The sequence below is a fragment of the Hyperolius riggenbachi genome, chromosome 9, assembly GCF_040937935.1.
Source record: "Hyperolius riggenbachi isolate aHypRig1 chromosome 9, aHypRig1.pri, whole genome shotgun sequence".
Taxonomy (NCBI): domain Eukaryota; kingdom Metazoa; phylum Chordata; class Amphibia; order Anura; family Hyperoliidae; genus Hyperolius; species Hyperolius riggenbachi.
The window spans coordinates 18,910,348-18,982,436 of record NC_090654.1 but is presented as its reverse complement, the minus strand read 5'-3'; the positions used below and the strand labels follow the sequence as shown (position 1 = coordinate 18,982,436).

General features: G+C 44.5%; 1 protein-coding gene and 1 long non-coding RNA gene across 3 annotated transcripts in view; one reads left to right on the top strand and one right to left on the bottom strand.

Annotated features, from left to right (window-relative positions):
- Positions 1-19,599, top strand: part of TOM1 (target of myb1 membrane trafficking protein) — a 180,356-nt gene extending 160,757 nt beyond the window's left edge. For both annotated transcript variants that reach the window (XM_068252070.1, XM_068252071.1), the window contains exons 12-15: positions 349-424; positions 6,166-6,225; positions 12,014-12,053; positions 17,241-19,599. In XM_068252070.1, the coding sequence (XP_068108171.1) occupies positions 349-424; positions 6,166-6,225; positions 12,014-12,053; positions 17,241-17,386 (322 nt within the window). In that variant the 3' untranslated portion in view covers positions 17,387-19,599. The remainder of the gene's footprint in view (positions 1-348; positions 425-6,165; positions 6,226-12,013; positions 12,054-17,240) is intronic.
- An 18,633-nt stretch (positions 19,600-38,232) lies between these two features.
- LOC137531490 (uncharacterized) lies at positions 38,233-61,832 on the bottom strand. Its single transcript, XR_011023653.1, has 3 exons — positions 61,514-61,832; positions 46,396-46,431; positions 38,233-38,608 (listed from the first exon to the last, which is right to left on the bottom strand). It is a non-coding gene; the product is annotated as an uncharacterized lncRNA (long non-coding RNA).
- Positions 61,833-72,089: the final 10,257 nt, after the last annotated feature.

The following is a 72,089-nucleotide window of genomic DNA, read 5'->3' as shown; positions in this document are numbered from 1 at the left end:
TGAAGCACTTGCAAGCCTCTACATAAACTGTCTGCTACGGGGTTAAAAGATTAGAAATGGCATGCTTAATTCACCCTTAGGAAACAGCTTGGTTTGTGCAGTATTTTTCTGCTGTAAGTGGCGTTTGACTTTGATGAATGGTGTACGTCTATGAAGCGAAGGTCGTCTGAAATACGACGCCTTCCCTGTGTTTACAAATGTTCGTTATTTGCACATTTACCGTCTCTTATCTTTCTTTGTCTTGTTTTTGCCTATTCGCCTAACTTCATTGCATTTCATTTTTATTTATATGTTTATGTATTTTTCTAAAAACGCTTTTTTTTTTTTTTTTTAATGTATTGAATTCAGCGTGAAGTATGAGGATCCGCAAGCTGCCGATGGACTCGCCGTTGCCCTGGATACTCGGCAGCAGAACACCGGAGCGGTATGTAGTTTAGTGGTATACTTCAGTTATCACGACAGCCAATACTTGTTTAGTAAACTTTAGTTTGCCTGCTGCGCCTTTGTTTTCTCTGGCCACTAGGTGGCAGTGCCAAGATTTAAAGAGGAACTCCAGTGAAAATAATGTAATAAAAAAAGTGCTTTATTTTTACAATAATTATGTATAAATGATTTAGTCAGTGTTTGCTCATTGTAAAATCTTTCCTCTCCCCGATTTACAATGTGACATTTATTACATGGTGACATTTTTACTGTGGGCAGGTTATGTAGCTGCTGCTAGCTGTTTTGGCCGTTGGAGACAGCTGTAAACAGCTAATTCCTTTCTGTGAACCTTGTTACATTGTAACAAACTGCCAAAAGTACCGCGGTCCCAGAGCTTCTTGTGGGAGGGGTTTCAGCACAAAATCAGTCATACAGCGCCCCCTGATGGTCTGTTTGTGAAAAGCATTACATTTCTCATGTAAAAGCTGGTATCAGCTACTGATTGGGATAAAGTTCAATTCTTGGTTGGAGTTTCTCTTTAACTAGGTAGCCTCTCCTAACATTTCAGTGGAGTGGATATCTCCTGTGTATGCAGCAGTTGACGTACTGGCTTGGAGGCGGAGCAATATGAACAATACAAGTGACTGCTGCGATGGTCACTGGACTGGAAAGGAGGAAAGGAGGAAATTATGCAGAGGGTTTTTCGGCACTCTTGGCAGCATGAGTGCGACATATTACTTTGCTTATGCTTAGAAGTGCAGTAATCCTTTTAAACTATTGATGCAAAAAATATACACTGTATTTTTGGGCGCTCCGGACTAGACGCACTTAGGTTTGTCCTTCGCTTCCCCCATGTATAATTATCAGAAGCGGCTGCACAGCTCCTTTAATCCACGGCTCCAGTGGTGCTCACAGACCTCTCTTTTGCGGCTCCTCTAGTGCCGGCTTCTGTTCATCGTGTCATCAGCAGAAGCCAGCACTAGGGGAGCAGTGAGGGATAGGAGAGGTCTCGCTGTTGGAGCCGTAGATTAGGCCATACGGCCACTTCTGATAGCTATACATGGGGCAGAGAAGCACACGGGGGAGGGGGTGTTGAGTGTAGTGAAGGGAGTCCCCGACATCGCAGCGGTTCATATCGGCGGATGTTCATAAGCCGGGGACTCCCTGTATTTGGCAAATAAGACTCAGGGACTTTTTCTCCTCCTTTTTGGGGAAGGAAAGTGCGTCTTATATGCTGAAAAATATGGTAACTATAATTACCTGTTATCGAGTTTCATGTTAAAGCAATTTACTGCCAATCAATGGGTTTGTGCATATGCTGAAAATAATACAATAATGCAGCCCTTTAAAGGGAACCAGAAGTGAGAACAATATGGAATCTGACATGTTTCATTTTAAGCAATACCAGTTGCCTGGCAGCCCTGCTGATCCTCTGCCCCTAATACTTTTAGCCATAGCCCCTGAACAAGCATATGCAGCAGATCAGATGTTTCTGTCATTCTTGTCAGATCTGATAACATTAGCTGCATGCTTGTTTCTGGTGTAATTCAGACACTACTGATGCATGAAAGATCAGCAGCGCTGCCAGGCAACTGGTTAACAGGAAATAAATATGGCAGCCTCCATATCCCTCTCACTTCAGATTCCCTTTACAGTTTATTAATGCGTTTTTAAGCTGGGAAAGGTTATCGCCGCGAGAGAGGATTTGCTGTTAAGACAGCCATGTAGAAAGCACAGCCTGATCAGTAATGCAGTCATATTCCATTATTGATTTTTTTGCTCAGACACGACTAGTTGCACACAGATCCGCTTATTATACTGATCCAGTCCAGTGGCTCTCCTGAGTGTCTTACATCCCATTTCCACTCTCAGATACGACATCACGCTTCCATGGCTCCAGGTGGTTATCCACGATAAGCGCTGCTGGGGCCGGCGGCGTTGCCGGCTGCCAGTAATAAAATGTTGTTCATATTTGCAGGGCGAGGGGTTGTTATGTGCCGGTATCGTGTCTTGTAAATTAGGATTATACTCCCAAAACTAAATTCAAAGCAATCCCACGCATTCAATGGCCTCCACTCTGGTAGGGTTTTCGGACAAAGTACCTCATGCGGTAATGACCTTTAGCAATTCTGGGAGATTTCACTCATGAATTACCACATGCAGTAAATTATTAGGTAATTTATGAGATCATTTGCATAAATTTTACCGAAAATCGCTATTCTCATGGAAATTGAGGGGCATGTTGGCGCATAATTTACCAATTAGTTTAAGACCTGCCTGAACCTGGAGGTAAAGTCAACTTGTATGCATTTTTCAGTTTTTAGTGGCATCCCTATTCCTGTTTTAGTGGAGTTCTTGTTCAGGCTGTATAGTAGAAATACAACCCCAAATATTTACTGGATTTTTTTTCTGTAGGGGATGCCTATAAATATACTTTTCATACGTTGCTACATCATCAAATACACCCCCCCCCCCCCCCTTCAAATAAAAAAAATCTTCCAAAGTCTATCCTTACTTATGTAAGACAATTAAAGACTAATATTCATTATTTACCGCTGAAATACTGCGCGGTTTACTGCATTTGCCTCCATTTTACTGCATGTTCAGAAATGTGGAAAAATCTTTCAAAATTGCTTAAAAAAAAAAAAAAATTACCTCATGCGGTATTTTACTGACAAAAAATATTTACAGCACATAGCTACCAGAATTGAGGCCTCTGTGTTAAGTGGACCTAAACTCTTGCACAGGACAGAAGGAAAACATAGAAAAATCCACCCTGTATGTATTTAGAGAGTTTAGCCTGTCTAATTCTCCCTCATCTGTGACTAATCACAAGTGTAATTTGGTCTTTTAGCTGTGTCACCTGACTTCCAAGGCAGATAAGCTCATTTGAAATCACATGATGTTAACCCTATGTCTGCTTCCATAAAAGCAGGAAGTAGACACACTGGAGATTTATTTTAAAGAAAACCTGAACTGAAAATTAAAAGTCAAAATAAGCATACACAAGTCATACTTGCCTTCCATGTAGTCTACTCCTCAGTGTCTTTCTCCTCTCCCGCGTCCTGATTGTTCACTGTGATCAAGGGAATTTTTCCATCCTCCATTTTGAAAATGGCCATTACCCATAACAGCTTCCTGGTCAGCACACAGTTAAACTGTAACATCGCCCACTTGAGCCATAGGAAAACATGGACATTACCTGGTACATCAGTTTTTTCCTCTCAGCAATAACTGACAGCAACTGATATATAACTGACAGCAACTGATATATTTCAGATCTGACAAAATATTGTCAGAGCTGGAAGGGATTATTGTCAGAAGAAAATGGTGAGCTTCTGAGAGGAACTGATGGCAAGGTAACTATGTCATGTTCATTTGAAGTTACCTCATGTGTTTATTTTAAATATTTTTACTCAGTACAGGTTCTCTTTAAGATTTGTATCAGCTGTAAGAAAGAAATGTTTTGCTTCAAAGGTTATTCTGCTGTTGCGTATCTTTTAGAGCGGAGAAGAAGTTCTGATTTAGGGTCCGCTTTAAAAATCATTTACTTTCACTGCAGAGAGCAATACAAGACCGCTTATCTCTGTCTCATCGGCAAAGGCAGAAGACACTCTCTGCCTCTGTTTCGATTCTGCTCCTCCCTCTGCTGAACAGACCTATCGCCCTGGCAACAGCTGAGTCTCTTCAGCAGAACAGGAGGGGGGCGGAGTGAAGGCACATGCCTCGGAGAGCTTTAGTCAGCAGCGATTAATATTTTCCAGAGATAAGCAAGCTTCAACTGCTCGCTGCAGTAAAAGCATATGATTTTACATGATGGGAATGCTTTCAAATGTTCTTTTTATGTAACAAAAAGTAGTTAATTTTGGGAGTGTAATCACACTTTAAAGTTTTTAATGAAAATAATTTAAATGTAGTTAAAGCATACCTGAGATGAAAGCCGTCTTAAGTACCATACCTACCTGGGGCTTCCCTCAGCCCCCTTACAGCTGCTCGATCCTTCACCATCCCCCCCGGTGGTTCCTGTCCCCGCTGGATGGCCTGATAGCATGGCTGAGTCACGCACATGCAGCCCGGCCTCCATACACGTCGCCAGGAGAGTACTGCGCAGGCCACTCCGGGCGATGGGGGTGCGCAATGGGCCACGCATACCCTTTCCTTTTTTAAAGAGAAGCAGAGACGAAGCACCCTCATGTATTTTACCTTAGAAATCAGTGGGAACATGACAGTAAACACCTAATCTGCTCTTTGTTTCATTGTTCTCTGTTTAATCTTCCTGTTATCACCTCTGATAAGAATCCCCCACTGAGCACTCAGTCTAGCTTTGCTACAGAAAGATTATAGCTGAGTCTGTCTTCTCTGGTGTCTTTTCAAGCCCAAGCCTGCCCCCTTGTGGCTCTGCTATAATGACTCAGCTATAATTATTCCCTGCAAAGCCAGACTGAATGCTCAGTCCGGGATTCTTATCACAGCTGATAACAGACACTTTTAGCAGCGAGGATGAATCAGAGAGCAGGGTAAGTGTTTTCTCTAATGTTCTTACTGATATATATGGTAAAATACACAAGGGTGCTTCGTCTCTGGTTCCCTTTAAGTGCTGATATAAAAATGTCTTTCCAGTAAACACTGATCTATTTTTCTAAGGAGAGGTAAGATAAACACTGCCTCTCCTTTTTTTTTTAGCATTAAGTTCGAACAACCAGTTTCGGTGCTACAGACTTGGACTAACCGACCTAGGGTGGCAGGGCACAGCGGGAAACTTGGGCGCAGAATAAATCCTAAAAAAGTCTCCCCCTGCAAAAGTCCGGCTGCGTTAATTACTATTCCCCCTCCAGGCTGCCAGGAATAGTGGGTAAAAGATGTAATTCGGCTTCCAGCTATTGCTGTCGGCCGAATGACGCTGTTTTTATCGTAATTTGGGCTCCGTCCTTTGACTGCATCCAAGTTACTGACTGAGCGCTGCGGTGCTCAAATTTCCAGCGCTGTTTTTGCCTTACTCTGTGGCAGGCCCTTACGGTGGTTTCAACCCACCTCTGTGAGTATAAAACAATTTTCCGCATTACCCAGAGAATCCTGCACCATTGGGCTCCTGGTCTCTCTAGATCTGTGCTGTCCAACTGGATGTGGCTCCCTGGACCACACTCACTTTTTTCGTGTCAGTTTCACTCCTCTGGCAGGCCCACCTCTTGTTTGCGCTTGCTCCGCCCCCGAAGCCAAGCCATTGATGCTCTGCCCCCTCCGGCTGTAAAATCCTGTGCTAGCCACGCCGCCTGCCTAAGAAGTTTGACAGCACTGCTTTGATAAGACCAGGAGTAATCAAATACTTGTGACATGCAGATCAAATTTCTAACTTCTATGTTGTTGTTTTTTTCTCCTGGATGTTTGATTGCTATTCTGTCTCTTTCAATTATAATGAAACCACCATGAAAAATGGCAAGCGGTTCATTCTTCTGTGGGAGGGCAAACTTACACATCTATCAGGGGATCAAATATGTATTTCCCACGCTGTATGCGAACATCTGAAACGCACCCCTTTTGTGAACGATAATAATGACATGTAGTTTTGCGCATCGTTTGCCTCTAATTGGAATTTCTACAAAGAACGTTTGATTATGGTTTTTGTGAGTAGCGATGCCAGGAATGCTGGTCCCGCTAGTTGAATAAGTGTCATTTTTCCTTTCCTCTGATCAGCATGTGAATAATGATGTGTTTTTTGTTTTTTTGTTTTTCCCCTCTCAACAGATTCCAACATCTCAGAACAATTTTATGGACGACATTGAGAAATGGCTGTCTGTAGACGGTGTAAGTTTCCGACAACAATGCGGCCTTCACATCGATCTCGCGTCACTCAGGAGTGAAAAGAAAAATGGGGAAAGATGTTGTGTTGTCATAGCAACATGAGAAGTTGCCATAGCAGTCAGTCTGTATCCACTCAGTTCTCCACTTATGGAGAAAAAAAGCATAGTTAGTTTAATGGGTTGCTAGGGGAGATTTCTCTACATTGGCTTTCTTTATAAATGGCATTTTACAACAAACACAAATGCTAACTCCCAGCTAAAGCAATCTCCTGCCTTTATCTGGTCAGCAGACGCCAGTCAGCCAATCAGGTGTACTGTCATACACCCTTTGCCTGCTGTACCAAATCTAGCAGGAATTGCACAAATTGGGTAGCATTCAGGTGGGAGGCTTCGGTTGGACGCAATCGTTAATTGCATCTGTTACAGGGACGCCCCATGTAGGCACATCTCCCACACTGTCCCCTCCCTAACCACTCACCCGTCAACCGCATCCTGGAAGCTGCAAAAAGAGAAATTTAAAAACAAACACTGGTCCGCACGACAGCGGGGGGCCCCAGGTCGCTCTCACTGGCCGGGGGCCCCTAAACCACCATGTGATACCTAGAGGGAAGTGTGGGCAAGCCCTGGACCTTTCACCTCCAGGGAACTCGCCCCCACCACCTCTAAACTGAATGCCAACTGCAACAAACACAATTGCTCACTCCCAGCTAGAGCAATCTCCTGCCTTTATCTGGTCAGCATATGCCAATGTCACACACCCTTTGCCTGCTGTGTAGAATGGCAATCTACACAGATGTTTTTATAAGTAGTGAAGGGTTTTCGGTGGGTGAAATTCGTGTGACGAACTTCAGGTACCGGGATGGAAAACAAAGAAACTGAGAACACCGGGAGCACCAAATAGTGTATTATTTTCAGGCAATGGGAGAACAAATGAGACAAATGCTGCTTAAGCTGGGTTGCTGATAGGCAAACGCCATGTCTGGAATACCGTCTCCATGCGGATAGGAAATCTTCTCTGGGAGGAGTTGGATTTCACTAGGAAAAAAAAAAACAAAGGACCCGCTGGATAAATGTCAGTGTGGCACCCCTGAGGGGAGAACTGTACACACTGAGAGGAGGCACCCCAGAGGCTGTATGCAATCAATTGTGGATATCTCCGTCTACCTCAGACTTAGAGGAATTCCAGTGAAAATAATGTAATAAAAAAGTGCTTTATTTTTACAGTAATTATGTATAAATGATTTAGTCAGCGCTTGTCCATTGTAAAAGCCTCCTCCGGGGTCTGCCATCACCGCGAGTGCCTGTACTGCTTGGCACTAGGCGCATGTGTGACATCACTACACAAAACTGGTGCCGCGTGGTACAGGCCTCTGCGGTGACGCCAAACACCAGAGAATGCTGGGAGTCACAGGCATGGACATGTGAGACTTTACTGAGCACGGGCACTGGGGGACACTTGGGCACCCAGACAGACAGCGCTAGGCTGACTTTTGATTGGAAATTGGTCTGTGGTGCATGGGCAGGCAACCGATCCTGCTCTGATCACATTTGATCAGAGAGAGATCAGTCACATGGTCAATCTGACAATACATTAACCACTTGAGGACCACAGTGCTAAACCCCCCCTAAAGACCAGGCTAATTTTTGTGAAAATGACCACTGCAGCTTTAAGGCCGAGCTGCAGGGCCGCACAACTCAGCACATGAGTGATTCCCCCCTCCTTTTCTCCCCACCAACAGCGCTCTCTGTTGGTGGGGTCAGATCGCCCCCCAGATGTTTGTTTATTATTTACTTAAGTTTTGTTTTTTTTAAATACATTTTGCTATTTGTTTGTCCCTCCCCCCGCAGGCCAATCCATGTGATCAGCTGTCATAGGCTTTAGCCTATGACAGCCGATCACCGCCGACAGTCGTTTGTCCCTCCCCCCGCTGGCCAATCCATGTGATCAGCTGTCATAGGCTAAATGACAGCCGATCACCGCCGACAGTCGTGACACGGCTGTCCCCAGTACAGCGCTGCTGCTGATCAGTGCTGTACAATGTATATACACTGCGGTTTCGCTGTCTAACAGGAGACTGAAGGCGGGGCGGAGCTCCGCCCCCCCGAGCAGGAGATGCGCGCGCAGCCTGCATGCGATCTCCTGCATTAGCCAGCCCCAGGACTTGACGCCAATTGGCGTTAGGCGGTCCTGGGGCGGCCACCGCGGCCACACCTATTGGCATGGAGCGGTCTTCAAGCAGTTAAAGAAACGCTATCAATACCCAAGTGTTCTAAAATGACAATGTACAAATAATGTCCAAGTAGCTGAGTAAACCTTTTTATACTTTTCATGTTAAATATCAGAGACAAAAGCTGTAATCCGTTGTGTATAGGTTGTAGCTTTACTGGAACAATTCATTGGCGAAGGGGTGCTTCAATTTTGCACTGCAAATGCTGTTCTTTGCACGGGGTGAGACTACAGAGTTATATGAAGTTTTGGTGTCAGATTTCACACACCATTACAAACAAGAAACATTTCCTCTGCTCTTGTGCAGACAGCTCAGTCAGAGAGACAGGCAGCTGCAGTCACACACAGAATTAACAGATGTAGTGTGAGGTATTCCCCCTCCCCTCATGATTTACAAGCCCGTCACCCTGCTCAGCTTGGCCGTCATTTTTGTGTGAAAGTATTTTGATAACCGTAAACAGATGTAAGCAGTGAAATGTATACACCAGTACTTAGCAGCAGTTCCCAAACTATTCCTATCCCAACTGAAAAAAAATCGATAATGTTCCTTTAAGTGATGCATGGCTACCTTTAGACAGTGGACTTTATCGGTGCAGACACAGCTACTGTCGCCTCTGTCCACAGATAAATATATCTAATCATCTCATGTTCATAATAAGCTGCAGATTGCCAAATTGGTGGGTTGCCAAAAACAGCAAATGTGTTGGATCAGTGAATGCGCATACTGGGTAGGAATCGGTTTTATTTTATTGTCGATATTAATGAATGCACCTCTTGCGGATGATTCATTCGTTCAGTAAATGAGGTTAAAAGCAGGAGATTGCAACCAATTACCGCCCAACTGTGGGTTTCCAAGCCAAGCCTCGTGAGTCGCGTTTCATATCTCCGAGAGCTGACATCGGCAGGTGACGTTGGAGGTTGCATTTGGTGCAGAGGGAATAGGTGTTGTTCAGAGAACTTAAAGAGAAACCGTAACCAAGAATTGAACTTCATCCCAATCCGTGGCTGATACCCCCTTTCCTATGAGAAATATTTACCTTTTCTCAAACGGATCATCAGGGGGCTCTGTATGGCTGATATTGTGGTGAAAACCCTCCCACAGTGTGATGTCAGGACCATGGCCCTGGCAGTTTCCTGTCTGTGAACCTCATTGCATTGTGGGAAATAGTTGTTTACAGCTGTTTCCAACTGCCCAAAAAGCAAGCAGCATCTCCTTCCACTGACATCACCTGCCAGCAGTAAAAAATGTCACCGTGTGATGAATGTCAGGATGTAAATCAGGGAGAGGAAAGATTTTACAAACACTGACTAAATCATTTATACATAATTATTTAAAAATGAAGCACTTTTTTATTACATTATTTTCACTGGAGTTCCTCTCTAAGGTCGCCATACATCAGATGATGGTATGAGCAGATATACCAAGAGACAAATCTCTCTCTGATCGAATCTGATTATAGAGAGATCTGTCAGCTGCCCGTACACCGCAGGCCAATTCCTGATCAATTTCATGCTGAAATCGATCAGAAGTCGGCCTTGTGATGCCACATCCATTGCTCGACTGCCCCCCCCAATATTAAACGTGCCCAGTGCACTATACTTACCTGTCTGCGTCTGCTCCCGGTCTTCGCCATCCGTACACGCGCCCCACTTAATTGCCGGAGTAACGTGGGCACATGTGACCTCACACACACCCACGTCCACGTGTACATTGACAACTACGTGTATAAACCGAGGACAACGCGCGGAGCCAGCAGGGGCCACAGATAGGTAATGTATATTGCACTGGGAGGCGCACATTGACCATTAGGGGGGGGGGGCAGTGTCCCTGTCTTTGTCATGTTTTTCCGTTACCGCGGCGCACCCAACCACCCAAGCAGTGGACGGGTGTGTGCGCGTGCACTTGCTGGCAGTGGTGTGAAGAGACCGAAGGCCCTGCCACCCGTTAAATGACGGGCCCTCCATATATATGTATGTATGTGTATATGTATGAATATATGTATGTGTGTATGTATATATATATATATATATATATATATATATATATATATATATATATATATATATATATATATATATATTTATATATATTTATATTTATATTTATATATATATTTATATTTATTTATATATATATATATATACATATTTATATTTATTTATATATATATATACATATTTATTAATTATTATTATTATTTTATTAATTATAAACCTCTTCAGGACCATAGGCTTACACCCCCCTAGTGACCGGGCTATTTTTCACTAATTAGGCCACTGCAGCTTTAAGGGCTCGCTGCAGGGCCGTACAACTCAGCACACAAGTGATTACACAGTACTCTTAAATTTTAGCCATTTAAAGTCGGATAATACTCCCAAAACTAACATTTCAGTAACTGCTCAGAGGTACAGAGCTCTCTGTTGGTGGGCTCTGATTGCAGCAACTGTTTGTTTTTTTTAATAAATGTTACTATTTTTTTTATTTTATATTAACCCCGCCCTCCCTCGCCCCACTAGCCAATGACAGTGATCGGCTGTCATAATCATCATCCTATGACAGCCGATCGCTTCTGTGTGACACGTCTGTCCCCAGTACAGCGCTGCCGTAGATCGCAGCGCTGTACAATGTAAATAGAGGCAATCACCACTGGAAGACTGATGACGGAGCGGATCTCCGGGAAAACGCTCCCCTTGACGTCAGTCGGTGGGGAGCCACCGCATTCAATGCCCAGCGGCGTGACGCGGTCGTTAGGAGGTTAAGGTGTATAAACTGTTCCAGCAATTACACAATACCCTTAAATTTTATCTTTTTAAAGTGGGATAATACTCCCAAAACTAAAATTTCAGTAACTGCTCAGAGGTACATAAATGAAGATTTCTAATCATTCCCAAGTGTTCCCTATGTATAAAAACATTGACTTTCACTGCAGAGAGCAGTAGGGGTTTGCTTATCTCCGGCTAATTGGCAACTGAAATCATTGCCAGCAAGGAGACACTCTCTGCCTGTGTCTTGATTCTGCTCCCCCTTCCTCGATCTGATGAATAGACACAACATTCTGGCACATCACTTCCGCAAATAAGGAGGGGGGCCAGGTGAAGACAAAGGCAGAGATATTCTTGCAGACAAGGTTTACACTTGCTGATGATCAGCGATGGGCACAAGATTTTTCACACAAGGGAATGCTTTCAAATGTTCTTTTATGTAACTGAGTAGTTGCTGAACTTTTAGCTTTGAGAGAATAATATCACTTTAAACAGGGCTGGAAGTTGTTTGGCAGGTGAATATGTACAGACATACCGACTTTAGTTATGCATTTGATGCCTTTCATGAACAGTAATACCGTGCACAAAGAGTTACCAGAAATCAGTGAATGTTTCCAGTTTAGTTTAGTTTAGTTTAGTTCGGCCTTCATAAGAGCAATACAGAAATCAATAGCTGAGCAGAGAGCCCCCCGCAGTCCATCCATTATATCCCCCAGTGTGGGTTTCTGCTGTGCCTCTTCAGATAGGATTGCCTTTCATATTAGGGAAGATATATAATCCTGTGTTTTCCTCCCACCTGCAGGGAGAAGAGAATGAGGGGGAGGACGGCGTCACCAGCGAAGGTAAGTCGTTTGTGCTTCCTCGCAGGAAATCACTGCGCTCTTCACCGGCATTTAAACTGTTAATCCCTCAAGACGTAGCAATGTATATATCTCTGGAGCAGCGCTTAAATGTGTGTTTACAGGAAAGACGCGGCCGGGAAGGCAGTTTAGCGAGATTGTTCCTGGAATGCAGCCAGAGATATGTTTGTTCCACCTTTCATCTTCTGAAGAACTGCGCTAATTTAACAGTAAAAGAAATAATAGAAGTGACTGGCCCGCCCGACCCGCCGACCTGTTATGCAATCCGCAGCTCTGCTAGAAATGGCGCCATGCTTCACGCCAGGCTCAGAATGAGTTATAAGCGCTACTGTGGCGGTTCATGCATCCCCTCGCCGATATGGCGTGACAGATAGGAATGCTTGTCTTTTGAGGAGCGTACTTTTTAGCCGAGGAGGATGTCTGGAGTAGTTAGACCGTCCCTCCTGAAAAATGCATAAAAAAGACACCGAGTGCACAGGAGCCCCATATAGCACATTAAAAATGCATACTGACAATGTGGCTCATTATTAGAAAAAAAACCCTTATATATTTCAAAGTTTAGCAGAGGCTTTTTATTACCCTGCTTCAGAGGCCAGCCAAACCGCAAACATTTCAGGCAGATAAGGACTGATGTAATTTTATTTTATTGCGCACATGAGCAATTTTCATCAGCATGGAGGAGGGGGAGATGGGACACTGTGCTTCAAACAGTTTAGATAAGTCAGATGCTATCTTCACACTTTTTCCTGGGATAAATAATGGGCAGCTAGAAGGGGAGGGGGGAACAGGGCAGCTCCTATAGCTATTAGAAACCAGGAAGTGGCGCTTGGTTCCCGTTAAAGAGAACCCGAGGTCTAAAAAAATGTAAAAAAAATAAACACTTGCCTAAGGAGAGAGAAGCCTCTGGATCCAACACTTCCCACGTTGTTCTCTGGTCCTTCGCCGATGCCCAGGACCCCTCTTAACATTGGGACCAATCTCCTCTTCTGGGATGAGCGCAGCCGTATTCACGCCACGCTTGTGCCTGAAGAGGGATGCGACCCTGGGCTTGTCGGCAATGGGGGACCGGAGGACGCTGTGGGACGCTCTCTATAGGATCCGGAGGCTTCCCCCTTCTTGGGTGAGTATGCGATTTTGTACCCCAGCTTTGGATCCGGTACACTTTAACTGCAGCAGATATATATTGATTCGTATAATGAAGAGGTCCTCACTAGGGATAGACAATGAGATGCAAATATTTCCAAGTAGATTCAGCATTATGCAAATTTTGAATGCAAATTTATGTAGCTTGTACATGAACTAATCGAATCCAAATAATTTATTTCGCCAAGTATGACTGGATCCTGCCCCGGAATTGGGTTTGGCACAATACAAAGCTTAAGTAGAGGATAGAAATAGAAAGATGGGTGCACAGGATACAGTTTTTAAAAACCAAGAAACCGTATACATCATACAACACAGTTCTCAAAAAGTAAAAAAAAAATAAAAATCTGATCAGTTAGTCTTGAGGGCAGGTTGACTGGTTTACCACAGCTTGGGGGGCAGTATGTGAAGGGAGTTCAGGAGGCTGACAGCCAAGGGAAAAGAAAGAGTTCCTGTGTCTAACGAACCTGGTGGAAATGGCCTAGAGCCTCCGTCCCGAAGGGAGTGGGCTGAAGAAACCGTGACCTGGGTTAGAGGGGTCGCTGGCAATCCTCAGAGCTCTAGAACAGTCTGGTGTTGTATAGGTGGATAAGTTAGGGGAGGGGCCTTCCGATGATCCTCTCTGGCGACCTGATGAACCTCTGCAGTTTGTACCAGTCACCAGCAGTGGAACCAGCATACCAGACCAAGATGGAGGAGCAGAGGATCAATTCAGTGGTGAAACTTGTCAGATCCTGCTGAGGTAAAATTCGATTGGTCCATTTTCAAGCTGAATAAATTTGCATACTCCTGCATCAACTCCAAATTATTTGCATCTCATAGACCAGTCCTAGTACTCACAAATGTAGGTTGCAGAACCAAACAACCACCGTAATAGGCAAGCGAGGATAAGCTCGTCCTCGCTTGGGTCTTTTGGTCTTCTGTGGGGGGCGGATCGCACTTCAAGAAAAAACGGTCAAGAGTCCATAAAGTTCTCAAACCTCGTTCTTATTGCGGGGCTCCTCCACCCCTGTACATTTTAGCCATACACGTTTGTTACAGGGAGTTGTGTGTTAAGGTTTGTATACACTTTGATTTGCCACCAAAGGGCGAGGATCTAATGTGTGTGCGCTGTGGATCTGGTATGCGGGAAAGCAATCCGGCTTGCCCAATCATCTCACCCGTTATCTTTGTTCCACCCCCTCCATGCGTCATTGCTGCGTTCGGACCGCGTAAATCCGGCCCTCGTCACATTTAAACCTCGTGCCACAGTCAGCATTCTCAAGTTGCCATAAAAGATAGAAACCAATTCAGGAACATTTGTGTGCATTTTCCCCCTATCTCTGCAACCCAGAATTCCATCACAGCTTGTTTGTAATGACCGTTGTCCTCAGACCTCAATTTCCCGATTCACTACAGCTGTGTAGAATGATGGGGAGTGATTTGCAGCTGAGTCATTTCAGATTTGAAGCATGTCAAATTTTCATTTTTCTGTTTTTGGCCGCTGACTGCCCCCCTGCCAAGCATCCCCTTGTCTTTATAACGCTGGTTATGGATTTACACGGAAGACTTTTCTAAGCCAGATATTCAATAAGAAATACACAACGTGAAAACTGCAGCTATGCGGACTTGGAAAGCTGTGGAAGCCTTTTATATTTATATTTTTTTATCACCCATTCGGTTGGCAGGAGGGGTGGTCAGTGAGAAGCAAACAATTCTAAGTCGATGCTGGACTGTGCAAGCTTTGTGTCCAAGTATATGCAGATTGAAAATTAACCAATCAAATCCCTCTGAGATGGAACTCAATTGGTTCATTTTAAAGCTGAATACATTTGCATAATCTCACATTTGCATAATCATACATCATCTCTGAATTATTGACTTCTCTAGTTGGGAATGGCTTAGGGCTCTTTCCCATTAGGGCAGATTTTCTGCGTTTCAACGCAAAGGGTAAAGTTTGCGTTCCCCAAGGGGAAATGAAAGTCCATAGACTTTCCTTTTAGCTTTCACATATAACGCAGCCTTTTTGTGCGTTGCGTTACACTGCACCCAGGCGCAGTTTTTCGGCCGACGCTAGCTTTATGCGTTACAATGTTAGTCAATGTAAAACGCACACTATGCGCGTTTTTAATCCGTTAACGCAGGCAATCAGTCCCAGAATGCAACAGAGGAACAATGTAGAAAGTTGAAAACCTAAAAGAAAAAAAAATTATCTGTGTTTTTCTATGTGCTGTAACGCATTGAAAACGGATTAAAAACGCACACTCACTGCAGTGCAACGAAAATCAAAACACATACAACAAAACGTTTGCTTTGAGCGTTCTCCAACGCAAGCTCTGATGTGAAAGAGCCCTTAATAACAGGTAAAAATGGCAGCACACTGGCTTCCCCCTCAATTGGCCGTAGACTACAATAGACATATGAGTATGGTAAGGAGTAGATTGTGATCCCCTGTGTGGGACAGTTAAGTGACATGACTATTTATATGTAAAGCACTGTGGAAGATAATGTTGCTACATAAATACTAAATAATAATTATAAAACGCACATCAACCCTTTCCCTCCTCCTGCCTGTATTGTCTGTCCCTCAGTGGAGAGTTGTGTTGTGGCCTTCAGTACTGCTAGAATTGGTCTGCATTGCAATCTGTAAAACCTTGTACATGCGCTGCTTGTTTTCTGTTGAGATGTCCAGTCGTGGTGTTGAAGCATTCGGCAAATTTGCATTCAGAACTTTTCTCTGTCAATCAGAACAGGAATCTTGGTACACACACACACCATACACACACACACATACACACACACACACACATACACACACACACACACACACACGTACACACACACACGTACACACACACACACGTACACACACACACACACACACAAAAAAGAAACCGCATGAGGGCTCGTTTCCACTATTGCGTTGCGAATCGCCGCGGTAAAAATTTGCATGCGGATGCGAATTTCACATGCGGGTGTGTGCGAATTTTCATGCGAATTCGCATGAAAATTCACATGAATGACGCTGTATGCGAGTTTAACCATAGCAGTGCCGGTGTGCATTTACATTGATTTCCATGCGAATTCGCATGCAAATTCGCATACCAAAGCCGCAGACGATTTCCATATTAAATACATTAGCGGCGATTCGCATGCATTCCACTCGCAGGCGAATTCTGCGGCTCTTTTGTGCGTTTTTTTCACCGCTGAAAAAAACGCACCTCAACAACGCTACAGTGGAAACAGGCCCATCCACTTGCATTACATGTGCGAATCTGCATGTGTTAGGCGCATGCGGATTCGCGATGGTGGAAACGAGCCCTAAGTAGATAAATACTTGTTCTGTTTACGTAACATATGTATTGTACTATCCACATTTCAGTTTTTTTATTTCGGTGAATTTTATATAGTAAATAAAGAGAAAACTGTTCCTAGCATTTGCCATCTCGATTCCCTCTGACTGAAGCCAATCCTGATGTCATTTCCTTCCTTACTTTTTTTTCTCCTAGAAACTGCACTGTCATATCTAGCTTGCTTTGCAAACACACATGAGCACAGCACAGATCAGATTTCACCAGCTTCTGCAGAGAGGTCAGGTGTATTTCCCTTCTCAGCCTCCTGTCACACTGAACTGCCCTCAGCCAATCAGTGAGGAGCAGGAATGTGGGAGGGGATAACAAGCTTCCCTCTCTCAGCAATGTACCAGAATAGAGCCACAATGACTGAGATAAGATTCATTACAGCAGACACATTTATGATTATGTTGGAATGCTTGCAGTGCAGGGTCAGGATGTAGACTACATAATAAACGCAGAGTAGTGGGTAAATGGAATTTGATTTTGTGGCTGACATTCCCGCTTTAATTCATTCTTGTCACCGGCTGTGTTCAAGGCTTAACAAATTGCAATGTAGGTCATTGCAAGAGGAGGTAAAAGGTTGATGTCCAATTCACATGTAGAGATTCATTATAGGTATGACTATAATTCATAGGAACTGTATATCTGTAGCATTATAAGATTACCTCATGTTTTCTCATTTCTACTGTAGAATTTGATAAATTCCTCGAGGAAAGAGCGAAAGCTGCAGAACGACTTCCATCCCTGTCTTCTCCAACCACAGAAGCCCCCCGAGCAGTGCCCAGCACACGGCGGGAGAGGAAGGAGAAAGAGGAGGACGCCCTCTTTGCCCTCTGAATTGGCATCCACTTGATGCACCCGGAGACATTTCACTAACTGAAGAAAAACCTAATCTACCAAGTTCCTTCTCTGAAAAAGATAAGCATCTCCTTTGGTACGATGAAAATCTAAAGCATGGAAACCATTCTTCACACCAGGCCTTAGTTCGTGTGAGATAGCCTCTCTTCCGATTAAAATCTCCTTGCGGTGATTGGATGTAGCCGGGGTTTCTGTCACAATCCCTCTTTACAGATGTCTGTGGCGTTTGGATGGCAAACTCGAAAGGAAGATATCCCTTAGCACTACAAGCTCAAAGATGTCTACTCGTGCCTCTCGAAACATCTGTCCACTGGTGATCAACCAATCCAGTCATTTTCAAATTGAGATTGCACTAAAAATATGAGACTTTTCTGTTTGGAGTTTCAACTTCTAGGTAATAAGGCAGTGGACTTTTCAGTATGAGGAATGGCGGTTTACTACAGATAATCTCACAGCCAAATGTGCCTTGTTGGGTCTTTTGTAACTTTTTGTTTGTAGAGAGAGCAAACTTGTGTTTATCTCGGTGGAAACCCGAAACCAGGTTAATTCCAATACCGCCTTTTACTACAGCTTGATAACCGCTTTTTAATCCCATTTGATAATGTATGCTGGCTTCATGTTGGAATGAACGCATTTAAAGGACAACTGTAACCCTTAAAAAAAAAAAAAAAAAAGGTACTCACCACACCAAAGAGGGAAGGCTCAGGATTCTTTATAACTGCAGTGTTCCCCAACCCTGTCCTCAAGGCCCACCAACAGTTCATGTTTTGCGGAAATCCACAGACGTAGTTAATCAGCTTTGCTGAGAGACGAATTACCTCACCTGTGCAGGTTTGTGGTTTTCTGCAAAACCTGTACCGTTGGTGGGCCTTGAGAATATATGGTTGGGAACTTAAAGCCTTCCCGATCCCTTAATGCCATCCCGCTCTTCTGCTTCTCCTCGTTTCACTGCCGGGGCCTTTGGGTCTCCTCAGAAAGCCACGGACGTACTCAGTTTTCCGAGTATTTCTGAAGACTATCAACTCCAAACTGCACATGCGTGACCACGAAGCCACTCTTCTTTGGAATCTTAAATAAGTATTTGAACAGAGGTGCCAAAACAGAGTAATATATTTAAAAATAGTTTTAAAAGGGAGGTAATGGTGGACTTACCTCCAGACTCAAACGGTCAAAATTATCAGCAGAAAAATCTCTTTATTCGTAACTACAAAATTGCAACGTGTTTCACGGGACTATACCTGCTTCATCAGGCTAGAACGGTAGCAACTACGAGGATCAGCATTAAAACCAGCTAAGAATTCATGTAATGTACAATAACCCATCAAACATAAAAAACGATTTTATGCACAGTAACGTTTGACACACAGGTCAACCAGAATTTAACCAGCCAGCCCACAAGATAAACCCCCTGTATTAGGAACGTATCACCCAAGTGGTACAGTAACCATTATAAATAAATTCAGACATTAAATAAAATAGAAATATACAGTTTTTCTCCTCAACCTAAACCAAAATTGGCAATTAACAAATGGACTAGTTAGTGTTCTCAGATTCTCTACTATTGATCACACAATAATTTAAACTTCTTTGGAAGTACTTGGGTCACCCGGCCGGCAGGAGGTTTGAACGGGAGCCCAGCGGTGAAGCGAGCAGACTGAGAGGAACAGGAAGTTATCCAGAGTCCTCTTTGGTGAGTATAACTTTTTGGTTTAAAAGGTTACAGCTGTCCTTTAGATTTAGACATATTCTTTACAAATATATGCTTGAACTTAATTTTGGCTAAGCTGGGCTTGTTCTGTGGCGGTTGAATGAGATGACTTGCTACAGGATACCTAATTAATGTGGCGATTGGGTTAACCTCACGTCCCAACAAACTTGCAACACATTGGCTAATTCCCTGGGGGTGGGGCAAAAATTGTGTAGGCAACCGGAAGGTGCGGTCTACCGTATGCAGCTGCTATCTTGTGTATTCTCTTTGCTTTGTTGTTTTTTTTATTATCATTTTGTTTAATTCATTTTTTTTTCTTTAGCTGATATCTAAACAAAGATACTATTGTATAAATATTCATCCTACGAAGGAGACAAGAAAACAGATTTGTCACAGCTGATTGCAGGATGTTATAATTATTTTTATCGAAATTGACCACCTGTTCTTTCTTAGTGGTAAATGAATAAATATATTATTAAAAGTGTGTAGGTGTTCTGTCTTGTCTGCAGTTCTTCAGTGATGCTTATAAACAAATGGTTGCCGACCAACTTGTTAAACATCTTGGGGGAGGGGCTGGTGAAAATATTAGCTTCCATTCTCCCATGTGCTTCCCTCCCTTTTTGTATTGTAGCCATTACAATGTCTCCACCCTGCTTACACCACAGTTTGTAGATCTCTATATAAATCGTGCTTTACTTTGGTAACACATGCTATGCCGTGAGTGTACCGCATGTTACCATAGCAACGTGCACGCGACTCTTATAGGGAAATGCACACTGCCTCCCAGCCGTTAGTACCCGTAAAATTGCCAATCCAACTGGCGGGTCAATTTTAACGATTAGTAGGCAGATATTGTGCAGTTGGCTGGTGTGTACAAAGTCGTTAAACGACATTGTTCCAGAGCATGCGGCGTGTGGAATTCCAATGACATAATCATAAAGTGCGCGTTGCTACAGTAACAAGCAGTATGCCACGAGTGTACCGCTTGATACGCTAGTAACGTGCACTAGCACGCGTAACGGAAACGCATGCTGCATAGGACCAAACTTCCTGCAAATTCTCCACCTCACATCAACAGCCGTTCTTACTGCATACAATTCAGTAACGAGCATAGTTACATAGTTATTATGGTTGAAAAAAGACAAACGTCCATCGAGTTCAACCGGTATAAAGTACAACACCAGCCTGCTCCCTCACATATCCCTGTTGATCCAGAGGAAGGCGAAAAACCCTTACAAGGCATGGTCCATTTAGCACCAAAAGGGAAAAATTCCTTCCTGACTCCAGATGGCAATCAGATAAAATCCCTGGATCAACATCATTAGGCATTACCTAGTAATTGTAGCCATGGATGTCTTTCAACGCAAGGAAAGCATCTAAGCCCCCTTTAAATGCAGGTATAGAGTTTGCCATAACGACTTCCTGTGGCAATGCATTCCACATCTTAATCACTCTTACTGTAAAGAATCCTTTCCTAAATAAATGGCTAAACCGTTTTTCCTCCAGTATGCCTTGAGTGTATTGCTGGTTACCATAGTAACGTGTACATATCCTTGAGAGGGTAAGGCATGCCACAGAGGACCAAACTTCCTGCAAATTCTCCACCTCCCATCAACAGCCCTACTGACTGCATATAATGCAGGGGTCTCATCACAATAGTGCAGTAGTTTTGTGCCTGCTCAGTAAGCCACGTACCAACATGGGCATGATTGACAGCGGCAATTCGTGCAGGCAGGACGACTTCGGGGTCGGCCTCTGCACTGTGTGGGGAGCCCGCGGCGGTGAGCGGAGCGGTCGGCGTGAGGTAGTCTGCTGCAAGGGGCTGGAGAAAGCTCCAGGTGAGTAAAGCTTTTTTTTTTTTTTTTTTTTTTTATGCCTGATGATTCCTTTAAGGGAGACACTTTGTTCGCACTTGTTCTGCCTCCATCAATCTTAATTTCTCTTCAAAAATATGTGCTATTTTTTTCTCTGTCTTGTCCGCAATGCAAACAGACCGAAAGTTGTGTACGGGTAAATATACTGCAATACCGTGTCCACAAAGACAAGAACCATAAAGTATACTAAAAGTAGCTGTAAATCACTAATACGAAAAAAAACAGCACTAGTAGTCCAATAAAAGAGGAGGAGAGCACTGATATAGCTACTGAATAATTCTCAGCATTTTGTCAATCTACTGTCCTCCGCTCCACCAGCTGAGCTATCAAAGGGTAGCTACTGAATAAAGCTTGACCTCTGGTTGGTTCCTCCGTGTCAAGAGATCAGCGTATATGTAGTGTTTGTTTAGAGGGTCAGAAAAAGACGCTGTCCAGAGGAGCTCTTTGCTGATTCCCCACACACACACTAAGGTTCTGTTCACATCTAAAAATGAAATAGCTGATGGCAGCGATTTTCGATATTTTGCACGGGTGTTTTTCCCCCTCCCGGGGCTCCACTGCGCACTACGATTTTGTGCAAAGCCCTTTTGCAGAGCAATTCTGTTTTTTCACTTCCTGACGTCAGGCGAAGTGATCTCTTTGACCCGGAAAAGAATACAATGTATTTATTCTTAAAAACTTGAATGCAATCGCTGCACAAAGCGATTTTGTGAGTGTTTTGCTATTTCCCTGTACTTTCCATTAAGGCAAAATCACCTCAAAAATGGTACAGGCAGCGCTTTGCTGAGCGGATCGGAAACGAACCGCTCAGCTGTGAACTCTCTCATAGGGAATCATTGCACAAGGGTTTTTAGAGCTATTTTGAAAATCACCTGCGCCGAAAACGCCCCTAGTGTGAACGAGTCCTGACAGACCAAGGTGGGGTGTAGCTATTCCACCTGGACAAGTCTGACAATATGTATCCCATACCTCCCAACTTTTTGAGATCAGAAAGAGGGACACTTAAGCCACACCCCTGATCATGCCCCCGCCACACCCCTAGTCACGCATACCATAAAGATTTCATTAAAAAATGTTTTATAATTCAAGCCTCACTGGCTATTTTGTATCCTGGTTCATTTCCTTCATATTAACATTTGTTAACATTTGAAAATAAAAACATTGTCAATTTAAAGGATGGGCATAAAGTTTAGAGTCAATTAGCCACATCTTTCTATAGGAAAATACATATATTCACATAGATCTGTACATCAGTCCTGAAAGAGGGACAGGGTTCCCAAAAAGGGACTGTCCCTCCAAAAGAGTGACAGTTGGGAGCAATGTGTATCCCCTTAAATATACTGCACATAGAATTTAAGTAGAAGCCAATTGCTCATGAAGTCCTGCCCGACTATGCTGGGAGCGGTGTTATAGTCACATGATCGTTTGTGTATCTGGCCCACAGGGTAGGTCAGGGTGCTGCATGTAACTAAATGGCACACAAGCGGAAGTCTCATGCTGGGCCGAAAGGTCAAAATGCTTCCACTCGAATCAAGTATAGGTTAAATAACAATTGGTGGGAATCCAAACAAAAGGACACAGAAGGGGGGGCCCAGGTGGAAAATAAGCAAGGTGAGAGAATTTGAAAGTTTTGGGAATCTGCTCATAAGCCCATGATTGGCAAGAGGCCCTGTCGTGGTGTAACTATTATTCAGCCGCCGGGATATTTGGGCACTGGGTAAAGCCGATAGACAGCTCACCCTGCTCCTACAAAAGTCCTGGCGGCACTAATTACTATTCTCCATCCAGGCACCGGGAGGGCAGTCCGACATCTCCCTCCCTTCCTCTCCCCGGGCTGCCCTCCGTGCTCCCCCCTTCGACTGCAGAATCAGCGCAGGGAAGCGTTGTAAATAGTCAGAACTCACCTCCCTGGTTCCAATCGCCACTCACTCGCCGCCGGTCTCCTCCTCTTGCATAGACGCTGATACACACGCTGCTTCCTGTTTAGCAGGAAGCAGCGTGTGTATCAGCATCTATGCAAGAGGAGGAGGCAATTGGAACCAGGGAGGTGAGTTCTGACTATTTACAGCGCTTCCCTGCGCTGATTCTGCAGTCTGAGGTAAAGAGGGGGGGGGGGGCACGGAGGGCGGCCCGGGGTGAGGAAGGGAGGGTGGGAGAGGTCAGGCTGCCCTCCCCGCGGCTGACTCCCCCCTCCTATGGGGGGGAGGGGGGGTGTTACCTTATACTGGGGGGCAGCTACCTTATCTAACCTATACTGGGGACACCTACCTAATCTAATCTATACTGGGGGGAAGCTACCTATCTAACCTATACTGGGGGCACCTACCTACCTAACCTAGGACGTCAGGATGTGTGCTCCTAATCCATTGATAGGTTTGATACAATGAATGTGTTTGCATGTCTGCACTATGCATGTTACAGGGCCAGAGTTAGGACACCTATGTTTACCTGGGTACTTCTGCGCAGTATAGGTGACTAAGCATAAGAATGCATTCTTCTGTGAACTAAAACCCCGGCTTTTAACTTAGCTGTAGGGATAACAGTTGTGCCTTGATGAGTGAATCTGTGAATGCATTTGTTTGAACATTTGCATGCGAGAGTGCGAAGGGTTAGGTATACTGTGGGGCACCTACCTATCTAACATATACTGGGGGGCTGCTACCTCTAACCTATACTGGGGGCACCTACTTATCTAATCTGTATTGGGGCACCTGCCTACCTAGCTAGCCTATACTGGTGGCAACTATACTGGCTACCTATATTGGAGGCACCTACCTAGAGGTGAGCGTAATGACTTAATTACGATTTCGCGAAATTTCGCGTTTAGTGTAAATACGATTATGGCCGTAAGTACATAATCGTAATGAAGAAGGATTTCGCGAAATTCCGCATAAGCGTAATTTTCGCTTAGCCTTCGCATTACAGTGGGTATCGCGAAATTACGTTTGCCTTGCATGTAACCGTTTGTAAGCGTAGTTACATGACGTAATTTCGCAATAGTTCATATTACTGTAAGCGTTAATTTTCGCGTAGTTTTCGCGTTACGGTGGGTATCGCGAAATTACGTTTGCCTTGCATGCAAACGTTTGTAAGCGTAGTTACGTAACGTAATTTCGTGATAGTTCATATTACTCTCATTGATCACAGTGTAATTATTGCGAAAAAGCTTGCTCTATGCGTAGAAATATTCTTGTCAATACACCCTTGAACTGCGCATGCTAAGTTTTTACATTATTTAACGCGAAAAAGCGTTCATATGCGAAAATTTGTTAGCGTTCGTCTGACTACCGCTGATTCGCTTCTGATTGGCTAATGCGAACAAAAACAACAGGAAGTTGAGCAATCTCATAGGGGAAGAGGCTCCCTGCACGTACTACAGCACCAGCGAGGACAGGAGAAATGCTGATTAAGGTAATGAATTAAACACATTGTATATAATTTTTTAAACTGTTTTTGTGAATGTCTTTACCATCTAAAAGGCTCACAGGTTTTAGATTATATACTAGGAGGGTGGGTCAAACTACAATTGGTTGTTTAGGATGTATCTCAAAAGAAGCCTGTAATATGATTGGACAATCTCCAATACCCAGACACTTTCCTGTGTCTAGTAATTACTATTATAAACGAAATTACTTTCATTTTCAAAATTAAAATGTATTTCTTTTTATAGCTAACAAGTAATTACGAAATTCGCGAAATTACGAAGAAATGTGAAATTACGTTATGGTTTAACGTGAAATTACGGTATAGTTGTACGTGAAATTACATTATGAACGAAACGCGAAATTACGCGTTGAAAATTACGCTTACGGTATTATCAATTACGATTTTAATGGCAATTACGCTACCATAATTTCGCGCCGTAATAGCAAATTTCGCATGCGTAATTATAGTAAAGCGAAATTTCAAAAATTTCGGCTCAACCCTACACCTACCTAACTAACCTATACTGGGGGCACCTACCTATCTAACCTATGCTGGGGGCAACTATTCTGGCTACCTATATTAGCCCACTGCCTTACTGTTACATTACAGTTAGCCCCGCCCATGTGATGTCATGACCACGCCCATTTTTGTCGCTTTTTTTGAGGGGGGAGGGTGTAGGTAAATTATCCGCACCGGGTGTGAAAATACCCTAGCTACGCCACTGCCTCCAGGCCACCATGGATTTTGGAGGAAAGATGTAATTCGGCTTCCAGCTATCGCTGGCGGACGAATTACAGTGGTTTGTAGTAAATTGAGCTCCGGTTTTTGACAATGGCCAAATTACCGACTGACCGCTGCCAGAACCATAATTCCTATTCCGGCCTGTGGTGGCGCCAACTGTGCCCAAATCTCCTGCGCTGTTATTACAGCACTCCGCTGCAGTGACATATAGTAAAATGCAGTCAATTATTCAGGAGACCCACTTTTCCTGTCATTTGCCTTCTTTCAGCATCAGAAACCCTTTCTGTATCTGCAGTATATATTGCTGTATGTTGGCAAGTAGCCCCGCCCATAGCCTGGGCTGTTAAAGCTACGTGGAAATCTCCTCCCAGAGCATTCTGGGCGACCAGGTATTATTTTTCACTGGCTTTGAAACGCTCAGTAAACAAACATTCTGCATTCGTGCACCTGCCCGCAATAAAAAAATAAAAAAATCCACCTGTGATAAATAACAATGTAAATCAGAGAGAGGAGAGATTTTACAATGGGCAAACACTGACTAAATAATCTATAAATGAATATTGGAAAAATAAAAAAAAATTCTATTCATTAGATTATTTTCGCTACAGGTCCTCTTTAAAGGAGTACTGTAGGGGGGTTGGGGGAAAATGAGTTGAACTTACCCGGGGCATCTAACGGTCCCCCGCAGACATCCTGTGCCCGCGCAGCCACTCACCGATGCTCTGGCCCCGCCTCCGGTTCACTTCTGGAATTTCAGACAAAGTCTGAAAACCACTGCGCCTGCGTTGCCATGTCCTCGCTCCCGATGACATCCCCAGTAGTGTACAACACAGGCGCAGACTATACTGGGACTGCGCAATACTCTCCTGGTGACGTCAGCGGGTGCGAGGACATGGCCACGAAGGCGCAGTGGTTTAACGACTTTAAGATTGGAAACTCCAGAAGTAAACTGGAGCCGGGGACAGGAGCCACTGTGAGTGGCTGCGCGGGCACACGATGTCTGCGGGGGACCATTATAAGCCCCAGGTAAGTTTAACTCTTATTCCCCCGACCCCCCTACAGTAGTCCTTTGGTTTCACAGTGGGACGTTACAGGCGCACGTTAGAGCAGCCTGTAACGCACCCCACCGCACAGCAATGAAAAATCAATGGGCTGTTCACAGTGCCCACGTTGCGTTACACAGTAACGCTGCGCCACCAGACAACGTACTGCATGCAGTACTTTATAAGCGGCTGAGCCGTGTTAGACTGCTTGCACATGCTCAGTAACGTTGGGGAGGAGCGGAGAGCGGGCAGGCACATGGCTAATTAATATTCACTGCACTCAGTGACGTGCAGTGTTTACTTCCTGGAGCGGCCGCTCTGTGCAGCGATTGGCCGGCGGGACCACGTGCTGCCGCAAGCGTCCATGAGTACGCATCACGGCATCACGGACGCCAGTGAGCTGCACAACGCGGCTCACTCTGACGTCCAATGCAGGGAGCACTAGGCGTTGCGTTAGGGGCACGTTATGCGACCATAACGTCCCCTAAAACGCAACGTCCTGGTGTGAAACTTAAGGTTCTTTTTTGCCATCTTCCAATATTTGTTCCCTTTCTTCAGTGCCTAATCAGCACTCTGTATCGCAGGGCTATGAATGTCTAGACTGGAGACAGTTTGCAGGCGGTGGACTCCGATAGGAGAGGTATATGGAGAGCGTTGTACAGGCTTGCTGAATGAGAATGTTGCCTTTATGCCTAATTGCCTTATTATTCACAATGGGGGAGGCAAAATGAGACTGCGGGTGGCGTTCCTGGCGGTTGATGATGTATGACGCACAAGTGTAAAACTGAAATCACAACTGTATTTATGGATTTCATTGAAATTGCTTGTTTTCGCCATTTCCATGTATTCTTTCTTGTGAGATCAATCCTGTGTCCTGGAATTTCTGTAAATACTTCTCAGGAGTAGGGATGATCAAATATATGCAAATTCTTCCGAGTTGATGCAAATTGTTATGCAAATATATGCAGCTTGAAAATGGACCAATCAATTTAAACCCGGGTTTACATTGATTGGTCCAGTTTCAAACTGAATATATATGCATCAAAGTTTGCATAATTTCAGAAGCATTTACGTCTCATTGATCATCCCTATTTAGGATAGCTGAAGCAAGAGGGATACGGAGGCTGCCATATTTATTTCCATTTAAGCAATACCAGTTACCTGGCTGTCCTGCTGATCCTCTGTCTTTAATACATTTAGCCATAGCCCCTGAACAAGCATGCAGCAGATCAGGTGTTTCTGACATTATTGTCCGATATGACAAGATTAGCTGCATGCTTGTTTCTGGTGTTAAGCCTCCTCTGCACAGTAAATGTACCACTTCTGATCCCTGTCCCCCTTTGTGCCTTCTTCTGTGTCCCTTTTTCCAGGGCTACATCTAAGGTTTGCTGTAAAATGTGAATGCAGAACTTTGAACTCTCTATATAGTATAGTGTACCACAGGAAAAAATGTAATGTTACGGAGTTAAAAAAAAAATTGTATCTGAATTTTTTTTGTTTCAATAATTTTTATTGAATTTTAGAAAAAGAACAAACGAGCAGAATTTGTCTCATACAGAGTACAACATTAGACAATCTGAAATGAACATCAGTCTGCAACAAATAATACCAAAAAAGTCAAAAAGACAGTGAATACGTTTTGAATAACATCCAAAACAAATGTGTAGAACAAGCAGATCTTTTCCATATTAAAATCAAATAGAGGAAGCCTGTTATAATCGATATAAGTTAAATCAAACATGAATAATGGGAAACAATGCCAGTGTAAATGTATCTTTAGTAAGGGATCTCCCACCCATTGACTAAACCACTCTTGATTGGGATATATTCCAAATTAAATCTTTTAAGCCAGCAATTGAGGCCTGTCTTCCAGTGAAGGCAGGAATAGGATGCAGATATAATGTTCCTTATATACTTAAAGAGACACTGAAACGAACAAAAAAATGATGATATAATGATTTGTATGTGTAGTACAGGTAAGAAATAAAACATTAGGAGCAGAGACTAAGTCTAATATTGTTTCCAGTACTGGAAGAGTTAAGAACAGGGGTCGAGTTCTGCGTGAACGCGGGTGAACGGCGTCCACCCACTTTTTCTTCAAAGTGAACGCCGTTCACCCTGGCTTGTGTGGAGGGGGGCAGAGCAGGGAAGGCGAGCTATAGGGACAGTGGGGATGGGCGGACATCTCCCCCCCCATCCCTCACCTTTGTGCTCCCCTTCCTGCCTCTCCCCTCCAGCGTTTTTAAGTGTCGGGCCGGCGGCGGAAGTGGGCGGAGACTTCCTGCGTTCCAGTCGCATGGGACTCTCCGCTCTGTGTGCGGCTAGTCTGGTCTTCTAGCCGCACACAGAGCGGAGCGTCCCATGCGACTGGAACGAGGTAAGTCTCCGCCCACTTTCGCCGCCGGGCCGACACTTAAAAACGCCGGAGGGGAGAGGCAGGAAGGGGAGCACAAAGGTGAGGGATGGGGGGGGGGGAGGAGATGTCCGCCCATCCCCGCTGTCCCTATAGCTCGCCTTCCCTGCTCTGCTCCCTCCGGGTGGGGGCACACCTGGCTACCTGGGCACATATACCCCTGACTACATATACTGGCCACATATACACCTGCCTACATATACTGGGGACATATACCCCTGCCTACATATACTGGGGACATATACACCTGCCTACATATACTGGGGACATACCCCTGCCTACATATACTGGGACATATACCCCTGCCTACATATACTGGGGACATATACACCTGCCTACATATACTGGGGACATATACACCTGCCTACATATACTGGGGACATATACACCTGCCTACATATACTGGGGACATATACCCCTGCCTACATATACTGGGGACATATACCCCTGCCTACATATACTGGGGACATATACACCTGCCTACATATACTGGGGACATATACACCTGCCTACATATACTGGGGACATATACACCTGCCTACATATACTGGGGACATACCCCTGCCTACATATACTGGGGACATATACACCTGCCTACATATACTAGGGACATATACACCTGCCTACATATACTGGGGACATATACACCTGCCTACATATACTGGGGACATAAACACCTGCCTACATATACTGGGGACATATACACCTGCCTACATATACGGGGGACATATACACCTGCCTACATATACTGGGGACATATACCCCTGCCTACATATACTGGGGACATATACACCTGCCTACATATACTGGGGACATATACACCTGCCTACATATCCTGGGGACATATACCCCTGCCTACATATACTGGGGACATATACACCTGCCTACATATACTGGGGACATATACACCTGCCTACATATACGGGGGACATATACACCTGCCTACATATACTGGGGACATATACACCTGCCTACATATACTGGGGACATATACACCTGCCTACATATACTGGGGACATACCCCTGCCTACATATACTGGGGACATATACACCTGCCTACATATACTGGGGACATATACCCCTGCCTACATATACTGGGCATATATACCCCTGCCTACATTAACTGAGGACATATACACCTGCCTACATATACTGGGGACATATACCCCTGCCTACATATACTGGGGACATATACCCCTGCCTACATATACTGGGGACATATACCCCTGCCTAAATATACTGGGGACATATACCCCTGCCTACATATACTGGGGACATATACTGTACACCTGCCTACATATACTGAGCATATATACCCCTGCCTACATATACTGGGGACATATACCCCTGCCTACATATACTGGGGACATACCCCTGCCTACATATACTGGGGACATATACACCTGCCTACATATACTGGGGACATATACACCTGCCTACATATACTGGGGACATACCCCTGCCTACATATACTGGGGACATATACCCCTGCCTAAATATACTGGGGACATATACACCTGCCTACATATACTGGGGACATATACTCCTGACTACATATACTGGGGACATATACACCTGCCTACATATACTGGGGACATATGCCCCTGCCTACATATACTGGGGACATATACACCTGCCTACATACACTGGGGACATATACACCTGCCTACATATACTGGGGACATATACCCCTGCCTACATATACTGGGGACATATACCCCTGCCTACATATACTGGGGACATATACACCTGCCTACATATACTGGGGACATATACACCTGCCTACATATACTGGGGACATATACACCTGCCTACATATACTGGGGACATACCCCTGCCTACATATACTGGGGACATATACCCCTGCCTACATATCCTGGGGACATATACACCTGCCTACATATACTGGGGACATACCCCTGCCTACATATACTGGGGACATATACCCCTGCCTAAATATACTGGGGACATATACACCTGCCTACATATACTGGGGACATATACACCTGTCTACATATACTGAGCATATATACCCCTGCCTACATATACTGGGGACATATACCCCTGCCTACATATACTGGGGACATATACACCTGCCTACATATACTGGGGACATATACCCCTGCCTACATATACTGGGGACATATACACCTGCCTACATATACTGGGCATATATACCCCTGCCTACATATACTGGGGACATATACACCTGCCTACATATACTGGGCATATATACCCCTGCCTACATATACTGGGGACATATACACCTGCCTACATATACTGGGGACATATACCCCTGCCTACATATACTGGGGACATATACACCTGCCTACATATACTGGGGACATATACCCCTGCCTACATATACTGGGGACATATACCCCTGCCTACATATACTGGGGACATATACCCCTGCCTACATATACTGGGGACATATCCCACTGGCTACATATACTGGGCACTTATACCCCTGGCTACATATACTAGGCAACTATACCTCTGGCTACATATACTGGGGATTACTATACTCATGGCTACTTATACTGGGGACACCTATAGACCTGGCTACCTGGGGGTACCTATTTTGGGGGAAATGCTGTCAGATTATCTGCAATTTTGTGGAACCGCTGTTATGTATTTTGGGGAACAGCTGCCAGATTATGTGTATGTTTGGGGGACCACTACTGCCAGATTATGTCTTTTGGGTGTTACATGTATTTTGGGTGATCCGCTGCCAGGTTTCGCGTATTTTGGGGAACTGCTTCCAAATTATGTGTATGTTGGTGGAACTGCTGCTGCCACATTGTCTATTTTGGGGGAACCACTTCCATATTATCTGTATTTTGGAGGAACTTCTACCAGATTATGTGTCTTTTTGGTGAAATGCTGTCAGATTACATCAATTTTTGGGGGATACACTACGGCAGAGCTCAAACTTCCCCAGCAGACCATTTACACCACTGCTAAGATCATGTATATTTGGCCCCACCCATGACCACGCCCACGGTGTGCTTGACCACGCCCATTTTTGGCGCGCCGCAGAGGTTCTCCAGGTGAGTCCACTCACTTATTTTCCCAGGACTAGACCCCTGGTTAAGAAACTTTAGTTATCTATGCAAAAGAGCCATTGAGCTCCTCGACTTTCAAAGTCGCAGAGAGCTCTGTCTTCTGAAGCTTATCTCAACTGTCAGTCACTGTATTTTCTTTTTCTCTCCAGAGGACAGTTCAAAAGTTCACTGGCCTGCTCTGTAAAATCATTTGGAGTGCTGAGCAGTGTGTAAACTGCAAATATTAGAGAATGATGCAATGCTATTAAAAAAACACTATATAACTGAAAATAAATGAGAATATTTTCTTTGCTACTAATGTTCTAGTAATTACCCGCACTACACAACCAATTCATTATATCATTTTTTTTTCGCTTCAGTGTCTCTTTAAGGGTTACGATCTTGCATGTGACAAAATGTTTTTATTTGAAATTTTTTTTACTTATTCCCATTTTCCTGCTGTTCGTACTGGTGGGTCATTCGTAAGTCTACCTGTGCAGCTATACTTACAAGAGTGGGCTGCAGTTCCTGCGACCACCGTATAAGACAGCGGGAAATTAACAGCCCCAGCTCAGTTTTCCAGGTCCTATCAGAAGCTGGATGGTCGCACTCCTGGGTTTCTAGGTTTTTGAGAAAAAACGATTACCTCCAAAGGAGATTGATCTGGAAACTCTTAAAGAGAACCTGTACTGAGTAAAATTATTTAAAATAAACACATGAGGTAAGTTCAATTGAACATTACATAGTTACCTTGCCATCAGTTCCTCTCAGAAGCTCACCATTTTCTTCTGACAATGATCCCTTCCAGTTCTGACAACATTTTGTCAGAACTGAAATATATCAGTTGCTGTCAGTTATATATCAGTTGCTGTCAGTTAGAGCTGAGTGAGAGCTGATGTGTCTATGTTTCCCTATGGCTCAAGTGGCGATGTTACAGTTTAACTGTGTGCTGACCAGGAAGCTGTTATGGGTAATGGCCATTTTCAAAATGGAGGACAGAGAATTCCCTTGATCACAGTGAACAAACAGGACACAGGAGAGGAGAAAGAGATTGAGGAGTAGACTACATGGGAGGTACGTATGACCTGTGTATGCTTATTTTCACTTTAAATTTTCAGTTCAGGTTTTCTTTAAGGATTGAGGCGCCCAAGTGTAAAAATATTTATAAACCTGTAATAGTTAAAATAAAAATGAGAGGCAATCTCTTACCTAGTAGTGGAAAATCATTACATTAAAAACTAGAGATGGGACGACGAATCCGGCGAATCCACGAATCCCTCGAATATTGGGAAATATTCGAGATTCGTGGATTCGAATCCCGACGCCATTTCCCCCTTAACAAATCCACCGAATCCCGACGCTGCATCCCTGCGCAACCGCCGATCCCCCGCTCGTCCTCTTCCGACCCCCCCGTGCCTCCTCCGCTCGCCCCTTGCATAGATGTGAGCATTGGCTCACCTAACACCTGCCCTGGATTCCCTACCTGCCGCCAGCGCAGAGCCGCAGACCTCTTGCTTCCTCCTCTGTTCCCTCTAGTGATCGGCATTTGCATACGCGTCATCACTGAAGCGCCGGGCGGTTACTAGAGGGAACAGAGGAGGAAACAAGAGGTCTGCGGCTCTGCGGCTCTGCGCTGGCGGCAGGTAGGGAATCCCGGCCAGGTGTTAGGTGAGCCAATGCTCACTTCTATGCAAGGGGGAGGCACGGGGGACGGAGGAGGCCGTGGGGGTGAGCGGAGGAGGCACGGGGGGGAGCGACACCTACCTACCTACCACTATACCTACCTACTTACAGGCCCCTATACCTACCTAAAGGCCCCCTATACGTACCTACCTACCGGCCACTATACCTACCTACCTACAGGCCCCTATACCTACCTAAAGGCCCCCTATACCTACCTACCGGCCACTATACCTACCTACCTACAGGCCCCTATACCTACCTAAAGGCCCCCTATATGTACCTACCTACCTACCGGCCACTATACCTACCTACCTACAGGCCCCTATACCTACCTAAAGGCCCCCTATACGTACCTACCGGCCACTATACCTACCTACCTACAGGCTCCTATACCTACCTAAAGGCCCCCTATACGTACCTACCTACCGGCCACTATACCTACCTACCTACAGGCCCCTATACCTACCTAAAGGCCCCCTATATGTACCTACCTACCTACCTACCTAAAGGCCCCTATACCTACCTACAGGCATCTATACCTACCTACCTACCTAAAGGCCCCCTATACATGCCTACCTACCTAAAGGCCCCTATACCTACCTACCTAAAGGCCCCTATACCTACCTACCTACATACCTACCTATACTTAAGGCCCTATACCCTGCTACCTATACTGAAGGTCCCTTTAACTACCTACCTACCTACAGGACACTATACCTACCTACCGGCCACTATACCTACCTACCTACCTACCTTCAGGCCACTATACCTACCTAAAGGCCCCCTATACGTACCTACCTACCTACCTACCTACCTAAAGGCCCCTATACCTACCTACATACCTACCTATACTTTAGGCCCTATACCCTGCTACCTATACTGAAGGTCCCTTTACCTACCTAAAGGCCCCTATACCTACCTACATACCTACCTATACTTAAGGCCTCTATATACCCTGTTACCTATACTGAAGGCCCATATACCCTGCTACCTATACTGAAGGCCCATATACCCTGCTACCTATACTGAAGGCCCATATACCCTGCTACCTATACTGAAGGCCCATATACCTTGCTACCTATACTGAAAGCTACCAATATTGAAGGCACCCATACCTAGCTAGCTATACTGAAGGCACCTTTACCTCGCTACCTATGCCTGGCTACCTATACTGCGGGCAACTATACCACGGATCGCACAATTCGTATGTGCAGGATTTGTTAGATTCGGGATTCGAAAGGTTCGAGATATTCGAGAACCTTTTTAGATTCGGATCCGGATTCGGATTCGAAGAAATTGTGGATTCGTCCCATCCCTATTAAAAACAAAATAGACAATGCATTTCACGGGTACTAGCCTGCTTCCTCAGGTCAATAGGCACCCATATTCTATACCTGTATGTGAGAGAACACGGAAAAGCCGCCGCATGTGCTGACAGCGAGGAGGCCGGTTCCGCGTCCAGCGCGGCGGTTTGCACGCAGCAGCGTGCCTCTGGTGTGGCTGAGTCTGTTAGTTCACATAAGTTTAGGAATACACGCGCGCGCTGAGAGGCAGAACTTTCATGGTGGCCAAGGAGGGATCAGCTGACCAGGCTGGTCAGCTGACCTCAGAGCGGGTAACCATTGGTCCATCACTTAGGGGTGGCGCCAGAGAGCACTACTCCATATATAGTTACTGCTGCCCAGTCACAAGTGGTCTGCCGTTGCGAACACTACGTGGAAGCACTCAGACCTTAGTCAGATCCCACAGTGTGTTTGAACCAGGAGGACCTGGGAATTCACACTGAGCCAGATTACTTGTGTTATTACTCTGTTATACTTTAGACTAGTTCCAGGGTGTAGAGACCACGGACCTCACACCCAAGACTAGGGAACTTGTGTTATCATTCTGTTATACATCAGACTAGTTCCAGGGTGTAGAGACCACGGACCTCACACCCAAGATTAGGGAACTTGTGTTATCATTCTGTTATACATCAGACTAGTTCCAGGGTGTAGAGACCACGGACCTCACACCCAAGACTAGGCATTGTTTGATATCTGTTATGACCTATTGCTTTCCTGACTATTCCTCTGCTCTCTGATTCGGTACCACGCATATCTGATATTCTGTTGCCAAACCCTGCCTGCCTTGGATACCGAATCAGTTTTCTGTCTTAGTACTTTGTTCGTGTGTTGCCGACCTGGCTTGCCCGACCTTGAGAGCTATCTCTCCCCTTAAGAGATAGTCTCCAGATCTGTTAGTGACATCCACCTTCAGATGTCACTCACTCTCTGGTCCTTCCTACCTTCAGCCTGACTCCACCCCTTGGAAGATCTCAGGCTGCTGGAAGGTTTCTGTGCTCTCTGAGAGCAGTACTGCCCATACTGCCTAAGATCACCTGCTCATCAGGTGCGTTACTCAAAGTCATACTGTTACACCAAACATTCACTATTATATACATAGGTGTCCAGAGGTTAGTAATATATCTGTATTATCGGTGATTCTGCAGATCATCCATAATCAGGTATATATCTGTATTCTTGGTGATACTGCAGATCACCAATAATCAGATTCTCTCTGCGTGCTGACACCGATCGTTACACTGTATGTTTAAAAGGACAATAATTTTCTGTTAAGGTACCACGGCACACTCTTGCAGTACAAGACGTGATACAATTTTATTGGCACAAAAATACAAAAATGGTGCTTTCATAAAACTCTTATCCGTGAATTTAGTCCGTATGAACAGCAATAGGGCATACCAAATGACCTTCATGAAACTGAAATATTCTATTCACCTTTCTGCAAGGCACTGTGTTTTGAACTGAGGAAGTGAGATGGTACCCGTGTGAAATGCGTTGTCTATTTTGTGTTTTGAATAAATACTTTTCCAGTACTACTGGTGTTTTTGTCATCAGAAGAGGGAAGAAATTACCTCTCATCCATATTTTTAGAATATATATATATATATATATATATATATACATATATAAAATATACACACATGGTCGCCTCCATCCCTACAACTAATATTTTTTACCCAGCTGTCCTTGTGGGTACGAAGCGTAGCGGTATGCATCCTTATAAAGCGTAAGCAACTCAAATGAATATTTTCTTCTCCATGAAGTCAAGTGGACGTATTTGTGATGTTAGCGGAAAGTCTTAGAGACCCAAACTGACAAGCCAGGTAATGAGAAATGTGCGGCTATGAATAAATCATGCCGGGTAAATCATATTCTGATTAAATTCTCAGACGGGGCTGAATAAAGTCATAGATAATGATTGCTTGAGAGGATGTAATGATTTCTAAACTAAGCACCTTGCTGTCTTCCAGGAAGCCCAATGCATTATTTTCAGGAAAGTAATACATTGCCTGTAGAATACAAAGTACAAACAACCCAAACTTCTGCCAACGGTGGCCTGGACAAGAGGGGTCACATAGGACCACACAGGGGGACAAGAGGACATAGGGACACACAGGGGGACAGAAGGGGGGACAGGAGGACAATGATTGGGGAGAACATCTACAAAAACGCTCCTGGAACAAGAACGCACCAGGTTGGCAAAATAAATAAAAATGGGATGGGTGCAGTGGAGCACCCAGACGATATACTGAGCTCTCCTGCCCCCTATCTTCCACCTCTCCTCCCAGTCCTCTGAGGCTGCCGATCCCTCCATTGCCTGCCAATTACCCAGAAGATCCAGTTAGAACTTATAAAGCCTGGTACACACCTTCAATTTTGATTGCCCTTGCAATATTCCAATCTAGAGGGTAGTAGGCTGGAGACATTAGGGACGGAGACACAGGGGATAGCAAATGAGGCAGTAAACCTCCAATACTACCTACAGCTAATTATAGGCTTTTTCTAGACAAGTGCGTTTTGAGAGTACATTTGAAGGTTTCCAGGTTCGCAGCATGACAGATTGGCTATGGGAGAGAGTTCCAGAGAAGAGGGGACACTCGTGAGAAGTTCTGGATGTGGGAGTGAGAGGAGGGGACTAAGCTAGAGGACAAAAGGATCTCCCGGAAGGAGCAAAGTTTCCAGGCAGTATGGTATCTGGAGATTAATGAGGAAATGTATGGAGGTGACAACTGTATGATAGCAGGAGGAGTTTAAACTGTATCCTTTCAGTAAATGGTAACCAATGAGGAAATTTGCAGAGAATGGCTGCATTAGAGGAATGGGAGTAGAAGTGGATGAGATGGGCAGAGGAGTTCATTAGGGACCTGAGAGGTGTCAGTCTGGTGTTTGGTAGACCATAGAGTAGGGTGTTACAGTAGTCAAGGCGGGAGATGATTAGAGCATGTACAAGCATTGTGGTTGCTTCTTGTGAAAGGAAGGGACAAATTCTGGAAATTATTTGGAAAAAGAGGAAAACGGGAGGAAGTTAATGTGTTAATATGTGGTGTAAGGCCCTGTTCACACTGCACGCGTTTCCAGCCGCGTTTTGGAAACGCGTGCAGGTGGCCGACACGCACGACATCAGACATTGCATAGAGTGCAATGTCTGATGTTCACATTGCATGCGTTCCGGACCTGTGCGGTCCGGGAACGCATGCTGCATGCATTTTTTGTAAAAACGCATGGCTGTCCCATTCACTTTTCAGTGATGGGATCAGCCACGCAACGCACACAAACGCGGATGGCGTGCGTTCGTACGCGTTGCGGTCCGCACGCATGGCCATCCGCGTTTGTGATGTGAACGGGGCCTAAATGAGAGCCGAGAGTCCAGAGCTACCCCCAGACAGCGAGCTCTGATTTTTATTGGTCTTTATAAGAAGCTTATCTTGTATCTAAGAAGTAAATTGTAAACATTAGCCTAGTAGTCATTCATTTATTATGTTGTACAATATTGTTGATGCTGTTGTGTCATTTATTTATTTTTCATTCTTGATGTTTGCTCAATCTTTTATAACCATTAAAATATCACACTGACAAACCTTTATTAGTTGTTGTTACAAAATAAAACAGAAGATCTGTCCGTTCTTGTGATAATCATTCAGGTCACAGCAGCTAATCTCGGTTGAAATAATTGGTATTTTGACAAACACATCATGCAATGCTTATTATTGCTGCGGGAACTTTGTATACTAGCAAAACTGCCAAAATAAATAATTGTGAAAATTGCAAAGTATATAAAAAAGTAAAATAAAGCAGAAAGTCTGAGTATGTTTTGACACGAGTATCACATTGTGGTAATGATCCAGTTCACTTCTTTTTCTCCTAAGTTTCCTCCTAGGAGATCATTTCTCATCTTCTGTTTAGAACAGCTTTTCAGCACTCTGCAATTGAAAAGTACCAAAAAGTAGGTAAAAAGTACTGTCAATTTTTTCAAAATTATTGAGTATTTTTTTTTTCATTACTGGTGACTTAAAGGAGAACTGTAGTGGGAGGTATAAGTAGGCTGCCATATTTATTTCCTTTTAAGTAATACCGGTTGCCTGGCAGCCCTGCTGAGCTATTTGCCTGCAGTAGTGTGAATCGCACCAGAAACAAGCATGCAGCTAGTCTTGTCAGATCTGTCAAAAATGTCAGAAACACCTGATCTGCTGCATGCTTGTTCAGGGGCTATGGCTAATAGTATTAGAGGCAGAGGATCAGCAGGACAGCCAGGCCACTGGTATTGCTTAAAAGGAAATAAATATGGCAGCCTCCATATACCTCTCACTACAGTTGTCCTTTAAAAAAGCATTTTATTGATAAGATGTGAAAAATATCACCTTAGGAGAAAATGTGAATTGGGTAAAGCCTTGTGCATCCTTACATAAACATTCTACATAGTCGCTGTAATTTGTCAGAAATTGAAATTCTGGTAGATTGAATAAGTACTGCTTAAAGGACATCCAAGGTGAAAATTAACTTATGAGATAAACAATTGTATCTATCTTCCTTCTCCTAAAAATAACTTTTTAAGGTATCCCACAGTTTTATTTTATATGTAAATCTACTTTTTAAAGTTTTTACTGTTTCATGGCCTCTTATTAATAACACATTCATTGAAGTATGCCAGGGCTAAAATCTGTGAACATTGACCCTTTTTATCTCTTTCCTGTTCTCAGAAGCCATTTACTGCCAGGAAAGTGTTTTATAGTTGTAATGTCTTATCAGAAAGGGTTACGTTATAGTCTGACCCGGTCCCGACCCGGACAGGAACTGTCACTTGCATACCTGATTTTTAACTATTTCAGGCAGAGAAAGAAAAAAGGAACACAGCCTAGTTATTTGTGTGCTAGGCACTGTACATACACATGTCTATCTCATCATGTCACATGTCACCTCGGGTATCCTTTAACTGCAATACACAAATAAGATTGTAGTCAGTAGGAGTCCTGCAATGCCTTGTTTCACCTGCTGGTGGCATTGTGTGCTGAGACATCTCTGGCTCTCTATTAACCACTTAAGGACCGCCCCCAGCCGATGGGCGGCGGCAAAGTCCGGGCCCAAACGACCGCAATACGCCCATCGGCGGGGGCGGCTGCGGGAGTGGCTATGCGGCGATCGCGTCATTCGTGACGTGATCAGCCGCCGGGGACTGGCTCCGCCCACCGTTCGCTGTAACCCGCCGGCCGTTCGAAAGCGCCGGCGGGTTACTAGCACCCGGATCGCCGCTGCACGTATGTATAATAGGCTTTGTAATGTATACAAAGCCTATTATACTGGCTGCCTCCTGCCCTGGTGGTCCCAGTGTCCGAGGGACCACCAGGGCAGGCTGCAGCCACCCTAGTCTGCACCCAAGCACACTGATTTCCCCCCCCTGCCCCCTGATCGCCCACAGCACCCCTCAGACCCCCCCCCCTGCCCACCCCCCAGACCACTGTTTGCACCCAGTCACCCCCCTAATCACCCATCAATCACTCCCTGTCACTATCTGTCAACGCTATTTTTTTTTTAGTCCCTAATCTGCCCCCTACTCCCTCCTGATCACCCCCCCACCCCTCAGATTCTCCCCAGACCCCCCCCCCCCCTGTGTACTGTATGCATCTATCCCCCCTGATCACCTGTCAATCACCCGTCAATCACCCGTCAATCACCCCCTGTCACTGCTACCCATCAATCAGCCCCTAACCAGCCCCTTTCGGGCAATCTGATCACCCACCCACACCAATAGATCGCCCGCAGATCCGACATCCGATCACCTCCCAAGTGCAGTGTTTACATCTCTTCTCTCCTCTAAACACCCACTAATTACCCATCAATCACCCATCAATCACCCCCTATCACCACCTGTCACTGTTACCCATCAGATTAGACCCTAATCTGCCCCTTGCGGGCACCCAATCACCCGCCCACACGCTCAGATTGCCCTCAGACCCCCCCTTATCAATTCGCCAGTGCAATATTTACATCTGTTATTCCCTGTAATAACCCACTGATCACCTGTCAATCACCTATCAATCACCCCCTGTCACTGCCACCCATCAATCAGCCCCTAACCTGCCCCTTGCGGGCAATCTGATCACCCACCCACACCAATAGATCGCCCGCAGATCCGACATCAGATCGCCTCCCAAGTGCAGTGTTTACATCTCTTCTCTCCTCTAAACACCCACTAATTACCCATCAATCACCCCCTATCACCACCTGTCACTGTTACCCATCAGATTAGACCCTAATCTGCCCCTTGCGGGCACCCAATCACCCGCCCACACCTCAGAACGCCCTCAGACCCCAGCCCTGATCACCTCGCTAGTGCATTGCTTGCATCTATTTCCCCCCTCTAATCACACCTTGAGACACCCATCAATCACCTCCTGTCACCCCCTAGCACACCTACCCATCAGATCAGGCCCTAATTTGCCCCGTGTGGGCTCCTGATCACTCGGCCAAACCCTCAGATCCCCCTCAGACCCCCTTCCGATCACCTCCGCAGTGCATTGATTGCATCTATTTTCCCCTCTAACCGCCCCCTGAGACACCCATCAATCACCTCCTGTCACCCCCCCTAGCACTCCTATCCATCAGATCAGGCCCCAAACATCCTGTCATCTAAGAGGCCACCCTGCTTATGACCGGTTCCACAAAATTTGCCCCCTCATAGACCACCTGTCATCAAAATTTGCAGATGCTTATACCCCTGAACAGTCATTTTGAGAAATTTGGTTTCCAGACTACTCACAGTTTTGGGCCCGTAAAATGCCAGGGCAGTATAGGAACCCCACAAGTGACCCCATTTTAGAAAGAAGACACCCCAAGGTATTCTGTTAGGTGTATGATGAGTTCATAGAAGATTTTAATTTTTGTCAAAAGTTAGCGGAAATTGGATATTTATTGTTTTTTTCACAAAGTGTCATTTTTCACTAACTTGTGACAAAAAATAAAATCTTCTATGAACTCACCATACCCCTAACGGAATACCTTGGGGTGTCTTCTTTCTAAAATGGGGTCACTTATGGGGTTCCTATACTGCCCTGGCATTTTAGGGGCCCTAAACCGTGAGGAGTAGTCTAGAAAACAAATGCCTCAAAATGACCTGTGAATAGGACGTTGGGCCCCTTAGCGCACCTAGGCTGCAAAAAAGTGTCACACATGTGGTATCGCCATACTCAGGAGAAGTAGTATAATGTGTTTTGTGGTGTATTTTTACACATACCCATGCTGGGTGGGAGAAATCTTTCTGCAAATGGACAATTGTGTGTAAAAAAATCAAAAATGTGTCATTTACAGAGATATTTCTCCCACCCATCATGGTTATATGTAAAAATACACCACAAAACACATTATACTACTTCTTCTGAGTACGGCGATACCACATGTGTGACACTTTTTTGCAGCCTAACTGTGCTAAGGGGCCCAAAGTCCAATGAGTACCTTTAGGATTTCACAGGTCATTTTGAGACATTTGGGTTCAAGACTACTCCTCACGGTTTAGGGCCCCTAAAATGCCAGGGCAGTATAGGAACCACACAAGTGACCCCATTTTAGAAAGAAGACACCCCAAGGTATTCTGTTAGGTGTATGATGAGTTCATAGAAGATTTTATTTTTTGTCACAAGTTAGCGGAAATTGATATGTATTGTTTTTTTTTCACAAAGTGTCATTTTCCGCTAACTTGTGACAAAAAAAAAATCTTCTATGAACTCACCATACTCCTAACAGAATACCTTGGGGTGTCTTCTTTCTAAAATGGGGTCACTTGTGGGGTTCCTATACTGCCCTGGCATTTTAGGGGCCCTAAACCGTGAGCAGTAGTCTAGAATCCAAATGCTTCAAAATGACCTGTGAATAGGACGTTAGGCCCCTTAGCGCACCTAGGTTGCAAAATAGTGTCACACATGTGGTATCGCCGTACTCAGAAGAAGTAGTATATTGTGTTTTGGGGTGTATTTTTACACATACCCATGCTGGGTGGGAGAAATCTCTCTGTAAATGGACAATTGTGTGTAAAAAAAATCAAACAATTGTCATTTACAGAGATATTTCTCCCACTCAGCATGGGTATGTGTAAAAATACACCCCAAAACACATTATACTACTTCTCCTGAGTACGGCGGTACCACATGTGTGGCACTTTTTTGCACCCTAACTGCGCTAAGGGGCCCAAAGTCCAATGAGTACCTTTAGGATTTCACAGGTCATTTTGCGACATTTGGTTTCAAGACTACTCCTCACGGTTTAGGGCCCCTAAAATGCCAGGGCAGTATAGGAACCCCACAAATGACCCCATTTTAGAAAGAAGACACCCCAAGGTATTCCGTTAGGAGTATGGTGAGTTCATAGAAGATTTTATTTTTTGTCACAAGTTAGCGGAAAATGACACTTTGTGAAAAAAAACAATTAAAATCAATTTCCGCTAACTTGTGACAAAAAAAAAAATCTTCTATGAACTCACCATCCTCCTAACAGAATACCTTGGGGTTTCTTCTTTCTAAAATGGGGTAATTTGTGGGGTTCCTATACTGTCCTGGCATTTTAGGGGCCCTAAAACGCGAGGAGTAGTCTTGAAACGAAATTTCTCAAAATGACCTGTGAAATCCTAAAGGTACTCATTGAACTTTGGGCCCCTTAGCGCAGTTAGGGTGCAAAAAAGTGCCACACATGTGGTATCGCCGTACTCAGGAGAAGTAATATAATGTGTTTTGTGGTGTATTTTTCCACATACCCATGCTGAGTGGGAGAAATATCTCTATAAATAGACAATTGTGTGTAAAAAAAATAAAACAATTGTCATTTACGGAGATATTTCTCCCACCCAGCATGGGTATGTGTAAAAATACACCCCAAAACACATTATACTACTTCTCCTGAGTACGGCAATACCACATGTGTGGCACTTTTTTGCAGCCTAACTGCGCTAAGGGGCCCAAAGTCCAATGAGCATCTTTAGGCTTTACAGGGGTGCTTACAATTAGGCACCCCCCAAAATGCCAGGACAGTGAACACACCCCACAAATGACCCCATTTTGGAAAGTAGACACTTCAAGGTATTCAGAGAGGAGCATAGTGAGTCCGTGGCAGATTTAATTTTTTTTTGTCGCAAGTTAGAAGAAATGGAAACTTTTTTTTTTTTTTTCACAAAGTGTCATTTTCCGCTAACTTGTGACAAAAAATAAAAACTTCTATGAACTCACCATGCCTCTCACTGAATACTTTGGGATGTCTTCTTTCCAAAATGGGGTCATTTGGGGGGTATTTGTACTATCCTGGAATTTTAGCCCCTCATAAAACCTGACAGGTGCGCAGAAAAGTCAGAGATGCTTGAAAATGGGAAAATTCACTTTTGGCACCATAGTTTGTAAACGCTATAACTTTTACCCAATCCAATAAATATACACTCAATGGTTTTTTTTTTATCAAAGACATGTAGCAGAATAACTTTCGCGCTCAAATGTATAGGAAATTTTACTTTATTTGAAAAATGTCAGCACAGCAAGTTAAAAAAAGTCATTTTTTTTGCCAAAATTCATGTCTTTTTTGATGAATATAATAAAAACTAAAACTCGCAGCAGCAATCAAATAGTAGCAAAAGAAAGCTGTATTAGTGACAAGAAAAGGAGGTAAAATTCCTTTAGGTGGTAGGTTGTATGACCGAGCAATAAACCGTGAAAGCTGCAGTGGTCTGAATGGAGAAAAAGGCTCTGGTCCTTAAAGGGATACTGTAGGGGGGTCGGGGGAAAATGAGTTAAACTTACCAGGGGTTTCTAATGGTCCCCCGCAGACATCCTGTGCCCGCGCAGCCGCTCACCGATGTTCCGGCCCCGCCTCCGGTTCACTTCTGGAATTTCTGACTTTAAAGTCAGAAAACCACTGCGCCTTCGTTGCCGTGTCCTCGATCCCGCTGATGTCATCAAGAGCGCACAGCGCAGGCCCAGTATGGTCTGTGCCTGCGCTGTACGCTCCTGGTGACATCAGCGGGAGTGAGGACATGGCAACGCAGGCGCAGTGGTTTTCTGACTTTAAAGTCAGAAATTCCAGAAGTGAACCGGAGGCGGGGCCGGAGCATTGGGGAGTGGCTGCGCCAACACAGGATGTCTGCGGGGGACCATTAGAAGCCCCTGGTAAGTTCAGCTCATTTTCCCCCGACCCCCCCTACAGTATTCCTTTAAGGGGCGAAAAGACTGTGGTCCTCAAGTGGTTAAGGATGGTCAACTGTACAATTTTTTTTCTACTGCAAATGTAAGCAACTTCAAAATGGACTAATTATAACCAAGATAGGTGGGATTTAGTTGAACTGAGAGGAACTGACAGCGCAGTAAGTATGTACTATTTATTTGCAGGTACATCTTGGGTTTACTTCAACCACTCTGCGACCGCCAAATTCCAATTGGCCTTAGAGTGGCTGCCCCAGGACCGATTAACGCCGATTGATGTCAAGTCCTGGGGGTGGAGACTAGCAGGGGATGCGCGTGCATCCCTGCTGAGTTATATCAAAAGCTGAACCGCGCTATCCACTGTATCAGATAACTCCTAAAAGAATACAAAAAAGGCTCCACATAGCGTAACTCTGTATCAGCAAGTCCACAAACACCCGTGCCTTAGTGATCAGTGCAACACTCGTGAACTCACAGCTTGCTTCACACTCCCTATTATTACGCTCGCCAGATGTCGGCCACCTCAGACAACAGGTGGATCTAGCCTTTGTTTCAATAACCCCACTGGCACTCTATATCTTCAAATTGTCTTTAACCACTTAGCAACTTCTGCCACGCTTTTCTACGTCCCTGTTTATAAACACATGTAAACACTTGGGCCTAGTGCACACCAAAAAACGCTAGCAGATCCGCAAAATGCTAGCAGATTTTGAAACGCTTTTTCTTCTTTTTCTGCAGCGTTTCAGCTAGCGTTTTGCGGTTTTGTGTAGCAGTTTTGGTGTAGTAGATTTCATGTATTGTTACAGTAAAGCTGTTACTGAACAGCTACTGTAACAAAAAACGCCTGGAGAACCGCTCTGAAGTGCCGTTTTTCAGAGCGGTTTGCGGTTTTCCTATACTTAACATTGAGGCAGAAACGCATCCGCAATCCAAAATCTGCAGCAGCTCGGGAGTATGCGTTTCTGCAAAACGCCTCCCGCTCTGGTGTGCACCAGCCCATTGAAATACATTACCCAAGCGGATCCGCACCCGCAAGCGGATCGCAAACCGCAGCCGAACCGCTCTGGTGTGCACTAGGCCCTGGTTCTGTTTTCTATTTTAAGAAAACGGAGTTAGTATAGCACCATGTTGTGGCCAAAAAGTAAAACTACTTCCAAATACACCATAATACACTAATCATAGAAAATGTAAATATATTTTCAATATTTTTTTAACTCCTTCACCCCTGACCCAAAATAAAATATTATCACCATACATTGTACTAGGGACACAATTTAACATTGTAATAACCGGGACAAATGGGCAAATAAAATTTGTCTGTTTTATCTACAATAGCACTTTTTTTTTAAACTACAATGGCTCAAAGTTGAGATATTGTGAATTTTTTTTCATTTTTTTTTCTTCTTCTTCCCTGTCAAATGCATATAAAATTATATAATTCTTAGCATAAAGTACTGCCCAAAGAAATCCTAGTTTGCCCCACAAAAAAAAATAATATATATACATTATTTCAGTGTGATAATTAGCAATAAAGTTATTACCGAATGAATGGGAAGAGCTTTTGAAGGGGGAAAAACCTGTGGAAGAGAAGCGGTTAATGTCAGGATAAGACTCCAATCCATAAAAAATATAAAACCAAATATAGCATAAAACCTTTTAAAGGAGAACTGTAGTGAGAGGTATATGGAGGCTTCCATATTTGTTTCCATTTAGGCAATACCAGTTGCCTGGCTATCCTGCTGATCCTCTGCCTCTAATACTTTCAGCCATAGCCCCTGAACAAGCATACAGCAGATCAGGTGTTTCTGACAATTTTGACAGATATGACAAGATTAGCTGCATGCTTGTTTCTGGTGTGATTCAGACACTTCTTCAGCCAAATAGACCAGCAGGGCTGCCAGGCAACTGGTATTGCTTAAAAGGAAAGAAATATGGCTGCTTCCATATACCTCTCACTACAGTTCTCCTTTAACAAGTAAAAGAACCTGCGCATCAAATGCGCACTCATGTCTGCTGTCTTATTTAATTACACATCAATGAACCAACAGAGGGGTCTGTCCTGACATCTGGCCTGGTCCCGTGTGGTCTGGAAACCGGCGTGCCGAATTCCTTTCCCTGACCTCCGTATGGCAGCTCCTCGCTCACTCGCTATGCCCTATAGTTCAAATCCAGCGATATTCCTGGTACGTGATGACGCCAGACGCACTGGACTTAGCTCCGCCCGCTGAGTTGTGGAGCTTTGCTCCGTAAACAGCCAAGAAAAGGAGGCAAGATTCATTTGTGTGCTAAGTTGTATGGCCCTGCAACGAACTGTTAAAGCTGCAGTGTGCTGAATTGTAAAAAATGGCCCGGTCACTAGGGGTGGTGTAAGCCTGTAGTCCTCAAGCGGTTAAATAATTTTACTCAGTTCAGGTTAACTTTAAGCCACCAGCAAGGAAGAAAATACTCGAAATAATTTTGAATGTACCTTTTCACCTACTTTTTAGTACTTTTTTTGCAATTACAAAATGCTGAAAGGCTATTTTGATAAAAAGTAGAAAAATTCTCTCCTAGGGAAAAACTCAGGGAAACAAGGTAATTGCATATGGGTTCATTCATTCTACATGGTAAAATGGGATGCTCATTCGGATTCCGCGGAAATGCAATTTCCGAAATTCCGATCGGAAATTGCATTTCCGCATCGGAATGCGGAAATCGGTAATGCAAGTGCCGTAGGCGGATTTTTACTGTAATGTAAAATGCAGAAAATCTGCATCTGCCTTTTTTTCTGCATTTTTACATTACAGTAAAAATCCGCCGACTTTAGCAGTTAATAGCAAAGCCCCCGTAAGTCCTAGAAACACCAAATTTTAAGGGTTTATTAAACCGAATCTTCTGAAAAAGATGCAAAAAAAAGTTTTCAAAAAGACCTTATAGTTTTGGAGAAAGTCGATGTTAAAGTCGGGCGGAATTTCCGCGATTTCCTTAGAATGCGGAAATTGGTAGCGGAATGCGGAATCGGTAATCGGTACATGACGGAATGCGAATTTACAGCGGAATCGGAAATTGGCATTCCGACCATCCCTATTGGTAAAATATCCCAGCACATCATGGACTCTACAGCTAGTAGGAGCGTATAAAGCTACGTAGAGTAAGCCAAATGTGTGAAAATGGTAGACAGCTAACAACATCCATTCAAAGAGAGAGGAAATGAAAGTGCCAGGCCATTGTTATAATCTAACTCAAAGTCCAGAAACTTCAAAGCAGATGATCCACAAAGTGAAAAGCCGACACACAGGGTGATAAATGAACAGTCTATATATAGAAGCTACAAGACACGTCCGTCATACTCGCGTCTCAGGGAAAAGCTGAACCGCATTAGAGCGGAACAGATTCTGATCCTTTCCAACCTAGAAATCCGATTTACCGCAACTGTGTAACTGTAGGCCTATCACAGCCCTCAGAAGCCTTCAACCAATCAGAGCAGGCATCATTTTTTCAAATGGAAATCGCATTGCTGCTGTAATTATAGGCCAATCAAAAGATTCGATCTTTTGATTGGCGTAAAATTTTAGAGTTTTTCTCATTTTCTTGCGCATTTACAGCATTCTCTCATTGGTCCAATACTACAGTATTTCCGATTTTCCATTTTGCTGCAATTATCGGAAATCCTGCAAATAGGAGATTGCATTAACATCAGTAGACGGCGGTAGTGGAAATTGAAATTTCCACAGAACCGGAAGTAGGCGTTTCTGACCATCTCTACCAGTGACCATAACAACCAGTGACCATCTGACCATCCCTACCAGTGACCATCTGACCATCCCTACCAGTGACCATCTGACCATCCCTACCAGTGACCATAACAACCAGTGACCATCTGACCATCCCTACCAGTGACCATAACAACCAGTGACCATCTGACCATACCTACCAGTGACCATCTGACCATCCCTACCAGTGACCATAACAACCAGTGACCATCTGACCATCCCTACCAGTGACCATTTGACCATCCCTACCAGTGACCATAACAACCAGTGACCATCTGACCATCCCTACCAGTGACCATAACAACCAGTGACCATCTGACCATCCCTACCAGTGACCATAACAACCAGTGACCATCTGACCATCCCTACCAGTGACCATAACTACCACTGACCATCCCTACCAGTGACCATCTGACCATCCCTACCAGTGACCATTACAACCAGTGACCATCTCTACCAGTGACCATAACAACCAGTGACCATCTGACCATCCCTACCAGTGACCATCTGAGCATCCCTACCAGTGACCAACTGACCATCCCTACCAGTGACCATCTGACCATCTCTACCAGTGACCATAACAACCAGTGACCATCTGACCATACCTACCAGTGACCATCTGACCATCCCTACCAGTGACCATAACAACCGGTGACCATCTGACCATACCTACCAGTGACCATCTGACCATCCCAACCAGTGACCATCTGACCATCCCTACCAGTGACCATCCCTACCAGTGACCATCTGACCATCCTTACCAGTGACCATCTGACCATCCGACCATCCTTACCAGTGACCATCTGACCATCCCTACCAGTGACCATCTGACCATCCCTACCAGTGACCATCTGACCATCCCTACCAGTGACCATCTGACCATCCCTACCAGTGACCATAACAACCAGTGACCATCTGACCATCCCAACCAGTCATCTGGGGGTCTTTAGTCCGATCACCAGATGGATTGATGTTTACAAATCTGTAGATTACGGGACTAAAATAACGCTTCTATGATGCACGTAAATCTAGTCCTAATGTACAAGAACCCGACATACGTTTCGTTGGGTACTGAGCATGTTTTTAGTTGGTATATAGAGGCTTTATGGTATGGGAAAACTAATCATAAATTAAGCATAGGACCGCATGCAGAGACAAATAATTAGAGAGGGGTTTCAGTAAAAGACAGATCATGCAATGCTTGGCTAATACGCCTCTTTCTCGTCCATTCTTAAAGAGGCCCTGTAGTGGCACGTGGTAAAATGCTGTAATCTATTCAGGATGCCCACGTTTACCTTACATATACTGGTTTCGCCAACAAAAACACTTCCTATGGCTATATATACAGTGGAGGAAATAATTATTTGACCCCCTCACTGATTTTGTAAGTTTGTCCAATGACAAAGAAATGAAGTCTCAGAACAGTATCATTTCAATGGTAGGTTTATTTTAACAGTGGCAGATAGCACATCAAAAGGAAAATCGAAAAAATAACCTTAAATAAAAGATAGCAACTGATTTGCATTTCATTGAGTGAAATAAGTTTTTGAACCCCTACCAACCATTAACCTCCTTGCTGGTTATCCCGAACACAGTTCGGGGTAACCTGCGCAGGAGGATTTCTCAGGCCCCGCTGGGCCGATTTGCATAATTTTTTTTTTCCTACACGCAGCTAGCACTTTGCTAGCTGCGTGTAGTACGCGATCGCCGCCGCTCGCCGCCGATTCGCCGCTACCCGCCACGCCGAGCCGCCCCCCCCTGCCCCAGACCCCTGCGCAGCCTGGCCAATCAGTGCCAGGCAGCGCTAAGGGGTGGATCGGGATTCCCTCTGACGTCACGACGTCCATGACGTCGGTGACGTCATCCCGCCCGGTCGCCATGGCGACCGGGGAAGCCCTGCAGGAAATCCCGTTCTCAACGGGATTCCCTGCATACTCTGATCACCGAAGGCGATCGGAGTGGGTGGGGGGATGCCGCCGCTCAGCGGCTATCATGTAGCGAGCCCTGGGCTCGCTACATGATTTAAAAAAAAAAAAAATAAAAAAAAAGTGCAGCGCTGCCTCCTTGCCGGATTTTTTAGACCGGCAAGGAGGTTAAGAGTTCTGGCTCCCACAGAGTGGTTACACACTTCTACTCAATTAGTCACCCTCATTAAGGACACCGGTCTTAACTAGTCACCTGTATAAAAGACACCTGTCCACAGAATCAATCAATCAAGCAGACTCCAAACTCTCCAACATGGGAAAGACCAAAGAGCTGTCCAAGGATGTCAGAGACAAAATTGTAGACCTGCACAAGGCTGGAGTGGGCTACAAAACCATTAGCAAGAAGCTGGGAGAGAAGGTGACAACTGTTGGTGCGATTGTTCGAAAATGGAAGGAGCACAAAATGACCATCAATCGACCTCGCTCTGGGGCTCCACGCAAGATCTCACCTCGTGGGTTGTCAATGGTTCTGAGAAAGGTGAAAAAGCATCCTAGAACTACACGGGAGGAGTTAGTGAATGACCTCAAATTAGCAGGGACCACAGTCACCAAGAAAACCATTGGAAACACATTACACCGCAATGGATTAAAATCCTGCAGGGCTCGCAAGGTCCCCCTGCTCAAGAAGGCACATGTGCAGGCCCGTCTGAAGTTTGCCAATGAACACCTGAATGATTCTGTGAGTGACTGGGAGAAGGTGCTGTGGTCTGATGAGACCAAAATAGAGCTCTTTGGCATTAACTCAACTCGCTGTGTTTGGAGGAAGAAAAATGCTGCCTATGACCCCCAAAACACCGTCCCCACCGTCAAGCATGGGATTGGAAACATTTTGCTTTGGGGGTGTTTTTCTGCTAAGGGCACAGGACAACTTAATCGCATTAACGGGAAAATGGACGGAGCCATGTATCGTGAAATCCTGAACGACAACCTCCTTCCCTCTGCCAGGAAACTGAAAATGGGTCGTGGATGGGTGTTCCAGCACGACAATGACCCAAAACATACAGCAAAGGCAACAAAGGAGTGGCTCAAGAAGAAGCACATTAAGGTCATGGAGTGGCCTAGTCAGTCTCCGGACCTTAATCCAATAGAAAACCTATGGAGGGAGCTCAAGCTCAGAGTTGCACAGAGACAGCCTCGAAATCTTAGGGATTTAGAGATGATCTGCAAAGAGGAGTGGACCAACATTCCTCCTAAAATGTGTGCAAACTTGGTCATCAATTACAAGAAACGTTTGACCTCTGTGCTTGCAAACAAGGGTTTTTCCACTAGGTATTAAGTCTTTTATTGTTAGAGGGTTCAAAAACTTATTTCACTCAATGAAATGCAAATCAGTTGCTATCTTTTATTTAAGGTTATTTTTTCGATTTTCCTTTGATGTGCTATCTGCCACTGTTAAAATAAACCTACCATTGAAATTATACTGTTCTGAGACTGTTCATTTCTTTGTCAGTGGACAAACTTACAAAATCAGTGAGGGGTCAAATAATTATTTCCTACACTGTATAGCTGTATATTGGTATGTAGGCCTGCCCTCCCACTGAGACTTAGCCTAGGCTTTTTACTATGCAGAATGTTCCCCCAAAACATTCTGAGGGACCAGAGATTGTTTCTACTGGCTTTAAATCTCTCAAGAAATGAACATTCCGCAGAGATGCAATTGCCAGTACTAAAGATAAACGTAATTGTCTAAAATAGACGGGTTGTGTCCTATCAGACTATTATTCCCTTATTAATTGGCTCATGAGAAAAACATGAAATAAATTTAAAGGAATAGTGTATTCTATGGTTAGTGCAATTTGATGACACAATGTAAGCTAGCTGGGCACCAGAAAAAGCCAGGGGCTGCAGTCCCCTGAATTCAGACCCCTCTACACTCTGCCAATACACAACAGTGGCTGGATTTGGAACGGACTATCCACGGATGGGTAACTAAACATGCAAACCATGGCTTGCTCTGCAAAGAGGTTCTAATGAACTCTGAATGTGCTGCCCGCTTGCATTAACACTGGCTTGATGTGCTTTGCTATCAAAGTGACTCCTTGTCCTGTAAATAGGAATAAGAAGTGGATACCTCTACATGCATGCATACGAATTGATCAACCAGACCATTTGTTTTGCTCTGTTGATGCTGGTTTGATGTGTCTTGTGTAATGATCGCTGCTGCAGCAGCTATTACTGGAAGTAGTAGTGCTGCAGCTCAGGCAGTTCTGATCTATTTCCATGCAAGCTGCATAGTTTTGTCTGTCTTTCCCTGCTGTCAGCTTGTGACTGATTATCATTCACCTGTGTGGGAATCTGCATGTCTGCTCTCATTGGATGACCTCAGTATAAAGATCTGCTTCCTGCAGGGTTTCCTGGGGTTTTTATAGCTTCAGCTTAAGCCTGCCTTGCTGTCGCTTTAGCCCCCGATCGTGTTTCTTGTTATAAAGATACTTTGCTGGTCTTTGCATCATATATTGGTTCATTGCCAATATATATGCATACCAGCACGTTTATTATTTTCCTTGTATTTGTGTTACGTTAATACATCAGTGTCGCTGATGTATACGTACACGAACTGTTTATATCCTGTGTGCAGTTAGTCAGCCTTCCAGCACGTTTTGGTAGTTTGCGCGTACCGTGAGCACCCGTGCTGAGCTAGTTATCCTGTTCCTGGTACCGTTTGTGGATTGCGTTCATCTCTGCGAAGAGATAACGAATCCTTCTGAATCCTGTTCTGTCACTGTTTGTGGATTGCGTTCATCTCTGCGAAGAGATAACGAATCCTTCTGAATTCTGTCCTGTTACCGTTTGTGGATTGCGTTCATCTCTGCGAAGAGATAGCGAATCCTTCTGAGCCCTGTTCCCTGTTTTGCTCCAGTGTTAGTCAGCGTTCCTGCTTATGTCATATATCGGTTCATTGCCGATATATACATATGTTAGTCAGACGTTACAAATAGTTTCATTGATAGCTGTAATTGTAATACGCTAGGATAACATACTTATTGTATATTTATCTGTGTTACGTTCATCTATCTTAATCCTGCTATTTTCTGACTGTCCTGTCCTGTCTTTGTGAGGCACGCCATCGCCGCATCGCATTGGCTGCCTCATTCCAGTCTGTCTGGTTTTGGACGCTTGCTGTCGCTAAGTAGCCGCTAGCTAGCAAGCGTTCATTCTGTCTACCTGTCCTGATCTCCTCAGTTCTGGTTTATGCGCTCAGCGCTACTTTGCGCTGAGACGTTATAACGAAAGCATTGTTTGTGGCTGTCAGATCTGCACCGGCTCTGTGCGCCACAATCTCCTATTGGAGTCAGTCCTCCCCTCCACTATACTAGGGATAGCCTGTTTCTTTGTGCTAGTGTGTGTACCTCCTCCACGTCAGCTCATGCGTTGCATGCTGACTGTGGAGAATACACCACCAAGCGTTACATTATGAAAACCCCCATTACCAATCCCCATTGTGGGGGGGATTCCCAGAAAGTATGACACTGTTAATTATGGTTCCTGTTCCTTTAAGAAATTTGAAGAACTTAGCTCTGAAACAGAAAATGAGTTTTTCTCTGAATGTGCCAGGTTCCTGACCAATCCTGATCTCCAAGCGACTCCTGTTTCAACCTGGGCACTCCAACTAAGTTATATTTTGTTTAAAGGGGAATTATTCCAGTGGGCATTTGATGTTCTCAATCATTCCGATTTGAAAGATAGACCGCTGGAATTTCTAGCGTTTGTGATCCATAACTGGTTGCGCATAGATCCATTGCCTTTTCCTCTTAATGAACTCCTGGCAGCAGGCCAATCAGCTGCTCCTTCAATTGCTTGCAAGAATGAGCAGCAAGCAGAAAGTGTTACTGATAATTTTCCTGCAGCTTTGAATAAATCACCAAAAACCGCAAGGGCAAAGGCAAAACGCAAACGTTCTAAGAAACGTGTCCAATCTGCAGAATCGTTATCCTTAGCGACTGAGACCTATAATGAGATTCTGCCATTAACAGATAATGAAATGCAATTGTCTTTCAGGGGAGTTAAATGGACTTATGAAACTACTAATGAACTTTCCTCCCTGGCTAGGGAAAATAAAGATTTTTGTTTAAAAGAATTATCTGAGTATGATTATGATGAGATATTACAGAGTATTGAACAAATCAACTTATTTGTGAACCAAGGGAAGTTTGCATACACTACAGTTCAACACTTGCTACAGGTATTGGAGATTCTTAAGAATAAGGAATCTGCCAATCACCTGCTAATTAACCCTATACATGTGCCTGCCACAATCATATCTGCAGACTGTGATCAGCCTAAATGTTTCGCTGTTAAGTATGCATGGGATCCTCCATTCGAGAGGGGAGAGATGGAAGCCCTGGTCTGTGAATGGAAGAATGATTCAAGTTCATTTTGTCAATTTTACAGTGCAAAAAGTGAAATGGTATTGAACGCATGCATTAAGTCAGCCTATAACCTAATAGAGGCTGGTGTGTGTAGGTATGACTGTGTGGCTCCCTTGATTGATGTGTGGGAACTGATTTTGGATGATTTTTATGTGACTCCGAATTCGCAAATTTGGCGTTCTGACCCGCCTGCTTCAGCACCTTTGGCTGATTCAGCAGGTGATTCGGAGCTCTTTTTGTGTGAAATTGAAGTTCCTGCAATTCCACCCTGTACCATGGATAACTCAGTGTTACTTCCCAGTAAAACAGAAGCCACTGATACATTCTTAACCTTGCCCTGCGCAAATTTCTCAGCAGAGAATCCAGAGGTCCTGCTGACTTCCGAGTCCAGCCTAGCCAGTACTCATGACTCTTTGTTTAGTGAAACAGACACCAGAAAAATCTTGCCTGTCTCTGCAAACACTTCTGCAGAAATTACCTGTGTTAATAAAGTTCAACTCCTGTCTGATCCAGCAGATGCCAATAGATGCACTACATCAGTTTCCGAGTCCCAGCAATCCTGTCTAGTAAACTCAGAACCCCAGCATCTGAATTTTCCAATTTTACAAATGAATGGTGATTCAGATGCGCAAACATTGTGTCTTGATCTTCCTGTTTCTACACCTCGCTCTAGTTTCGTGAATAGCTCAGAGCATCTGCTATGTGAACCTGAAATCGCAGAATTATTACCTTGTTCAGAAAATTTTCCAATAAATTTGCCCTGTACCATGAATTGTGCAGTAGATCTCTCCAATGAAACTCAGGTCACAGAATCATTATGCTGTCCAGCAGGTGCTTCCATGGTTTTGCCCTGCAATATGGACTGTTCAGTGATCCTGTCCAGTAAAGCTGTGGTCGCAGAGTCTTATGCTTCACCCAGTACTTTGGATACTTTAAACCCTCTAGCAGAGGAGGCTGAAGCACTGCTTACCTCAGTTGGTGTTGCAGTAATATTCACTTGTCTAGCAGCTGTTTTGGAATTACAGTCTGCTCTAATAAAACTTGATGAATTTCTGCCCAGCAAAGCAGAAGCCATTGAAATATTGTCCTCGTCAGCAATTGTGTCAGATACCTTGCCCTGTACACAGTCTGATTTAACCAATGTTGAGTCCCTCTCCAGTGTTGTAACAGCCGAGGAACTCCAGCCCTGTCCTCTGAATGTTTCAGAAGTCTTGCCCTGTAACATGGATAATTCTGATTCTCTGGTCAAAATAATAGAAATCTCAGAATTTCAGTCCGGTCTGATGAGTGTTCCTGAAACCCAGCCCTGTATCCTGAAAGATTCTGGTTCTCTGGCCGCTGTGGCAGAGGTTCCAGAGTTCCCTTCCTGTCCAGGGAATTCCTCAGTTTTGCCTAGTCCAGTGGGGACTGCTGCAATACTGACTTGTTCTGCAGCGCCTCATGAGCTCCAATCCAGTGTATTAAATGAGTCTCTGCCCAGTCCAGAGGTAGTTGTGGAGTCCCTATCTGGTTCAGTGCATACATCAGAAGATTTGTCCTGTCTTGTTAGTGCCCCTGAATCTGATTTGTTACTGACTTTGCTGGAATCAGCGACATCTAAGTCTGATCCAGCATTCTCGTGTAAAAGTCCAGTAGTTGCGAAGTTTAGTCATGATGATTTTTTTTTGGCCAGTCCTGGTTTTGGTCCTGTCTTGGCTGACCCTGAGGCTCACAGTTCCTTGACATGCCCAGAGGTTTCTCTTGTGCCAGTGTGCCCAGATGTTCTTTGTGTGCCAGAATGCCCAAGTGTGTCTAAGGTGTTAGCGTGCTCTGATGCTTCCTTAGTGGGAACACGTTCTGATGTTGCCAGTCTGCCTGCATGCCCAGAGATGGTTCTGGTCCCTGAAAGCCCTGATATTGATGTTTGTCCTTGTGGCCCTGACTTGGGAATTGCCCTAGGTTCCATAGGGGTTCTTGATAGTTCTCCATGTGAGCCTAAGGGGCATTCTGACCTATGGGGATCTCTTTGGAGCTTCAAGGTGTTCTGGGAGGTCTCTGAGAAAACTTGTCCTGGTGCCTTGGACTGGTTTAACAGTGGGTTTTGTGTTGGTAAAGACAGTACCGGTGGGCATTGCAAAGGCTTTGGCGTTTCTGAACGGTTCCTGGAAGGCGGTGGGTATCGCTCAGGGAATTTCGGAGGGCTTTCTTCTGGAAATCATGGTTCTGATGGGTGTCACATTGGGGCTTGTAGTACTGATGGGCATGGTTCTGTAGGTTCTGGTTCTGATGGGTCCAGTCTTGTGGGGACTGATTCTGGAATTCGGTCTTGCCGGGCTGTCCCGGTCATCATGAATTATCAGTCGGACTGTTTTGTTGGGAATTTCGGTTTTGAAAAGCGTCTGGAATCCGCTTTTAAAGGCGGGGGTACTGTAATGATCGCTGCTGCAGCAGCTATTACTGGAAGTAGTAGTGCTGCAGCTCAGGCAGTTCTGATCTATTTCCATGCAAGCTGCATAGTTTTGTCTGTCTTTCCCTGCTGTCAGCTTGTGACTGATTATCATTCACCTGTGTGGGAATCTGCATGTCTGCTCCCATTGGATGACCTCAGTATAAAGATCTGCTTCCTGCAGGGTTTCCTGGGGTTTTTATAGCTTCAGCTTAAGCCTGCCTTGCTGTCGCTTTAGCCCCCGATCGTGTTTCTTGTTATAAAGATACTTTGCTGGTCTTTGCATCATATATTGGTTCATTGCCAATATATATGCATACCAGCACGTTTATTATTTTCCTTGTATTTGTGTTACGTTAATACATCAGTGTCGCTGATGTATACGTACACGAACTGTTTATATCCTGTGTGCAGTTAGTCAGCCTTCCAGCACGTTTTGGTAGTTTGCGCGTACCGTGAGCACCCGTGCTGAGCTAGTTATCCTGTTCCTGGTACCGTTTGTGGATTGCGTTCATCTCTGCGAAGAGATAACGAATCCTTCTGAATCCTGTTCTGTTACCGTTTGTGGATTGCGTTCATCTCTGCGAAGAGATAGCGAATCCTTCTGAGCCCTGTTCCCTGTTTTGCTCCAGTGTTAGTCAGCGTTCCTGCTTATGTCATATATCGGTTCATTGCCGATATATACATATGTTAGTCAGACGTTACAAATAGTTCCATTGATAGCTGTAATTGTAATACGCTAGGATAACATACTTATTGTATATTTATCTGTGTTACGTTCATCTATCTTAATCCTGCTATTTTCTGACTGTCCTGTCCTGTCTTTGTGAGGCACGCCATCGCCGCATCGCATTGGCTGCCTCATTCCAGTCTGTCTGGTTTTGGACGCTTGCTGTCGCTAAGTAGCCGCTAGCTAGCAAGCGTTCATTCTGTCTACCTGTCCTGATCTCCTCAGTTCTGGTTTATGCGCTCAGCGCTACTTTGCGCTGAGACGTTATAACGAAAGCATTGTTTGTGGCTGTCAGATCTGCACCGGCTCTGTGCGCCACAATCTCCTATTGGAGTCAGTCCTCCCCTCCACTATACTAGGGATAGCCTGTTTCCTGGTGCTAGTGTGTGTACCTCCTCCACGTCAGCTCATGCGTTGCATGCTGACTGTGGAGAATACACCACCAAGCGTTACATCTTGCTTCTAAGATACCTTCTTGTTCTGCGATAGGGAATAAGAAGCGGATTGCTCTCCATACATACATCTGAGCTTTAACAATTAGATCACACCTTCTGCTAAGGCCCCGATCGCACTTGCGTTTCTGTAAATCTGCATCAGGTATGAATACGGCTGCGATCCGGATCCCTTTGGTAAAAGAGATACAAACTATATAATATTGTTGGGGTCTGGGAGGGCAGTAGAAGCTGCACCTGTAGAATCAGGTTCCTCCGCTGTAGGCCTCACCTCCACCTCCGACATACTGCCAACAGCTCCCGCACAAAGTCACTGCTGCTCCACTCCAGAAATGCTTGGCCCATGTGTCCCCATTAAAAAATGGCCGCTAGAAAACGCATAGGAAGTAGGGTAGAACGTCCGGTGTTTGTCTCCAGTGTGTTCTGTGCTTTCCGTTCCCCATTGGTTTCTATGCACGGATGGTGCAGTCAGGCTCCGGTCCGGGTGCGTGGGCCGGATGATCCGGACCCCCCAAAAAAGAGCATGTTGGAAAAGCCGGCGGCTTCATCTATTACATTGCCGCCGGCTATATTTCATTAAATTAACCAACTTCTAATACATTTGGCCGCAGCGAGACAGCCATAAACTACATTGTAGCTTAGTGTAATCATAACATTTCTAACATTAGCCGCTGCGCTGCAGCCACTTCGCACATTGGCCGGCCAGAACGCGAAGTGGCCACACTGCGGGTTCTGGCCGTAACATATACACTGACATACAGAGGAGAAACATTCTTTACCAAACATAAATGTACATGGATGCCTTAACTGTTACTAAGGAGGCTTTCCCAGGCATCCTGGCTAAACTGATAACATCAATAGTTCCCTCAACATGACATGAAGCAGACTCTGGTGATGGGGAGACATCGTAAATTCCGAGTTCAAATTGTAACTGGGCTGGTTACATGCACCATTAATTCTAAGCTTAAGGCCCATACTCACGGGCTACAATTGTCGCCGCAACCACGTGGCACGCGCGTGTTGCGGCGACAAGTTGCCCGTGAGTATGAGGCGCACACTCCGAACTGTCGCTCGTCGCTGCTGTCGCCAGGGGATTGGCCATAAGAGAATTGTGGCATTTAAAGCCAGCACATGAAAGCAAATAAAATGAATTAGTGACAGTAAACACCATCTTACACAGCATATGGCACAAAAATGAATGAAAAGATAGAAAATTTAAAAAACGGGTGGCATTTAAAACCCATCGTACCAGCACAAGAAGTTAGAGTCCTTGTTTAAACCATCTTGTACAGTTTTGAACCAATGTATAAACTTTGTTTTTTGTGTTAGTCTCATGTTTCCCGATTTGAAGCCACCCATTAATACAGTGACGCGAAAATCGCTTAAACTGTGTCCAGGTAAACAAAAGTGTGTTGGTATTGGGAGATCAGTGTATTTTGTAATATCCTTTTTCCTGCTGTTAATAGTGGATCTGTAGTGCTTCATGTGATCACGCAGTGGTTGACTTGTTTCTCCCACATAAATTCCTTTGGGGCATTTTGCACACATGATCACGTATACCACATTAGATGAGTCGCAGGAAAAGGTGCCTTGTACTTTGTATTCCTGTATTGTACCTGGTATAAGTATCCTGTCAGTGGAATGGATGTGTTTACAGGATTGATGTGGACTGTGTTACCCAGGGTGTGGAATAGGAGATAACAACTTTGGCTATATGACTCTGTGCTGTCTGCTGTTTGAAGTTGTTAACCAATTCATGTCATTGCTGCTATCCTTTTTTAAGTGAACTTGGCCTGTGGATCATTTTTTTTTTTTATTCAGGGGACTGCAGCCCCTGGCTTTTTCTGGAGCTTACTTTGTGTCATCAAATTGCACTAACCATAGAATGCACTATTCCTTTAAATATTGTATTTGTCTTTGTATATTTATATTTTCTAGATATTAAAGCTTTGTAATCGATTTTCACATGCACCCAAGAGTCAATCTCTTTCCTGGTTTCTAAAACCAGTACTAAAGATGTAGTTACCACCTGTGATACATTTTTAGAAAGTAAATTGGGGAGAGGAAAGAATCCACAATGGGCAGACACTGACTAAAAAAGGTGTTAATGAATGAATATTGTAAAAAAAAAATATTTTCACTACAGTTCTTCTTTAATTAAAATCTCCTCCAAATCTAGCCCCCCTGTGAGGTGATAAGACAATCTGTTATGGCCCGTACCCACTACGTGATTTTCAGGGTGATATTTCCGATGACCACACATTTTTTTCAGCGACAAGTGATCATTTTGACATCGCTTGACTTCCCGCTCGCTCCAGTCGTGGGCCGTCGCGTCTTCCTGTGGGTAGGAAGATGGTTTGGGGAATCTCGTTTGTCAGGAGGTGTCCCTGTGAGGTTCCCCGATCTATCTTTAGGCGAGTATTGAGCTTTACTTCTCCTTTCTGCTAAAAAAACCTTCTTAAAACTAAAATCCCCTCTGTATTCTTAAAAGGACTCCGAGCACCTCTCATGGGCATGCCTTTAAGCCAGGCGACTTCCAACAAAGTCGTGCTATGACCCCTCTGGAGGAGCCTCTTGCAATGGCCATGCGTGTCACTTCCTCTTCCTGCTTCATTCAGTGATGCACTTCTCTAACAGAGAAGACAGGGATGACCCGGAAGTTATAACATAGCCAAGATGGCAGCTGCGATTTTTAAATTGAAATCGGGCGAAAACTATTTGGTGTAGAACGGCGATTCAGGCATCAAATGAAAGAGGAGAGCACAAGCTACAGAAAGATGCATCTTTACGTACTTTGCAGTACTGGTCGAGTCTTAAAGGCATGGCCATGAGAGGTGCTCAGAGTCCCCTTAAAAATGAGAGTGAGCAGTACGGCTGTTTATAGCTCTCCCTTGATGGATGTTCTCTACCAAATACTCTTAACGACCCTCCTGTACATTCCTCACCAGCTACAATCCGGGCACATAACACTCTCGGTCTTTGCGTTCTCCTCCTGTGCGTTGTATTTTTTTCTGCTTCGTTTTATGTTTTTCTTCCTCTGAGGTCTCCATCACATCTCATTTTTCCTCTCCCTATCTTAAAATGCCAGAAGCCGCAATGCTGTGTTAATTTCCCCAGAGGAAGCCTCTCAGCCTCAGTCCGGCCTGGATACGTTTTGTGATCTGAATACATCCTACTGACAGGACCTGAATTATACTTTTCAATCTTTATGTCCCTTAAAGGCCACCCACCATCCACCAATCACCCCCCTCCTGCCCCTACCACACAGCCCAGGGGCAAACGCAGGATTTTTAAGGGGGGGGTTCCTGAAAGGTCCAGAAGCACGTATGTCCCGAGTGCTTCCGAATACAGGTGGCTCCATACTGCCCATGCACAAAAGTGCGCTGGCGTATTACGGAGCTGCCTATCTTTGGAAGTACTCAAGGACACTAGTGTTTCTGAGGGCTTCTGGTAGCAGCAAATGTGAACGGGGTACAGCGCTGGAACAACTCCCCAAGAGAGGAACAGGAGATAGACTTAGTTTGGACAATTCAGTGGAATATGCTACATAGTTTCACATAGCGCAAGCGATACCCATATGATGCAGGGATATATGCATCTGCGGAAGATGTCGGCGCTACATAAATACTAAATAATAATATTTTGCCTTACCAGGATTGCACTTTTATTTAGCTTTCCTGTATGACAAGAACACACAGCCAGCTCTAGGGGAAGAGGGAAACAAAGGTGAATGAGGGAGGCTGGTGCACACCAAGAGTGCTTCTGAGCGTTTTTCAAATCAACAGTGATTTGAAAAGCGCTTGGCTAATGTTACCCTATGTGGGTGTTCCCACAGCAGCGTTGTGATTTTTTCAAAATCGCAGGTATACTGCATGTAGCATGTTTTTGAGCAATTCATTCAGAAATCGCTCTAAAAATCACTTCACAAAATCACACTCACAAATTGCTAGCGATTGCTATTGTCATTTTGGCGTGCACTAGCCCAGAGAGAGGAGTGGAGAAATTGAGAATAGCCTGAGATGGAGCAGAGAACTTATCTGTATTGAAGTCCCACATCACACAGGCTACTTGCCTGTAATCGGACTCCCGTCCCTGTCAGTCTCTCACACAAGTCAGAAAGAAGCCCTCCTGGAGTCTAGGGACTGTCAAAAACTTTTCAGCTTGTTATCCACACCTTATCCACACATGCAGTCATAACAATGGGGAGAGACCAGACAGATGTTTGCCCACAGACCCTGAGTCCAGGCAAGCTCTGCATCATGCTGTGTATATTTACCAGCTTGCCTGCACTCTAATTTCATCATGTCTGACACTTCTGTGCTGTGGAGAGTCCAGGACTCCATGATCAACATTCTCTCACTGCAGGCTGCATCTTCTTGTGAGGGTTGTGAGGGAAGCTCGGGTGCCTCTCTCATTCTATTAGCTGGAGGGAGGCACCAGAAGTAAGAAGGGAGGGAGAATGAGGCTGTTTATATTATGCGGGCTTCCCTGGCTGAATACACAGCTCAGTGCAGGGGGGAGGTTCCAGACACCCGGAATAGCCCCCTGAGTTCGCCAGTGCAGCCATACACAGAAGTGTTGACACTGGGCTCACTGGAACTGACATTTGATAGCAGTTGTGATCAGTTATGATGCCTGTTGCCATGGTACTCAGAGGCTCAGCTAGGATAATTAGCAGGGCCGGATTTGTACTTCTTACCGCCCAAGGCCGACTATTACCAGCCGCCCCAACCGAAACCGTATCCTACCACCTCTCTCCACACACACACACCCAAAAAACTTTGGGCCGATGGTGTTCACTATTGCGGCTGATGCCGAGGTCTCCATGGCAACATGAAGTGAATCAATCACGTCACATGGGGGAACTGGTTAATCAAGCGATCTACAGGTGATGGGCGTGGTGGGAGCCGTACACCACACACACATAGTCAAAAGTGGCTCACAATTGGACATTGGGTGGGGTCAGCAACACATAAAAGTGAGTCCTGTACCCACTGCTTTCTCCAGGGTAACAGCGCTGGCCAATCAATAATTAAGAAATGGGTACTGTGAGAGGCTGCCTTCTGTATTCTGTACTATTTGCTGGTGCTGCCCCTGGTCCTTTCATCCCCCACACCAAGTGCGTGAGACCCGGCCTTCTGTAACTGCCTGCAGCTGCTGCTATGTCATTGGACAAGGTCTGGCTTTTTGCTAGTCACACACTGTTCACAAACGTTTGGTTAACGGACTGCAGCTGCCTGTAGCACAGCACAGGCAAATGCTAGCTGGTACTAATAGTGCAGTTATCCTGATCACTTTCATTTGTTTGGACACTTGCAAATAATGCCCACTGTCTGCAGGCCGCCCCTTGTTTATCTGGTGCCCTAGGCCATGGCCTATGTGGCCTTGCCAGAAATCCGGCCATGATAATTAGTGCCAGTAGCAAATACTGACTTTGCACCCCTGTCCACATATCCAACACCCATCTTTTCAATAATCATAATGCCAGCCCCAAAAATATGATTCAAGCTAATAAGTCTTTTAATGAACAAACTATGCCACTGGATGAAAATGATAATATCTATCGTAATGTAAACAGGTCTATGCAGTGATCAAAGACAGGTTGTTTTGATTTTTGTTTTCTTCCCCTTAAAGGAATACGATCGATACCCAAGTGTTCTAAAATGACAGTGTGCAAATAATGTCTAAGTAGCTGTGTAAACATTTTCCTACTTTTCATGTTAAATATCAGAGGCAAAAGCTGTAATTTATTGAGGGTAGGATTTAGCTATATTGGGACAAATCAATTGCAGAAGGGGTGTCTGCTTCAATGCACAGCCAGAGTTGCATATCAGACTACAGAAAGCAAATATCAAACATATCAAACTCTGAAAGCAAAAACAGTATGAAAAGCTGTGACAATTAGTTACATTTCCTCTGCTCTCTTCAGACACTTCAGTCAGAAATACAGGACACAGAAGCTGCAGAGCTTTCTCTCTGTCACACACAGAGTTACACATAGAGTTAACTGATCAAGTGTGAGGGGAATTTCCCCTCTCCTCATGGCTCAGTCAGCCGTCAGTTTTGGCGTCAGTAAACTTTGAAAGTATTTTGTTAACAGTAAACAAAGAAGTTGCTACTAAAATGTATACACCAGTACTTAGCAGCCCTTCCCAAACAATTCCTGTGTCAATTGAAAAAAAATATGTGAATCGATAGTATTCCTTTAAAGGAATCTGAAATAAAAATACACTTATGATATAATGAATTGTATGTGTAGTACAGCTAAGATACTGAAGATTAGTAGCAAAGATGTGAGTCTCATATTATTTCCAGTACAGGAAGAGTTAATCAGTTATCTATGTAAAAGAGCTTCTCTAATTTAGTCAGAGAGCAGTGCTATTTTCTGGAGCACTATCAAAGAAACAATGAAAGACAACTTCAGATACAATTTTACTGCAGAGAAGTTCTGTGGGTCATTAGCTCTGCTCTGTTTCGTAGTTTAAAATGCAGAATGTGATTTTTAAACTGCAAATATTAGAGAAGGATGCAATGTTATAAAAAAAACAACACTATATAACTGAAAATAAAAATACGAGACTCTTTTCTTTGCTGCTAATGTTCTATTCATTATCCGTACTACTCATACAATTCATATCAAGTTTGGTTTCGCTTCAGTGTCACTTTAAAGTGACACTGAAGCAAAAGAAGCATGTGATATAATGAATTGGATGCGTAGTACGGATAATGAATAGAACATTAGTAGAGAAGAAAAGAGTCTCATATTTATTTTCAGTTATATAGCTTTTTTTATAACACTGCTCCAGAAAATAGCATTGCTCTCTAACTAAATTAGTGGGAGTGCTCAGTGCTTTTACATAGATAACTGAAGGTTTTTTTTAACTCTTCCTGTTCTGGAAACAATATGAGACTCATATCTCTGCTGCTAATGTTCTGTTTCTTAGCTGTACTACACATACAATTCCTTATATCATAAGTTTATTTTCACTTCAGATTCCCTTTAACCTTTTGCGGACCGACGCAAATAAATCCTACGCCGTACTTGTGGCTGTTCTAGCCTGATGCGGTGTTGGATTAAACGCCGCCCGCCGTTTCCGCTCCTGACACGATCGTGCACACCCAAGAGGGGAGATTAAGCTGTCATATGACAGCGGACATCTCCCCTCAGTGATCAGGAGCCATCGCGATTGGCTCCTGTCCTGATCACATGATCACTAGGATCGCCAGCGGATTGTAGTGATCACTGTTAGAGCTGCGGCGGTGGGGAGAAAAAAAGAGGATCCATTCACCTTCCTGACGTTCCCCCGGCGATCGGCGCTCCCCAACGCTCTGGCCGGCATCCCCGCTTGCTCTGACGTAAGTGCCGGGTCCCACCTTGATGACATCATAAAGTCGCGACCCGGAACTTAGCGTCAGTACGAGCGAGGATGCCGGCCAGAGCGGAGGGGTCCACAGCGGCTCATCGCTGGAGCCTGGGAGGTGAGTAAATGCTACTGGCCTCAAGGGGGACATCTGGATACCATGCAGCTACCAAAAGTGGGGATCCAACTGCCTGATAAAAACGCGCCCTCCCCTCCCCCCGCATGCAAAATCGCCTGGTCCTTAAAGGGGGTTAGGCAGCCGATCCCCAACTGATTCAGTTTAAACAGGAACTGTAGTTAAAATAACAATAAATAACATTGCTTATTTTTTTAATAATATTAAGTTATAGATTATTTAGTCAGTGTTTGCCCATTGTAAATTCTTTCCTTTCCCTGATTTACATTCTGAAATTTATTGCTGGTCTTTAGTTCTGCTACGGAATGTTCGTTACTGAGAGTTCTGTGCACAGAGGGAGATATGGGCTTGCTTGGCACTTGGAAACAGCTGTTATTTCCCACAATGCAACGAGGTTCACAGCAGACTGTCAGGACCACGGTCATGACATCACACTGTGGGAGGGGTTTCACCACAATATCAACCAAAAGGTAAAGAGTTCTCATGGGAAAGGATTATCAGCTACTGATTGTGATGAAGGTCAATACTATCGATTCACATATTTTTTTCAATTGACACAGGAATTGTTTGGGAAGTGCTGCTAAGTACTGGTGTATACATTTTAGTAGCAACTTCTTTGTTTACTGTTAGCAAAATACATTCAAACTTTACTGACGCCAAAACTGAGGGCTGACTGAGCCATGAGGAGAGGGGAAATTCCCCTCACACTTGATCAGTTAACTCTGTGTAGCTCTGTGTGTGACAGAGAGAACAGCTGCAGCTTCTGTGTCCTGTGCTTCTGACTGAAGTGTCTGAAGAGAGCAGAGGAAATGTAACTAATTGTCACAGCTTTTTCATACTGTTTTTGCTTTCAAAGTTTGATATGTTTGATATTTGCTTTCTGTAGTCTGATAGGCAACTCTGGCTGTGCATTGAAGCAGACACCCCTTCTGCAATTGATTTGTCCCAATATAGCTAAATCCTACCCTCAATAAATTACAGCTTTTGCCTCTGATATTTAACATGAAAAGTAGGAACATGTTTACACAGGTACTTAGACATTATTTGCACACTGTCATTTTCGAACACTTGGGTATCGATAGTATTCCTTTAAGTTAGGTAACAAGGGTTGTACATAGCATGTATCTCGTAGTATAGCAAGTACCTCTCCTGGGGCATGTGCCATAATACCAGGTCTACCGTAAGTTAGAAATTATACTATGGATCGCTCATTGCACACTTCTTTGCAGCTGTTATGCACGGCTGTTGCTGCAGTTTTAGTGTAATTGTGCTGAAACATGCCGTATAGTGTGAGATGACGGAAAATCATTACAGCGCCTGAGATCTTTTATTTATGGATGAGATTGTGCATTTCACATCATAATGATCGGTCCTAAGCGGTTAGAGACAGGTATCGAGGGGTTAAAGGAGGCACACGGCATTTAACCACTTGACAAATCCCGCCACCTCGGCCGCGCGCTGACCGCCTGGATAATATGACATCACAGCTGTCCCAGCGCGGGTGACATTTATTCCCTCAGAAGTCTGGAGGCAGCGGTGAGCCACATGCTGATGTGCCGTGAAGGTCGCCAGGCCAGATCATGACATATAAGAGACGCTCCATGGTGAGCCAGTTATAGGTCAGCGTCTGTGAGTGACAGGAAATATTCACTGCCCCTGTGCATGCTGGGAAATGTGCGCCAGCTGTAGAAATAATAATAATAGACCAGGAGAGTAAATATAAAGCAATAACAGAGGCTCAGTTGTGTGACAGCTGATGGGCAGCGCAGATGAGGACAATGGTCTTCCCATGATTTACCACAGAGATTCGCACTGATGGGGAGAGCCCAGTCCCCTATTCCAGCTAAGTGCAGTCAGGAATGGAAGGTGGTGTGGTGGTATTTATGCAATAATGGAGGTTTGTGGGCCTGTGATATTACCACGGTCCCAATAGTGGGTTATACAACACTACCATGGTAGCAGTAGTGGGTTGTACGGTATTACTATGGTAACAGTAGTGGGTTGTATGGTATTGCTATGGTAACAGTAACAGGTTTGTTTGGTATTACCACGGTACCAGAAATGGTATTATTGTGACAGTAGTGGGTTGTGAATTTCTACCATGGTTGTGTGGTATTGCCATGATAGCAGTAGTGGGTTGTGGGGTATTACTATGGTAGCCATAAAAGGTTGCATGGTATTGCCATGGTAACAGAAGTGGGTTGCTTGATATTACCATAGTAACAGTAGTGGGTTATGTGGTATTGCCATGAAAGCAGTAGTGGGTTGTGTGGTATTGCCATGATGGCAGCAGTGGGTTGTGTGGTATTGCCATGATAGCAGAAGTGGGTTGTGGGGTATTACCATGGCCATAGTCGGTTGTGCGGTATTGACATGGTAACAGTGGTGGGTTGTTTGATATTACCACAGTAACAGTAGTGGGTTGTGTGGTATTACCATGGTAGCAACGGTGGGTTGTGTGGCAATACCACTGTAACAGTAGTGGGTTGTGTGGTACTAGCATTCAAACAATTAAACACAGCACTTTGTTCTTCGGTGGAAAGCTCCTCACTTCAGTGGGCAGCTTCTGGCCTCATCCGAAGAGGTGATAACATTATCTTTTGTTTGCATTCCTTTGTCAGATACATTTAGAACACATAAGCATTTTGCTGAAACTGAGGTGTACTGAGCTATGAGACAGAAAGAGCTGAGAAGTGATCACTAAATAGATTTTACTATATAAATACAGCAGCTATGCAATAAAAAGCAATGGCAGCTTTCAGAGCAGATAAACTGTACTTCTGGAACTTGTAAATAGACAATGTTACCTGTGCACAAAAGTAAATAAGATAATTGTATGGGTAATAAAAAGTAGGAAAACATGTCAGAGTTTTAGGTAATAACGATAACGGAAGGTGCCCTTTGTTGTTGTACTATTGTGGTTAATTTTTGAACAATTTTTATGGTAAGAATAAAACGTCTTACCTGCAATGAATGACTCTCAAAACGATAAATAGGTAGGAAATTTATTGTACACTTTAGACATGTAAAAATATACATTAAGGGCCCGTTTCCACTAGTGCGGCGTGCGTCTCGCAGACGCACACCGCACTGAGCCGGTGGGCGGGATCGCAGGCGAATCCCATGAGCCGTGCCATGCACGGCTATGGGATTCCCAGCCTCCGTGGCGAAATCTGCGGGGGGTTCCGGGCGAATCACTCCCGCAAGCGATTCTGCCGCGGCGCCGTCATCCCCTATGGCAGAGTTTCCCCGTGCGAATGATGTGCGGGGAAACTCTGCCGAATCGCCGGCGAAACCGCCCTAGTGGAAACGGGCCCTTAGAGATTCATCCAAATAAGGGATTCAGTACTCTTAATGTATATTTTTACATGTAATTTAATATGTTAGGATTTTATATGTTTATGTTTTTTTTTATATATATTGTTGTATGTATGTAATTTTTTTGTGATTCTGAGCGCCATCTGGAATTTTCTCTTTCAAAGCACAATTACTTGACCTGAGGAAGCGACGTGTAGTTGCGAAACGCGTTGTCTAAAGTGCACAATAAATTTCCTACCTATTTATCATTTTGAGAGTCATTCATTGCAGGAAAGACGTTTTATTCTTACCATAAAAATTGTTCAAAAATTAACCACAATAGTACAACAACAAAGGGCGCCTCCGTAATCGTTATTACCCAAAGTGTTATACCCTACTTGCTAGGGGAGCTGTTCCTATCTCTGTGTAGGACACGTTTTTTTCTTAAGGAGCTGCGACCTGAAAGGCCGAGTGGAGACGGTACTTCTCCATATGTGTTGAAAGTGGTTGCCGTCAAAAGCAACCCACTTTTGTGAGTATAATAATCCTTATCTTTTTGTCCATATATCGAGACGTTATTACACGATAGTGGGCTCCCGGTGCCCCTGTGTTTTTTTTTGTCTTTTTTTATCAAGTCCGATGTCAGAGTTTTAGCCCACTTTAATAAACATTACAAGTTTGTAGTGCTGATATGTGCTGCCAACAGGTGATTCTTAGCTGAGTTTTGGAAGGGTCTCTTGCCTCCTTTCTTGGCGCTAATAGACAGGAAGGATCTGGTGGACCTACCATATGGAATACATTTCATATAAGTAAAACCCAGGCTTCATGTATCCAACCAGAAATGGGATCTTACGATTCCCATCTGGCAAGCATCCCAATTCTAGCTATTTTGGATTTTCAGATACTCTTTAGATAGAGGCGCCCAAGTGTAAAAATATACATAAAAGTTCTAATTCATTAATAAGAATAAGAGGTAATCTCTTACCTCTCCTGACGACACAAACACCAGTAGTACTGGAAAAGTATTTATGCAAAACACAAAAATGACAATGCGTTTCACGGTTACAGTAGTGGGTTGTATGGTATTACTGTGGTAGCAGTAGTGGGTTGTATGGTATTACCATGGTAGCAGTAGTGGGTTGTATGGTATTACCATGGTAGCAGTAGTGGGTTGTATGGTATTACCATGGTAGCAGTAGTGGGTTGTATGGTATTACCATGGTAGCAGTAGTGGGTTGTATGGTATTACCATGGTAGCAGTAGTGGGTTGTATGGTATTACCGTGGTAGCAGTAGTGGGTTGTATGGTATTACCGTGGTAGCAGTAGTGGGTTGTATGGTATTACCATGGTAGCAGTAGTGGGTTGTATGGTATTACCGTGGTAGCAGTAGTGGTTGTATGGTATTACCCTGGTAGCAGTAGTGGTTGTATGGTATTACCGTGGTAGCAGTAGTGGGTTGTATGGTATTACCGTGGTAGCAGTAGTGGGTTGTATGGTATTACCGTGGTAGCAGTAGTGGGTTGTATGGTATTACCGTGGTAGCAGTAGTGGTTGTATGGTATTACCGTGGTAGCAGTAGTGGGTTGTATGGTATTACCGTGGTAGCAGTAGTGGGTTGTATGGTATTACCATGGTAGCAGTAGTGGGTTGTATGGTATTACCATGGTAGCAGTAGTGGTTGTATGGTATTACCGTGGTAGCAGTAGTGGGTTGTATGGTATTACCATGGTAGCAGTAGTGGGTTGTATGGTATTACCATGGTAGCAGTAGTGGTTGTATGGTATTACCGTGCAGGGCCGGGCCGAGGCATAGGCTGGAGAGGCTCCAGCCTCAGGGCGCAGTGTAGGAGGGGGCGCACAATTCATTCAGCTGTCATTCCTAATTGTGTTTGAAGCAGAAAGAAATAAGAAAAGGAGATACATGGAAGTGATTACAAGCCAGATAACTAGAGATTAAGGTGTTGAGGGGGTTGGGGGCTCTGGGATGCCTCTTAGTCTAATAGCAATCAGTGTGTGACGGCTGGGGTGGGAGGGATGGAGGGGCGCACTTTGGTGTCTCAGCCTTGGGTGCTGGAGGACCTTGTCCCGGCTCTGTTACCGTGGTAGCAGTAGTGGGTTGTATGGTATTAGCATGGTAGCAGTAGTGGGTTGTATGGTATTACCGTGGTAGCAGTAGTGGGTTGTATGGTATTACCATGGTAGCAGTAGTGGGTTGTATGGTATTAGCATGGTAGCAGTAGTGGGTTGTATGGTATTACCATGGTAGCAGTAGTGGGTTGTATGGTATTACCATGGTAGCAGTAGTGGGTTGTATGGTATTACCGTGGTAGCAGTAGTGGGTTGTATGGTATTACCGTGGTAGCAGTAGTGGGTTGTATGGTATTACCGTGGTAGCAGTAGTGGTTGTATGGTATTACCCTGGTAGCAGTAGTGGTTGTATGGTATTACTGTGGTAGCAGTAGTGGTTGTATGGTATTACCGTGGTAGCAGTAGTAGGTTGTATGGTATTACCATGGTAGCAGTAGTGGGTTGTATGGTATTACCATGGTAGCAGTAGTGGGTTGTATGGTATTATCATGGTAGCAGTAGTGGGTTGTATGGTATTACCCTGGTAGCAGTAGTGGGTTGTATGGTATTACCCTGGTAGCAGTTGTGGGTTGTATGGTATTACCATGGCAGCAGTAGTGGGTTGTATGGTATTACCGTGGTAGCAGTAGTGGGTTGTAT